At 40.2% G+C, this 72089-nt stretch overlaps 2 protein-coding genes and 1 pseudogene across 2 annotated transcripts; all 3 read left to right on the plus strand.

Annotated features, from left to right (window-relative positions):
* The first annotated feature begins 10907 nt into the window (after positions 1–10907).
* On the plus strand, positions 10908–12912 carry LOC129410093 (tripartite motif-containing protein 16-like). Its single transcript, XM_055157379.1, has one exon. It carries the CDS (start codon positions 10982–10984, stop codon positions 12608–12610), a length of 1629 nt encoding a protein of 542 aa, XP_055013354.1. The 5' UTR covers positions 10908–10981; the 3' UTR covers positions 12611–12912.
* A 2205-nt stretch (positions 12913–15117) lies between these two features.
* Positions 15118–17353, plus strand: LOC129410094 (tripartite motif-containing protein 16-like). Its single transcript, XM_055157384.1, has one exon. The coding sequence runs from the start codon at positions 15155–15157 to the stop codon at positions 16778–16780; it is 1626 nt and encodes a 541-aa protein (XP_055013359.1). The 5' UTR covers positions 15118–15154; the 3' UTR covers positions 16781–17353.
* A 3135-nt stretch (positions 17354–20488) lies between these two features.
* Positions 20489–22547, plus strand: LOC129410085 (tripartite motif-containing protein 16-like; annotated as a pseudogene).
* The last annotated feature ends 49542 nt before the right edge of the window (positions 22548–72089 follow it).

A 72089-nucleotide genomic window follows, 5' to 3' on the forward strand; every position in this document is an offset into this window, starting at 1 on the left:
TCATTTTTCCTCTCTGCCCTTATCTTCCCTCTCTTCCTGTCTCTCCCTCCTTTCTTTCTCTCTCCCTCCCTCTCTGCTCTCTCTGTGCCTCTCTCTATTTCTCTCTCCTCTCTACCCTTCTCTTCTTTCTCTTACTTCCTCTTTCCCTTCCCTCTCTCTCTCTTCTCTCTTCTCTCCTCTCTCCTCTCTCCCTCCATCTGTGAGTGATCAAACTATGAGCCAAACTCCGAGGCTCTGGTCCAAGTAGCGCGACACTGTAACGATGGATGGTCCTTCTCCTCCACTTTACACACTCCACACACTAACACACTAACACTCTACACACACTTTACACACTTTACACACTTTACACACACTCCACACTCTCCGCACTCTCCGCACTTACACACTGTGATGTCTGAATCAGGGACTACGGGGTCAGAACAGCACTTACACTTTGCTTCCAGAAGTGTTTTTCATCAGAATTACGAAGAGAAGCACACTTATATTTTATGATTGTTGCTATTTTCAGTAGCCAGAGCTGCCCTGGGGCAAAGTGACGCAGATGTGGCTGTACTTCTGTGTTGTTTTTACTTTTAGTGTTTTTTTTTTTGTTTGTTTGTTTGTTTTTCCCCGACTCTGATGTCTGTAAGTTGTGTAAAGCGATAATCTCCACATCTCACTCACGCAAAAAAAGATGATTGGCAGACTTTTTCAGCCAGAACACAGAGTCACGGGACCCGAAAGTAGTGAACTGCGTGTCTGAATCTCTCTGTGAATGAGTCCTATATAGTCCACTAAAGAATCCAGCCTCAGTCTTCATCTCTCTCCCTCCCCTTGTTGTCTCTGCTCCCTGTGCTGTAATTTCAGGATAATAAGATCCAAACGAGTGAGATGAGTTAACCCTCTGGTCCTCTCGGCTCTTTACTCTCTCTGGATGGTGGATGGTTGAAGGCAGAGTTGGTGACATGTCCTCACGTCACTTCTGTGTCACTCTGCAGACAGGAAAGAGCTCATGTTCACTTTTTAAACTTTTTTTTTTTCCGGGTTTTATTCCTGGGTCGCGTGGGTCTTTCTGTGTGGAGTTTGTATGTTCTCCCTGTGTCTGGGTGGGTTTCCTTTGGGCATTCTGGTTTCCTCCATCAACCCAAAACATGCAAAACAGGTCAAATTCAGCTAAGATACCATACCATACCGACTTTATAAAGCACTTTAAAAACTTTACAGTGCGCCAAAGTGCTGTACACAAACACAGGACAGACAGACAATCGCAGTAGAAGAAATATATAGTACACATACTATAGGCGAGTTTCAGCTGGCGTCATTGTTATTAAAAGCCTGCGTTGCATGCTGGGAAATATTTTGGTCGGAGGCAAGTGTTGCGGCTCGCGGCCTGTCTCCGGCTCCGCATTGCCTGGTGCTCCCCGTTTGTATTACCGCGTGTATCTTCCGTATTTGCATGTCCTGTGTGGTGCCTGCTAGCTGACTGGTGGCCGTGGTTCCGATGCTGTGGGCTGGCTCTGACACCCCTTGTTCTGTGGTTGGAGGATTGACGTCCCGTTCCTCCAATCCTTTCCTTCCACATCCTTCCACATCAATCACCTCGACCAATAAAAGTGCTGTGCGCCTGTCCCTCCTGGCGGCTGGATGGCAGTTTCAGTTCTCCCCTCACATCTGTAGACGTTAATTAGTTGTGTCTCTTTGATATTGTAAAGTGTGTTTATATTACTACAAATTTTAGTTTTGCCAGTTTGGCTCGGCCCTTGGGCAGTTGTTGTTTTTTTTGTTGCTGTTAGCTACCTTAGTTTAGGAGTGGTTTAGTTAACTTGGGGAATTCTGATTTTTCACATGTAAAACGTTTTATGTTGTCATTGTACTTACCTACATCACTTTATAAAACCCATTTACTTTACATCATATCTGGTTTGTGTTACTTTCCTTTGTCCCTAGTACTGGGTTGTAACACAAGAAACACGATAGCGGTCAAACACAGTGTGTAACCTTACGTATTTATCCCCGATAATGGTAAATTCCTGCTGCATTATCGGATGCACAAATAGAAGCATGGAAGAAGGAAAATGTCTTTTTCATATTCCGAGTGAAAAGAACCACAAAGAACCACTAACGGTGAATTAAATGACTTTCAAACATTCGCAGAGCAAACGTAGAAGATCCTAACAAACCGTGGACTCCAACAAGTTCAACAACACATCGAGACTCTTGGAGGTTTTCATCTTTTCTGCTGTGAATGGCCCAGGAGTTTCCACCAAGTCATTGTGGATATTATGGCCAAGTGAATATTTGTCCAGGTAGTTGGTGATTCTGACCAGAAATTTGGTTTGGTCCAGGCTTTGTCGGGGTTGAAAAGGGTGATTTGGCTCCGTCGATGCTTATGACCAATTTCTGGTCAAATGGTCTTGGGTCCTCTGCTGTTAGAGTGGATAAATAACCAGGATGAATACCCTTTACGTGCTTTCTCGCTCCGTCCATCATGTTGAATTAGTGTTTCTTGCCGCCGACCAAAATCATTCCCAGCATGCAACGCGCACTTCTGTCAACAATGAAACTCACCTATACAGCTACTAAAAACATAGAAAAACAGTAAAATACTCAACAAGAAATATTCATGTCACTTATTAAAAGTCAGTGAAAAAAGGTGCTTTTTTAGGACTGATTTAAAAACAGGTACAGACTCGGCCTCTAATCTCTAATGGCAACTGGTTCCAGAGCCGAGGGGCAGAAACAGAAAACGCACGGTCCCCACGAAGTTTACGTTTAGTTTTTGGGACGGCGAGCTGGAGTTGGTCTGCAGACCTGAGAGTACGAGAGACGATGTAAGGGTGGATCAAGTCAGTGAGGTAGGAGGGCGCTAGGTCGTGTATACACTTAAAAGTATTTAAAATCAACTCTAAAAGACACTGGGAGCCAATGGAAAGAAGCTAAAATAGGTGAGATGCTCTCGTGTTTCCGGAGTTCCAGTTAAAAGTCGAGCCGCTGAGTTTTGGACTCGTTGCAACCAGGAAAATGCATCTTGGCTGACACCAACTTAAAGTGCATTACAATAATCCAATCGAGTTGTCACAAATACATGTATGACAGTTTCAAAATGTTGCACTGACATAATAGGCTTAATTTTGGCCAGTTGTGTTAGTTGGAAAAAACTAGTTTTTACAACAGCATTAATTTGCAGATCAAGTTTTAAATCTGGGTCCATTTTGACACCTAAGTTTGTAACAACTGGTTTCACTAAATGATTTAATGAACCCAGGTCCATAGAAAAAGAAGAATTTAGGAGGGTAGGGCCAAAAACTATAACCTCAGATTTTTCCTGATTTAAGTGCAAAAAATGTTGTGACATCCAAGATTTTATGTCACTAATGCAGTCTAGAAGTGGTCTGGCAGCCCGCGGATCATGTCTCTTTAATGGCATAGATGGATAGACATGGATAGATTTGACTGTTATCTGCATAATAGTGGACAGAGATGCCATGTTTCCTCAGAATGGGGCCCAGAGGGAGCATACAAAGGCCCTAGAATTGATCAATTGATCATCCCTAGAATTGATCCCTTGAAGATAGTCCTGACAAAGACTGTCTCAAGATCTGGAGATGGTCCCACTGCTCCTGACAGGCATAACCCAGAGACACTGAAGGACGGGTCAAGTGCAGAGGACACATTTCCTTTTGGGGACAACAAAATCTTTCAGTTACCAAACCACATAAGTGAGTTGTTTAGGGTTTTTGTAAGAAAAGTGCTCTATAAATAAAGTTTGATTTGATATGTTGAATATGTTAGTACATTTAAAAATGAATTAATATTTTTATTTTTTAAAATGTCTAAATAATTTAAAAAATCTGAATACCGGGCCTGGGCAGCAGTCTGAGCAGGGACTCCCAGACTTCCTTCACCCTAGACACTTCCTCCAGCCAGACCCAGGATGGATGGAAATTATGAATACTGTTGTGTCTTTGAGCAAGACATTTACTTTGTGCCTGAGTTGCTTTATATTAGAAGTAAATGTTGCAATAGTTGAATAAAGTTTCTTCCTTTAAAGCAATGTCACACCCCTAATGGATTTGCACATCAAACACAGAGTGTATCTGACTTGTGTGCGTGTTCCCCCTGCCTCACTGCAGTCTGATATTAAACATACAGGGCTATGTTATAGACAGTGACAGTGGGCTGGGACACTGCAGAGACTGAAGACGTACATGAGCGTGGATATGACTCATATTGGGTGATTGCAGGAGCGGGATCCTGAGGAGCCATCTTTAGGAGCCTGTGGTGTTCCTCTGTGTCCAGCTGTGAGCTGCAGAATGAGAGAGTGTGAACTGTCTGACAGAGTTTCACTGAGCACAAACTTCACCAAACACAAAGAAGAGACACTTTTATCAAACTTCACCAAACACAAAGAAGAGACAGTTTTACTTCGAAAAAGACAGTTTTATAAGAGACAGGAGCAGATGGGCTCAAACAAGGGCTTCACATTTAGTGCAAAAACAGTGCAGTAACATACATTTCATGCGCACATGCTGAGTAAACCTTTAAAATGACTCTGTCTCCAAAGCTCAACATGCATGATGCACCTTGTGATGTCATGAAGTGCTAATTTTAGTTCAGTAGAGATTGACAATACCAGGGCAGAAATGATCCAAATGATTCTAGTGAAGTGAGTGTGGAGTTTAAAAACACAGTGGAGCTTCCTGTATTACCACATGACATCACAAGGTGGAACAGAGTGTTTTCTGTTTTCTGCCTGTAGCTGCAGGATCTGTGTGTTAAACATGTGTGAATGAAACAAAACACAAGTCTGATTATTATAATATGGAAAACTGAGTTTGAAGATGTTTAAACATCACATGTGGCAGACGACTCGGTGCACAGAGAAGTGAAGCACAGCAAATGAGGCTAAAAACAATAGCTGTAGCTTGAGTGGAGAAATCTGTTCTTAGGGCCTATCCACACAATAACATTTTTTGGTAGAAACTGTGAAGTTTTTATTCGTTTTGACCTTTTGTCCACACAGAGCCGGCGTTTGGGGTGGACAAAAACTTTTTTTTTGAGAATGGGATCCAGAGTGGAGAAATCTGAGAATGCCAGTGTTGCGTTGTCCTGTGTACAAGCAAACCACAGCTTTTGTAAAACGATGATGTCGTGACCCTGTCATAGCCCTAGAACTGGCCTCCGTGGGCCACAAGACCGTTGCAGAAATGTGACAGGTGTAGCCTACTGAGCCGCTCCCGTCGCCCAGAAACCAAGACATGCTGCTAGTCCTAATACTAACAACACACAACACGCAGATTACACACAAGAATCAGTAACAAAGATTATGCACAGGTCATCAAATCTTTTGGCTAAAAACTAAACTAATGGTTATATTTCTGGGATACATCTAAAATCGGCTAAATTACCTCAATATTAAAATAAAAAGGTGAAGAGATCTGCATGATTAAATATTATTATCATTGTTAACTGCGCCACATACAGGTGTGGCATGTGTATTACATCGTTTTCACTCAGTGCTCCGCTGTCGTTTGGATGTGAATATTTATTGATCCCATATTGTGTGTGGACGTGAATTTTTATCAACCCGCAAAAAAAAATAATAATCCAGGAGCGTTGTCATGTGGACGTAGCCTTAGTGAAACAAATGTGACTGACTACAATCTACAATGATATTTCTGTATTTTTTGTACAGACGGATCAGTCTGGTCCACTCTGTCACGACTCGAGACAGAACCAAACACAACTGTCCAATCAGATTTGTTTATTTCAGTGATGGATGTGAAGCAAAGGAGCTCATTGGTCACACATCATTTGTTTTTGTTTTTGTTTTTTCTTTCTTTTTTCCTCATAAGTGTCTGTATTTGATTAGATGTGAATGGACCATGCATGTCTCTGATTGGCTAATCCACCTGTCAGTCACACTCATCTGAACTCACTGGAGATTCACGAGTGTCCAGGCTCCCACGTTCATAAAGTGTTAGAGAAGTGTGTGTGTGTGTGTGTGTGTGTGTGTGTGTGTGTGTGTGTGTGTGTGTGTGCGTGCGTGCGTGCGTGCGTGCGTGTGTGTGTGTGCGTGTGTGTGTGTGTGTGCGTGTGTGTGTTGATGTGATGATGAGTGTGTGAGCTTGTTTAAAGTTTGTAACGTCTTTGAAATGTTATGAAATCTGTGCTGATGGATGGATACAGCTGATTCCAAGAATAACTCGTGATTATTATTTCACTATAATCGAATAATAACCCAGTCAGCAGCTTCAAACTATCTCCGAGTGTGAACCAACTCCACACTTTGGAAATAACAGAATCACGGAGGAAAAATCATTTTTAAACACAAAAAATTGTCAAAGTTTTAAATGAATTACTGAGTCTGTCTTCGTCCTCCCTCTGTACAAACATGAGTGAATATAAAAGAGTGTCTGGCTCAATGCTCGTGATGTTCTCTCCTGGTGTTATTTGAAAGTGCTCCTCTGTGTTTTTGAAGTCCCTGCGCCTTCTGCTGGCAATTAGTAACAAACATAAGGCCTATTATAGATCATTTTGAAGTGCTCATTGTGTTAAATCTATCATTATTTGTTTGAGATTGGCTCCACAAACTGTGATATTGATCTCAGGACAGAAAATCTTCAACTGAATAATGGCACCACTTTCTGAAGTTATTGCAAAAAAGAATTTCCCTTTTGTTTATTCACACTGACAGAGAAAACGCTGAACTTTGTGCCAGTTTCTGTGTCCAAACCTAAATGTCAAAGCTCGAATTCTTCAGATCAGATGAAAGAACAGAACAGAACAGCTGTTGTTGTGTCCTTAGGCAAGACACTTCACCAGCATCGCCTCGTATGGCTATGGTGTGTGTGAGTGTTGGTGGTGGTCAGTTTTTCTTCAGTCTGTCCCAGGGCAGCTTCTCTGACAAATTCTAAAATATTGTAATGTCATTTAAACTCTCCTCCTCCTTCTCTCTCTCCTCCTCCTCTCTTCTTCTCTCCTCTTCTCTCTCTCCTCCTCCTCTCTTCTTCTCTCCTCTTCTCTCTCTCCTCCTCTCTCTTCTTCTCTCCTCTTCTCTCTCTCCTCCTCCTCTCTTCTGTCTCTCTGTGTCACAGTCCGATTGATGTGAGTGGATCAGATCTCTCCTCTCTCCTCCTGTCTTCTCTTCCTCCTCTCTCCTCCTCCTCTCCTCCGTCTCTCTGTGTTATGTTCAAATTGATGTGAATAGATCAGATCTCTTCTCCCACTTCTCCTCTTCTCTCTCTCTCCTTCTCCTCTCCTCTGTCTCTCGGTGTGGTGTTCAGATTGATGTGAGTGGATCAGTTCTCAGATCGCGGATACAAGCGGTTGAAATGAGTTTGGCTGGGTGCTCCCTTAGAGATAGAGAGAGGAGCTCAGTCACACAGGAGGAGCTCAGAGTAGAGCCACTGCTCCTCCACGTCGAGAGGAGCAGTTGAGTTGGCTCAAGCATCTGTTCCGGATGCCTGCTGGGCGCCTCCCCTGGGAGGTGTTCCAGGCATGTCCCACTGGGAAGAGGACCTGGGGAAGACCCAGGACATGCTGGAGGGACTATGTCTCTGGGCTGGCCTGGGAGTGCCTAGTGTCCCCCCGGAGGAGCTGGAGGACATGTCTGGGGTGAAGGAAGTCTGGGAGTCCCTACTTAGACTGCTGCCCCCGCGACCTGGCCCCAGATAAGCAGAAGAAAATGGATGGATGGATGGATCAGATCTCTCAGATCTCTCCTCTTTCCTCCTCTTCTCTTCTCTCCCTCAGTGTGGTGTTCAGATTGATGTGAGTGGATCAGATCTCTCCTCCTCTTCTCTCTCTCTCTCTCCTCTCTCTTTTCTCTCTCTCTGTGTCAGTCAGTTTGATGCAAGTCGATCAGATCTGTTCTCTCTCTCCTCTCCTCTTCTTTGTCCTCCTCTTTTTTTCTCTCTTCTCTCGGTGTTGTTGTTCAGATGGATGTGAGTGGATCAGATCTCTCTTTCTCTCTCATTCTCTCTTCCTCTCCTTCTTTCTCTCCTCTGTCTTTCTGTGTTATGTTCAGATTGATGCGAGTGGATCAGATCTCTCTTCTTTTCTCTCCTCCTCCTCTCTTCTCTTCTCTCTCTTGGTGTGGTTTTCAGATTGATGCGAGTGGATCAGATCTCTCCTCTTCTCTGTCTCTCTCTCTCTCTCTCTCTCCCTTGCCTCCTCTCCTCTGTCTCTCAGTGTTGTTCAGATTGATTTGAGTGGATCAGATCTCTCCTCCCTCCTCTTCTCTCTCTCCTTCTCTCCTCCTCCTCTTTTCTCTCTCTCGGTGTGGTGTTCAGATTGATGTGAGTGGACCAGATCTCTCCTCTCTCTCTCCTCTGTTTCTCTCTTCTTCTCTCCTCCTGTCGTCTGTCTCTCTGTCAGTCAGATTGATGTAAGTGGATCAGATCTCTCTTCCCCTCTCTTTCTCTCTTCTCTTTCCCTCTGTGTTTCGTTCAGATTGATGCGAGTAGATCAGATCTCTCTTCTTCTCTCCTCTTCTCTTCTCTCTCTCTCGGTGTTTCGTTCAGACTGATGCGAGTGGATGGGAGTGTTTGATTGATGGCTCTGCGGTGATTGATTGCGTGCGGTGACCTGGAGGCAGCAGCAGGGGGCACTCTTTTGTCCCTGTCGCCGGCGTCTGCTCACGTTGTTTGTCATTCTGTTTACATCCTTTCTTCTCCTGTTTTTACGGAGGGCCCCAGGTGTCCTCCAGCTCGCCCCCTACAGACTGACGGAGGGAGAGGAAAGAGGGAAGGTAAAAGAAACAAAGAGGAGGAAGGGAGAGAAAAGAGAGAAACCGAGAGGGGTTAAAAAGGGAGAGAAGAGAAGAGAAGAGAAGAAGGCGAAATAAGCAAAAACAGGGGAGAGAGAAAAGAGAAAGGAGAGGTAGAAAGGGAGAGAGAGAGAAGCAGGGTAGCTAGAGGGAGAGAGAGAAAGAAGGATTGATAGAGAGGAACGGGGAAAGAGGAGATGCAGAAAGGCAGAGAGAGAGGGTGGGAAGAAGGGGGGAGAGAATAGAAGAATAAGGAGAGGGAGGGAGGGATGGAGGGAGGGAGGAGATGCAGAAAGGGAGGGAGACAGGGAAGGAGAGAGAGGAAAGAGAGGGAAGAGAAAGAGTAAGAAGGATAGAGAGAGGGAGGAAGAGAGGTAGAGAGGTAATGAGGGAGGAGAGAGAGGGAAGAGGTTAAAAAGAGAGATAGTAAGAACAAAGAAATAAAGAGGGAGAGAGGAGAGGCGGAAAGGGAGAGAGAGAGAGAGAGAGAGGGAGGGTGGGAAGGAGACAGGGACAGAAGAGAGAGGGGGATGGGGAGAGAGGGGAAAGAGAGGGCAGAGACAGGTATGAAGAGAAAGAGTAAGAAGGAAAGAGAGAGGGAGGGAGAGTGGCAATGGGCGGGTAAAGAGGAAGACAGTAAGAACAAAGAAATAAGGGAGGAGAGAGAGAGGGAGGGAGAGAGGAGAGGCAGAAAGGGAGAGAGAGAGGGCGGGGGTGTAGAGTAAGAGAGGAGGTGAGCAGAAAGAGGTGCACTTTAAACCTGAACAATTAAGCAGTAATTAAAATTTTGAGGTAAATGGTTGCTTAACTTGTTTTACGTTTATAGTCTTATTGTTTTTAATTATTAAAAATATTAAATATTAAAAATAAATAAATAAATAGTAAGTATCACACAAAATCTTTAACCCTTCCAGCGCGATGCGGTATCATATATGATACCAGAGAACATGTTTTACATAACCACACAAAACTTTCCAACCATCAAAGATAGAAACTTAGTTTAGAAAAGCTGAGCGTTGCGGCTTTCCAAGGATATTTCCGGCATCATCCTAAGTCACACACTGCGTGATGACGCAGGGAAAACAAGTGTCCAATAGGAACTTTGTTTTCCGCCAAACTCATGCGCTCCGTTCATTTTGACAGGGTTAAACTTTGTCAAAGAGTGTAGTGAATCAAAGTGGTTGATGCTCTGAGCGTCTGGGTTCATAACAATTGAAAAAGCCGCTCTAAGTGCAGTTATTTCTCAAATCACTTTGTGATACTAATAGGCCCTTCGCCGGCCTCTGGTGCTCGGGCCTAATAAATAAATACAATAGAAAAATAATTTAGTAATACCTCTTTAAGCAGAGTTATTGTGCTTGTGTCTATACTTAGACATCATTATGTTATAATTTGAACATTCTAAATCACAATAATGATCTAAAACAAAACTCAAAAGAAACAAGTCTGCTGACTTCCATGTAAAAAACTGCAGCTCCCAGTGGGAGCTGACGTCACTGAAAACATCACCACACAACAGCTGTCCACAAGTGTCCTCTGTGGACAGCTGCACATCACACGAGTGAGTAGCAGATTTTTTTTAAATTTGTATTAACATGACCACATGACACTTCTGTTTATCACGAATTAAGAAAATAATAATGGACAAGGAAGTGAGTACAGAGCAGTAGGTGTGTCCCAATGACCTTGAAAACAGGGTTTGATCGACAAAATGACGTTTTCGAAATAAGCAATTAAACATTGTTCAAACATGCACAAATCACTCCAAATACAAGACTGACAGGAAAAGGAAACAACTCTAACATTAAACCATATTAGTTAAAAAAAGTAAAAAAAAAAAAAAAAAAAAAAAAAAAATTTTGTAGAATAGGTCTGCTACAAAAGAACTAACTCAAAATCACCACAAGAGGGAAGAATTCAGTTAAAAATAATACTAACATGTCCACAGAAAAGGTAAGGCATTATTGTATCTTGACCCAAACTGTAAATTAAATGATAGACTGTCATGATCTCAACTAAACCAATGAAGTCACATTTCCTTATAGAAAAAGTCCTGATGAAGTTGTTTGTTGAAAGTTTAAAGTTCTAATAAAACATGTGTGTGCCTTTAAGAGCTGCCTCTTCCTCCTCAGATTTCCACAGAGCTGTGTGTGTGGCTCCTCTCACAGCTCTCACTCCACTCTCAAGTTTTGTTTTTGTCAAAGTGAAAGAGTTTGTGATCCAGGAGAGATGGCGCAGAAAACACTCGACCAAGAAGCCTTTTCCTGCTCCGTGTGTTTGGATCTACTGAAGGATCCTGTGACTATTCCCTGTGGACACAGCTACTGCAGGAACTGTGTCCAACAGCACTGGGACCAAGAGGACCACAAGCAGCTCTACAGCTGTCCTGAATGTCGCCAGAGCTTCAGCCCCAGGCCTGTCCTGGTTAAAAACATCATGTTAGCAGGTTTAGTAGAGCAGATGAAGATGACAGCGCCCCCTGCTGCCTGCTGCTATGCTGAGCCTCAGGATGTGTCCTGTGATGTGTGCACTGGGAGGAAGCTGAGAGCTGTCCAGTCCTGTCTGCAGTGTGTGACCTCTTACTGTGAGCGCCACCTACAGCCTCATTATGATGCTGCAACTTTGAAGAAGCATCAACTGGTGGAACCGTCTCACAGACTCCAGGAAAACATCTGCTCTCAACATGACAAAGTGATGGATCTATTCTGCCGCAGTGACCAGCAGCTGCTCTGCTCCCTGTGTGTGGACCAACATAAGGGTCATGACATAGTGTCCTCTGCCTCAGAGAGGGCTCAGAGGCAGGCAGAGCTGCCGGCCAGGAGGAACCTGCTGCTCCAGAGCCTCCAGCACAAAGAGACAGACCTGAAGAGGCTCCAACAGGAGGCCCAGGACATCAGACGCTCTGCCCAGACAGCAGTGCAGCACAGCGGGGACAGATTCACACAGATGGTCCTTCTCCTGGAGAAAAGACGCTCTGAAGTGAAGCAGCAGATCCGCTCCCAGGAGAAGACCCAACTGAGCCGAGTCCAAGAGCTCCAGGACCAACTGCAGCAGGACGTGAGTGAACTGAAGAGGAGCATCTCTGAACTGGACACACTGGCCCTCACCCAGGATCATAACCAGTTTATACAGGTCTACACTTCACTGTCCACAGACACACAGAGCACAGAGACACACACCATTCACACAGGGGACCAGAGCTACTTTGAAGAAGTGACCAGAGCTGTGTCCAAGCTCAGAGACACACTCCAGCTCACTCTGAGTCCAGTCCAGGTTTTACTGCCACCAGCTGAACCCAGGTCCAGAGACGACTTCTTACAATATTCTACAGAAATCACTCTGGACCCAAACACAGTCCAGACATGGCTGTCTCTGTCTGATGGAAACAGAAGAGCAACAGTTTTGAGTGAACCCAAGAGTTATCCAGGTCATCCAGACAGATTCACTAAAAGGTGTCAGGTCCTGAGCAGAGAGAGTCTGAAGGGTCGCTGTTACTGGGAGGTGGAGTGGAGCGGGGTGTGTGTTCATATAGCAGTTTCATACAGAGACATTCAGAGGAAAGGAAAAGATGAATGTGTATTTGGATACAATGATAAATCCTGGGCCTTAGAGTGTAACAAAACCAGTTATTCCTTTTGGTTTAACAAAGTCCAGTCCCAGGTCTCAGGTCCAGTCGGGTTCAGAATCGGGGTTTACCTGGACCACAGTGCAGGGGTTTTGGCATTTTACAACATCTCTGAAAATACCATGAGCCTCCTCCACAGAGTCCAGACCAGCTTCACTCAGTCTCTCTACGCTGGGCTCTGGTTTAGCGGTTGGAATCCTGGAGCCACTATATATTTCCCTAAACTTAAATAGCAGTTTTGTTCTCCACAGTTTGTGATCAAATGTGTGACTTTTATTTGTAACTAATCAGATAAAAGTCTCTTCAAAAGGGCAGAAAAAAGGACACTTAATATTAAAGAATCAACTGTTATTTAATTTTGTGTTGAAAATAATGTTCTATTCAAAAACAAAACAAAATTATATTTACTGTTCCTACTATTTCTGGAAAACAACATTCATTCATTGTTTTACACCAGTCACTGTTTTAATTTAACTTAATCTGAACTTTCTTCCAGTTCAAATGTTATTAAATAAATGTATGTTATTTTTTGTTGTACCTCAATGAAGTGATTTTGTAAAACTAAAATCTATTGTATGTTTTTCTCTGTGGATTTCCAGATTGTGTTTTTTCTGGTCTGTCAGTTTCTCATTAAACTGGAATGAATGAAAACTTTGACCGTCACCTGTCTGTTACACCTGACACAGCAGAGGCTACTGCAATATTTCCTGATTGTTATTTATTTGAAGACCTGAGACATACTTGTAATTCATCAGACTTAAAGTGTACTTGTGATTACACTTAGATTTAGACTTAGACAAACTTTATTGATCCACAAGGAAAATGATTTGGACACAGCAGCTCAAACATCACAATATAATATAATAACAAAGAGTAAAAGATATAAATGGTAATAATAAATTCTAAATAAGTAGCAAAAAAGAGCAAGAGACACGTGTCAATGAGTCAGAATTATATCAATGTAAATGTACAAATCAAAATAAAATAGAATAAAAAGCTATAAATATATCTCAAGAGGTCATAAGGAAGACAGTGCGAAATGATATAATGATTGACAGGACATCGTGTTATCTGTTACATAAAGGTGAGTTGTTGTACAGTTGTAGGGAGTATTATCTGTCTCTCTATAGTCTGGTGCTGTAGGTGAATTGTACAGTTGTAGGGAGTATTATCTGTTACATGAGAGTAAGTTGTTGTAGAGTTGTAGGGAGTATTATCTGTGTCTCTATAGTCTGGTGCAGTGGGTGAGTTGTTGTACAGTTGTAGGGAGTATTATCTGTATCTCTATAGTCTGGTGCAGTGGGGGAGCAGGAGTGTCCATGATGGAGAGCAGTTTGTCCAGTGTCCTCGTGTCCATCACTGGGACAAATGTCTCCAGTTCACAGTCGATCACGTGAGCAGTTTTAAGGATCAGTTTTTGGATCCGTCCAATGTCCCTTTTCCTGGAGCTGCTCCCCCTCAGACCACAGCCAAGTCCAGGGCACTGGCTCCACAGACTGGGAGAAGATCTACAGGAACTTGCTGCACACATTCAAAGACCTGAGCTTTTTTTTTTTTTTTTTCCATAGGGTCACATGAGAAACAGAAAATATTGTGGAGGGTCAGACCAAAATGCTTAACTCACTTCTGCATAATATGAATTGCATTTCTTTATAAAACACAGTAAATATCATTATTTAGACTGGTGAGAGTTTATGTGATGACTAAGCAATGAAAAAGTGAGGCTGCCTTCCAAAAAATGGCACTAAAAAAACATCTCAATGCAGCTTGAGTCCATGCATGAGGTAAAATTATAAAATATGTTTATTTTGGAATTCGAAATGAGTTTAAACGAATTGGTCAGAGTCAAACAAACTGGCTGTATGTGGCCCAGGAGTTGGACAATGCTCAGATCTGAAGTTGAGTCTCCTCGTGCTCTTCTTGTTCACAGCATTACAGTTGTCCCTCCAGTCCAGTCTGTTGTTCACATGGACTCTAAGTTACTTGTAGCAGTCGACTATTTCCACGTCATGGTTCTGGATGGTGAAGAGCTCCACTGGTGTCCTCTTCCTCCTGAAGTCAATCACCAGTTCCTTGGTCTTGTCAGCGTTCAGGAGCAGATGATTTGCCTGGGACCACTCCACAAAGTTTTTTTTTTTTTTAAACTTCAATTTAGAGTTTTCTGATTTTTGGTATTCTTCAGTCTCTCCTGTGTCTGTCCTTGTTAAGAAAATAAAATTGGACAAGGAAGTAAGTACAGAGCAGTAGGTGTTGTACCGGTGGCCCTGAAAACAGGGTTTGATCAGTAAAATGGCGTCTTCAAATTAAGCAATTTAACACTGCACAAATCACTCCAAATACAACTCTGACGGGGTAAATGAGAAGGAAACAACTATAAAACTCTGTATAAAACTAAAACTCTGAGAAGTCAATTTTGTACAATAGATCTGCTGCAAAAGAACTAACTCACCACAAGAGGGAAGCATTACATTAAAAATAATACGAACATGGCCAAAGAAAAAGTAAAGCATTATTGTATCTTAACCCAAACTGTAAATTAAATGATAGACTGTCATGATCTAAACTAAACCAATGAAGACACATTTCCTTCTAGAAAAAGTCCTGATGAAGTTGTTTGTTGAAAGTTTAAAGTTCTAATAAAACATGTGTGTGCCTTTAAGAGCTGCCTCTTCCTCCTCACATTTCCACAGAGCTGTGTGTGTGGCTCCTCCCACAGTTCTCACTCCACTCTGAAGTTTCGTTTGTGTCAAAGTGAAAGAGTTTGTGATCCAGGAGATATGGCACAAAAAATACTCGACCAAGAAGCCTTTTCCTGCTCCGTGTGTTTGGATCTACTGAAGGATCCTGTGACTATTCCCTGTGGACACAGCTACTGCAGGAACTGTGTCCAACAGCACTGGGACCAAGAGGACGACAAGCAGCTCTACAGCTGTCCTGAATGTCGCCAGAGCTTCAGCCCCAGACCTGCCCTGATCAAACACCTCCTGTTAGCAAGTTTAGTAGAGCAGATGAAGATGACAGCGCCCCCTGCTGCCTGCTGCTATGCTGAGCCTCAGGATGTGTCCTGTGATGTGTGCACTGGGAGGAAGCTGAGAGCTGTCCAGTCCTGTCTGCAGTGTGTGACCTCTTACTGTGAGCGCCACCTACAGCCTCATTATGAAGCTGCAACTTTGAAGAAACATCAACTGGTGGAACCGTCTCACAGACTCCAGGAAAACATCTGCTCTCAACACGACAAAGTGATGGATCTATTCTGCCGCAGTGACCAGCAGCTGCTCTGCTCCCTGTGTGTGGACCAACATAAGGGTCATGACATAGTGTCCTCTGCCTCAGAGAGGGCTCAGAGGCAGGCAGAGCTGCCGGCCAGGAGGACCCTGCTGCTCCAGAGCCTCCAGCACAAAGAGACAGACCTGAAGAGGCTCCAACAGGAGGCCCAGGACATCAGACGCTCTGCCCAGACAGCAGTGCAGCACAGCGGGGACAGCTTCACACAGATGGTCCTTCTCCTGGAGAAAAGACGCTCTGAAGTGGAGCAGCAGATCCGCTCCCAGGAGAAGACCCAACTGAGCCGAGTCCAAGAGCTCCAGGACCAACTGCAGCAGGACGTGAGTGAACTGAAGAGGAGCATCTCTGAACTGGACACACTGGCCCTCACCCAGGATCATAACCAGTTTATACAGGTCTACACTTCACTGTCCCCACACACACACAGCACAGAGACACACACCATTCACACAGGGGACCAGAGCTACTTTGAGGAAGTGACCAGAGCTGTGTCCAAGCTCAGAGACACACTCCAGCTCACTCTGAGTCCAGTCCAGGTTTCACTGCCACCAGCTGCTCCCAGCTCCAGAGACGACTTCTTACAATATTCTACAGAAATCACTCTGGACCCAAACACAGTCCAGACATGGCTGTCTCTGTCTGATGGAAACAGAAGAGCAACACTTTTCAGAGAATCCAAGAATTATCCAGATCATCCAGACAGATTCAGTAACAGGTTTCAGGTTCTGAGCAGAGAGAGTCTGAAGGGTCGCTGTTACTGGGAGGTGGAGTGGAGCGGGGTGTGTGTTCATATAGCAGTTTCATACAGAGACATTCAGAGGAAAGGCTATGATGAATGTGGATTTGGATACAATGATAAATCCTGGGCCTTAGAGTGTAACAAAAACAGTTATTCCTTTTGGTTTAACAAAGTCCAGTCCCAGGTCTCAGGTTCAGTCAGGTCCAGAATCGGGGTTTACCTGGACCACAGTGCAGGGGTTTTAGCATTTTACAACATCTCTGAAAATACCATGAGCCTCCTCCACAGAGTCCAGACCAGGTTCACTCAGTCTCTCCACGCTGGGGTCAGGTTTAGCGGTTATTATGGAGACACTGCACATTTCCCTAAACTCAAATAGCAGTTTTGTTCTCCACAGTTCATGATCAAAATTGTGACTTTTATTTGTAACTAATCAGATAAAAGTTTCTTCATCAGGGCAGAAAAAAGATACTAAATGATTTTAAAACTAGTCTCAAAACTAGACTCATATGAAAAAGAATCTATACTGAAAAAGAGAAAACGTGGGGAAAAAAGTCACATTTCCAACAATTGTGGACATGTTAAAAATTGTATTGGTGTATAATAGTGTTGGTGTAGACCTTAATATTAAAGAATCAACTGTTGTATAATTTTGTGATGAAAATTATGTTCTATTCAAAAACAAAACAAAACAAAAATATATTTACTGTTCCTACTATTTCTGGAAAACAACATTCATTCATTGTTTTACACCAGTCACTGTTTAATTTAACTTAATCTGAACTTTCTTTCAGTTCAAATGTTATTCCTCATGTAAAATAAAAGTATGTCACTTTTTGTTGTACCTTAATGAAGTGATTTTGTAAAACTAAAATCTGTTGTATGTTTTTCTCTGTGGATTTCCAGATTGTGTTTTTTCTGGTCTGTCAGTTTCTCATTAAATTGGAATGAATGAAAACTTTGACGTCACCTGTCTGTTACACCTGACACAGCAGAGGCTACTGCAATATTTTCTGATTGTTATTTATTTGAAGACCTGAGACATATTTTGAATTCATCAGACTTAAAGTGTACTTGTGATTACACTTAGATTTAGACTTAGACAAACTTTATTGATCCACAAGGAAAATGATTTGGACACAGCAGCTCAAACATCACAATATAATATAATAACAAAGAGTAAAACATATAAATGGTAATAATAAATTCTAAATAAGTAGCACAAAAGAGCAAGAGACACGTGTCAATGAGTCAGAATTATATCAATGTAAATGTACAAATCAAAATAAAATAGAATAAAAAGCTATAAATATATCTCAAGAGGTCATAAGGAAGACAGTGCGAAATGATATAATGATTGACAGGACATCGTGTTATCTGTTACATAAAGGTGAGTTGTTGTACAGTTGTAGGGAGTATTATCTGTGTCTCTATAGTCTGGTGCTGTAGGTGAATTGTACAGTTGTAGGGAGTATTATCTGTTACATGAGAGTAAGTTGTTGTAGAGTTGTAGGGAGTATTATCTGTGTCTCTATAGTCTGGTGCAGTGGGTGAGTTGTTGTACAGTTGTAGGGAGTATTATCTGTATCTCTATAGTCTGGTGCAGTGGGGGAGTTGTTGTACAGTTGTAGGGAGTATTATCTGTATCTCTATAGTCTGGTGCAGTGGGGGAGCAGGAGTGTCCATGTTGGAGAGCAGTTTGTCCAGTGTCCTCGTGTCCATCACTGGGACAAATGTCTCCAGTTCACAGTCGATCACGTGAGCAGTTTTAAGGATCAGTTTTTGGATCCGTCCAATGTCCCTTTTCCTGGATCTGCTCCCCCTGCAGACCACAGCCAAGTCCAGGGCACTGGCTCCACAGACTGGGAGAAGATCTACAGGAACTTGCTGCATACATTCAAAGACCTGAGCTTTTGCAGGAAGTAGAGCAGGGGTGGATTTTTATTTTTATTATTATTTTTTTTCCTTGGGGCCACATGAGAAACAGAAAATATTGTGGAGGGTCAGACCAAAATGCTTCACTCAGTTCTGCATAAAATTAATTGTATTTCTTTATAAAAAGCAGTAAATATCATTGTTTTTTGATGAGCTGGTCAGACTGATAAGAGTTTATGTTATGACTAAGCAATGAAAAAGTGATGCTGCTGTACAAAAAATGGCATAAAAAAACATCTCAATGCAGCTTTAGTCCATGCATGAGGTAAAATTATAAAATATGTTTATTTTGTGATTCCAAATGAGCTTAAATGGACCTGTCAGAGTCAAACAAATGACTATATGTGGCCCAGGAGTTGGACAATACCCAGGTCTGAAGTAGAGTCTCCTCATGCTCTTCTTGTTCACAGCATTACTGTTGTCCCTCCAGTCCAGTCTGTTGTTCACATGGACTCTAAGTTACTTGTAGCAGTCGACTATTTCCACGTCATGGCTCTGGATGGTGAAGAGCTCCACTGGTGTCCTCTTCCTCCTGAAGTCAATCACCAGTTCCTTGGTCTTGTCAGCGTTCAGGAGCAGATGATTTGCCTGGGACCACTCCACAAAGTTTACAGTCAGTGTCCTGTAGTCCAGCTCCTGTCCATCTCTGATACACCCAACCACTGCAGAGTCTTCAGAGAACTTCTGCACATGGATTAAATCTGCACTTCTATTTTTATTCACTTCACTGTGTTCATTTCAGACATATTCAGGAGCTTTGACGTTTGAGAGACTGAACTACAACCTTACTATATGAACCAAAGGATCTGACAAAAGTCCTGACACACAGAGTACATGTGATTAAACAGAATGAAGCTGTCGAAATCATGATCAGATGTTATAATGTTGTTTCCTCATCATAAACAGACCTGGAGTTGTGTTTTGTTTCATACACATGTTTCGTTATGTTATTCCCTCAAATTCCACTCTGTTTTTAAACTCCATACACCTTCACTAGAATCATTTGGATGGTTTCAGACCTGGAATTACCAATTTTTTTAACTAAAGGTAAAGGAGCTCTTAACTTGAAAACTACAACTTGAGGACATCACAAGGTGAAGCAGCATTTTGAGTTTTGGAGATATAGACAGACTTATAATAAAGAGTTACTCAAAAATCTTTGAATGAAACACTTGCCTGAGCATTAGTCCCTTGAATCCAGAAGAGTCTAGAATCGGACCAAAAAGCATGAAAAATCTTCATCCAAATCTGAGACGATCCAACCACAGCTGCTCATTTGTATCATGTGTCTCTCAAATGCAGAAGACGTCTCCTCTAGAAACATTCAGAACAAAATATATCACTTCTTTTTCCTGAAATAAGTCATAGTTTGGTGCTTTCTCTCCATTTTTATGTGTAAGCAGTCATGTTTATTTTTGACACAAACAGAGTACGTGTCAGGATACATCTCCAGATCCACAAAATTATAACGTCTTTAAAATATTTTGTGTAATATGGAACCTTTAAGATATCGTTTGCTAGATTTAAATACGTCCTTTCAGTTGTTTTAGATTTTTATTGAAACTTCAATTTAGAGTTTTCTGGTTTTTGGTATTCTCCAGGCTCTTCTGTCTCTGTCGTGGCTAACAAAATAAAATTGGACAAGGAAGTAAGTACAGAGCAGTAAGTGTTGTACCGGTGGCTGTGAAAACAGGTTTTGATCAGTAAAATGGTGTGTTCAAAATAAGCAACAAAATAAGCATTTCTCAAACATGCAGAAATCAATCCAAATACAATTTTGACAGGGTAAATGAAAAGGAAACAACTAATAACACTGTTAAAAACTTTATTTTATATAAAAGATCTGCTGCAAATAATCACCACAAGAGGGAGGCATTACATTAAAAATAATACTAACATGGCCAAAGAAAAGTTAAAGCATTAATGTAACATAACTCAAACTGTAAATTAAATGATAGACTGTCATGATCTCAACTAAACCAATAAATACACATTTCCTTATAGAAAAAGTCCTGATGAAGTTGTTTGTTGAAAGTTTAAAGTTCTAATAAAACATGTGTGTGCCTTTAAGAGCTGCCACTTCCTCCCCAGATCTGCACAGAGCTGTGTATGTGGCTCCTCCCACAGCTCTCACTCCAATCTGAAGTTTGTTTTTGTCAAAGTGAAAGAGTTTGTGATCCAGGAGAGATGGCGCAGAAAACACTCGACCAAGAAGCCTTTTCCTGCTCCGTGTGTTTGGATCTACTGAAGGATCCTGTGACTATTCCCTGTGGACACAGCTACTGCAGGAACTGTGTCCAACAGCACTGGGACCAAGAGGACGACAAGCAGCTCTACAGCTGTCCTGAATGTTGCCAGAGCTTCAGCCCCAGACCTGTCCTGGGTAAAAACATCATGTTAGCAAGTTTAGTAGAGCAGATGAAGATGACAGCGCCCCCTGCTGCCTGCTGCTATGCTGAGCCTCAGGATGTGTCCTGTGATGTGTGCACTGGGAGGAAGCTGAGAGCTGTCCAGTCCTGTCTGCAGTGTGTGGCCTCTTACTGTGAGCGCCACCTACAGCCTCATTATGAAGCTGCAGCATTTAAGAAACATCAACTGGTGGAACCGTCTCACAGACTCCAGGAAACATCTGCTCTGAACATGACAAAGTGATGGATCTATTCTGCCGCAGTGACCAGCAGCTGCTCTGCTCCCTGTGTGTGGACCAACATAAGGGTCATGACATAGTGTCCTCTGCCTCAGAGAGGGCTCAGAGGCAGGCAGAGCTGCCGGCCAGGAGGAACCTGCTGCTCCAGAGCCTCCAGCACAAAGAGACAGACCTGAAGAGGCTCCAACAGGAGGCCCAGGACATCAGACGCTCTGCCCAGACAGCAGTGCAGCACAGCGGGGACAGCTTCACACAGATGGTCCTTCTCCTGGAGAAAAGACGCTCTGAAGTGGAGCAGCAGATCCGCTCCCAGGAGAAGACCCAACTGAGCCGAGTCCAAGAGCTCCAGGACCAACTGCAGCAGGACGTGAGTGAACTGAAGAGGAGCATCTCTGAACTGGACACACTGGCCCTCACCCAGGATCATAACCAGTTTATACAGGTCTACACGTCACTGTCCCCACACACACAGAGCACAGAGACACACACCATTCACACAGGGGACCAGAGCTACTTTGAAGAAGTGACCAGAGCTGTGTCCAAGCTCAGAGACACACTCCAGCTCACTCTGAGTCCAGTCCAGGTTTTACTGCCACCAGCTGAACCCAGGTCCAGAGACGACTTCTTACAATATTCTACAGAAATCACTCTGGACCCAAACACAGTTAACACATGGCTGTCTCTGTCTGATGGAAACAGAAGAGCAACAGTTCTGAGAGAATCTAAGAATTATCCAGATCATCCAGACAGATTCAGTTACAGGAGTCAAGTCTTGAGCAGAGAGAGTCTGAAGGGCCGCTGTTACTGGGAGGTGGAGTGGAGCGGGGGACAGGTTCATATAGCAGTTTCATACAGAGACATTCAGAGGAAAGACTATGATGAATGTGTATTTGGATACAATGATAAATCCTGGGCCTTAGAGTGTAACAAAAAAAGTTATGTCTTTTGGTTTAACAAAGTCCAGTCCCAGGTCTCAGGTCCAGTTCGGTCCAGAATCGGGGTTTACCTGGACCACAGTGCAGGGGTTTTAGCATTTTACAACATCTCTGAAAATACCATGAGCCTCCTCCACAGAGTCCAGACCAGCTTCACTCAGAGTCTCTACGCTGGGGTCTGGTTTGGCAGTTGGAATCCTGGAGAAACTGTAGATTTTCTTAAACTTAACTAGCAGCTTTGTTCTCCACAGTTTGTGATCAAGTTTGTGACTTTTATTTGTAACTAATTAAAGAAAAGTGTCTTCATAAAACTCGTCTCAACACTAGACTCATATGAGCAAGAATCAATACTGAAAAAGAGAAAAACAGGGGGAAAATAACATTTCCAACAATTTTGGACATGTTAAAAAAAATTTTTCCTGCTAACTGTTCCTACTATTACTGGAAAACAACATTCATTCATTGTTTTACACCAGTCACTGTTTTAATTTAACTTAATTTGAACTTTCTTTCATTTCAAATGTTATTCCTCATGTAACATAAATGTATGTCACTTTTTGTTGTACCTTAATGAAGTGATTTTGTAAAACTAAAATCTGTTCTGTTTCTCATTAAACTGGAATGAATGAAAACTTTGACCTCACCTGTCTGTTACACCTGACACAGCAGAGGCGACTGCAATATTTCCCGATTGTTATTTAATTGAACAACTGACACATATTTGTAATTCATCAGACTTAAAGTGTACTTGTGATTACACTTAGATTTAGACTTAGACAAACTTTATTGATCCACAAGGGAAATGATTTGGACACAGCAGCTCAAACATCACAATATAATATAATAACAAAGAGTAAAAAATATACATGGTAATAATAAATTCTAAATAAGTAGCACAAAAGAGCAAGAGACACGTGTCAATGAGTCAGAATTATATAAATGTGAATGTAAAGGTCAAAATAAAATAGAAAAAAAAACAATAAATATATCTCAAGAAGTCATAAGGAAGACAGTGTAAAAAATAATATGATGATTGACAGGACATAGGCTTATCTGTTACATAAGAGTGAGTTGTTGTACAGTTGTAGGGAGTATTATCTGTATCTCTATAGTCTGGTGCAGTGGGTGAGTTGTTGTACAGTTGTAGGGAGTATTATCTGTCCCTCTATAGTCTGGTGCAGTGGGGGAGCAGGAGTGTCCATGATGGAGAGCAGTTTGTCCAGTGTCCTCGTGTCCATCACTGGGACAAATGTCTCCAGTTCACAGTGGATCACGTGAGCAGTTTTAAGGATCAGTTTTTGGATCCGTCCAATGTCCCTTTTCCTGGAGCTGCTCCCCCTGCAGACCACAGCCAAGTCCAGGGCACTGGCTCCACAGACTGGGAGAAGATCTACAGGAACTTGCTGCACACAGTGAAAGACCTGAGCTCTTGCAGGAAGTAGAGCAGGGGTGAACATTTTTTAATTTATTTATTTTTTTCCTTGGGGTCATATGAGAAACAGAAAATATTGTGGAGGGTCAGACCAAAATGCTTAACTCAGTTCTGCATAATATGAATTGTATTTCTTTATAAAAAGCAGTAAATATCATTGTTTTGTCGAGTTGGTCAGACTGGTAAGAGTTTATGTTATGACTAAGCAATGAAAAAGTGATGCTGCTGTACAAAAAATGGCATAAAAAAACATCTCAATGCAGCTTTAGTCCATGTATGAGGTTAAATTATAAAATATGTTTATTTTGTGATTCCAAATGAGTTAAACGGACCTGTCAGAGTCAAACAAATTGCTGTATGTGGCCCAGGAGCTGGACAATACCCAGGTCTGAAGTAAAGTCTCCTCATACTCTTCTTGTTCACAGCATTACAGTTGTCCCTCCAGTCCAGTCTGTTGTTCACATGGACTCTAAGTTACTTGTAGCAGTCGACTATTTCCACGTCATGGTTCTGGATGGTGACGAGCTCCACTGGTGTCCTCTTCCTCCTGAAGTCAATCACCAGTTCCTTGGTCTTGTCAGCGTTCAGGAGCAGATGATTTGCCTGGGACCACTCCACAAAGTTTACAGTCAGTGTCCTGTAGTCCAGCTCCTGTCCATCTCTGATACACCCAACCACTGCAGAGTCTTCAGAGAACTTCTGCACATGGATTAAATCTGCACTTCTATTTTTATTCTCTTCACTGTGTTCATTTCAGACATATTCAGGAGCTTTGACATTTGAGAGACTGAACTACAACCTTACGATATGAACCAAAGGATCTGACAAAAGTCCTGACACACAGAGTACATGTGATTAGAACAGAATGAAGCTGTCGAAATCATGATCAGATGTTATAATGTTGTTTCCTCATCACAAACAGACCTGGAGTTGTGTTTTGTTTCATTCACACATGTTCAACACACAAACCCTGCAAATTCAGCTTATGTTATTCCCTCAAATTCCATTGTGTTTTTAAACTCCATACACCTTGACTAGAATCATTTGGATGGTTTCAGACTTGGAATTAGCTATTTTTTAACTAAAGGTAACGGAGCTCTTAACTTGAAAACTACAACTTGAGGACATCACAAGGTGGGTCTAGAGTCTAGAATTGGACCAAAGAGCGTGAAAAACCTTCATCCAAATCTGAGACGATCCAACCACAGCTGCTCATTTGTATCATGTGTCTCTCAAATGCAGAAGACGTCTCCTCTAAAAACATTCAGAACAAAATATATCACTTCTTTTTCCTGAAATAAGTCATAGTTTGGTGCTTTCTCTCCATTTTTATGTGTAAGCAGTCATGTTTATTTTTGACACAAACAGAGTGTGAGTCAGGATACATCTCCAGATCAACAAGTTTTTTTCAAAGCGTGTCATTGTGACTGACGAAGTAAACAAAACACAACTCCAGATATGTTTTTGATGAGGAAACAACATTATAACATGTCTTAAAACTGTTTAGTGTAATAGGACCTTTAAGACAGGGTTTGTTAGATTTAAATACGTCCTTCTTTCAGATGTTTTAGATTTTTATTGAAACTTCAGTTTAGAGTTGAATGGTTTTTGGTATTCTTCAGTCTCTTCTGTTTCTATCCTGGTTAGGAAAAGAAAATTGGACAAGGAAGTAAGTACAGAGCAGTAGGTGTTGTACCGGTGGCCGTGAAAACAGGATTTGATCGACAAAATGCTGTCTTCAAATTAAAATTACTATTAAAATAAACATTGCTCAAACATGCACAAATCACTCCAGATACAACTTTGACAGGGTAAATGAAAAGGAAACAACTGTAACATGTATAAAAAAAAAAAAAAACTCAAAAAATTTGATTTTGTTCAATAGGTCTGCTACAAAAGGACTAACCCAAAATAACCACAAGAGGGAAGCATTATATTAAAAACATGGCCAAAAAAAAGGTAAAGCATTAATGTAACTTAACCCAAACTGTAAATTAAATTATAGACTGTCAAGATCACAACTAATACTAGATTAGTTCTGGTTTAGTCCTGACCCACCCGTGTGCAATCACTATCTGCCCGCATACCCGCCTGTAAAATTCCAGAACGTTAAAACCCGGCTGTTTCAGCAACTATTTGTGGTTACCCAACCCGGTGTAGGACTCTGCTACAGCTGTGTAACTTCTCCCTTCCTTCAGCGTGTCCAGAAGTCCAACTTTTTGTGCAATGGTTACATCTTCCTCTGCCTTTGGGTGCGAGTGCAGGAGCCTTTGTCGGTGCAGAACATTTTGTTGACATTGTGGCTTTTTTCGAGGAGAAAACTTGCAAACATACAGCACTTCAGAATCACACTGCTAGAGATTCAACATTTATGTAAATTTGTCAAGGTGAACACATTCTGTACTGTATAGGAGACACAGCACGGAGGAGACTACGGAGGAGACTACCACCACCACCGATCACGATCTACCAGTCGATCGCCAAGGTCGTGTGGGTAGATCGCCGTGTCTCATCTCGGACTCGCGTTTGGACTCAGTCTTGTCTCTCACTCAAGGTCTGACACTCAACAAGTGTGATCATATTTCATTACGCCCGCTGCTGTTGGCAATAAACTTGTAGCGGGGTGCAGGAGCGCAGCATGTGCGCTCATTTGAAACCCGCAGAGACTCTACGGCACATCACAAATACACACGCTATCCCTCATGTACCAGCGTGCATCACAGGGCAGGTTAAACTTCCTAAACATCCTACCTGTCCATCTGTCTCACGTCAGCACACCACCCCTCGCCTTTTCACGCTCTCGCTCCTTCCTGCGTACAGCGAACACAAGCCCCTCCCACAGTGCGGCTGATTAGAAGAGCAAGATGAAACATGAAGCAAAAACGAGTCTAAATTTGTGTTCCAGTGTTGGCACAAAGCAGGTCTACAGCATAGAGCGGATCTACAGAACAGACCTACTGCCACATTTGGCTGAAGTTTGTCTAACAAAAGTGCACAAATGCATCTGTGTTTGTCACGATGTGCGTTTGGTTTGGTAAACGTGCAGAAGCTGGTAAATATCACTGCAAAACCAGAAAAGAATGCAACTCCAGTTTGGAACTGGATTTTACACAAATAAAAGACCACATGGGTATATAAAAGAAAGTACTATTACACACATTCTACAGTCTTAAGAAATCATTGTAGTCTCTGAATCAGTATCGAGTCTATTCCTTAGTATCGAAATGGACTTTGGAATGACAGTATGAGCAGAGCTAAGACGCGGTCCCTCTGGTGTGAGTGTAAACCGTATGAGCCGGGCCTGTGGTGTTTTTAATGGGCTCAAACTAAGACACACAGAGACAGCAGATGACGCAGTGAGATGTGAGATTATTGTATTAAATGTACTGGACAAACACATGAGGGGCCTGAGTGCTGCGATGGTTCAGTCCATTGGCTCAGACTATGGGATGTCCAGACTGGAGATGGACACAGAGGGACAGCCGGATTTATTGTGGAGGCAGAAGTGATGTTTATTTTTCTGATCAACAAAGAGCAAGGAAAAATGGATTATTATGAGCTTTCAACCATGTTACAACTAGGGATGAAACAATATCCAAATCTCTATACGATATTTTCACGATAGGAACGTCACAATATGATATTGATATTTATTGTGATGTGTATTATTATATTTTGTGAAGACTAACAAAATAGTGAATACTAGTAAAATATAATTAAAATATATCAGTTATTTTACCACAACTTGGGCATTTTTTGTCCTAACAACATGAAAATTGGCACTGCACACACCCGTCCCATTAGGATGACACCCTCCAAATTTGAGGTTGGCCAGATGAGCAGTTCAAGAGTTACACGTGGAACAGACAAATTCACAAACAAATACACAGAGAGACGTTCCTTGAATTAATAGATAGATGCTACTTTTTATCTTAAAATGCCTTTGACTTTGGCACTGTATTACTGTCATAACCCAAAGAATTAAAATTTAAACAGTTCTTCGTAACAGTTATTTCTTCAGGTAGTGTGCACTGAAAGAGAGCAAAGAGTAGTTCCCTCTGGTTTTGCTGCACCAAAATAATGAATTTAAGCAAAGAGGCCTTGTGATGGTCCATGATATTATTGTGAAACCTTTGACAATGTGATATGACGATACTGCTGTTACTGTTACATTATGGTGTCTCTAGTTATAACCATAGACTGTATATATAAAAGTACATAGTGAACCCACTAGACACTGCACTCTAAATAGGAAGTGAGCATAGGAATGTTCCACTGACTCCAACTGATTCCATTCATTCATGTTTGCGCTGGTTACATGTGTCTGAGTTTGCAAAGCTAAATCTTTTTCAGCTGGGGTTTATGAATGTATCTCAGTAAATATTCACCCTGTCCGCCGCTGGTGCCATAGGACAACCCAGACACTTCCTCCAGCTCCTCCGGGGAAACCCCAAGGTGTTCCCAGCCCAGCCCAGAGACATAGACCCTCCAGAGTATTCTGGGTCTTCCCCAGGGCCTCCTTATATTGGAACATTCCCAGAACACCTCCAGAGGGAGACGCCCAGGAGGCATCAGAACAGATGCCCGAGCCACCTCATCTACTCCTCTTGATGTGGAGGAGCAGCGGCTCTACTCCGAGCTCCTCCTGTGTGACTGAGCTCCTCACCCTATCTCTAAGGGAGTGCCCAGCGACCCTGTGGAGGAAACTCACTTCGGCCACTTGTAGCCATGATCTTGTCCTTACGGTCTGCATACACTGTTGTGTGAATGTGTGTGAATGGGTGAGTGGGTCCATGTTGTAAAAGACTTTGAGGTGGAAAAGCGCAACATAAAAATGTGACCATTTAACAAGTGTCCAAATCTGTTTCCTCCTTCATAGTGTCTTTAAACAGGCTTCTTGGAAACCTAACATGCGACCTTCCCCTAACCATGGATCTATAATTACTGGATAAGACACTCCCCCTCTGTCCCTGTTCAAGATCAACTAGTGGTCGCTCCAGGTTCTGCAGCTCCTGGGAGCTCTGATCCAGAAAAAAATCCTTCCATAGCACACAATGCATTTTTGGGGAAGTCAAACTGCCCATCTTCAGCTGACAGGACCTCCGCTTTCACAAGAGTTTAGTTGACTTGATGCTTTTGTATTTTTACAATATGAACTTTTAAAAAAGCTTAAATCCTCAAAATCTTTAAAAGTTAAGTAATTGTATCATACATATAATACATATTTAGCACTCTACTATACAAGACTTCTTATGGTCTTATTTTTGTGGGGCTCGGAGTGGGCTTGCTTGAATACTATGCTTATTACATTCTTACACTTCCCTCTTTTAAACCCCTCCTACATATTTCCTCAATATGAAACAGCTTTTCCCAAGTAATTCCTTTATTCTTCCTTCAGCGACTTGGGTCCGTTTCAGTCGTGCTCATTTGGAGACACTGGTCCAGAGGCATAAATATTGGATGAGCAGGGACTGTGTAATGTGCATGTGCCCCCTGGAGGCTGACTCTCCCACTGCACTCTCTAAGCACCAATATTAATTACTGTCAAATCGTTACCAGTGTTTTTATGGGAGCATTATGCAGTCGCCGGGAGCAGTGCACAAGAAACAGACATTTAAGATTAAGAGAGGAGTAGTAAATAAGTGGAACATGTTTATGGAAATGGATACAACATTTTAGGTCTGTTATAAAAAGCTTAGACTGATGTGTGTGGTTTGGAGCTCAACAGTGACAGCCCCTGGTTCTGGAAGTAAATTTCTCATTCATTTTTCCCGTGGACTTTCTGAAAAAATTGTAATAGCAAAAGTTTGAAAGCTCAGGGCTAATCAGCTACACCGACAGACTGTACAAAGAAGTGGATTAAGTGAGTGTGACCTAAAACACAGCGTTCAGCTCCAGTCAAATGAAACTCATCGAGGTTTGCAGTTATAGGAGTGAATTTGGAGTCGAGTTCTATATTTGGAATTCCAACCTCGAGTATCTTAGCAACCAAAGAGCCAATCAGGAGCAAGGTTGTTGAAGGTAACAACTGAGGCTCATGTAGAGTGGGTTAATACAAACATTTTAAGACTAAGCAGCAGTTACATAGTTACACCTAGTGCCTCCGCTCAATTTTATTTCTCTCCAGTGACTAGGTCAAGAATCAGAATACACTGGACGGTTTGAAGAAGTCCAGAAGTTGTAGACCATGTATCAGCCAATCAGCAAAGAGCTGTGAAGCCAGAATGTCAAACTCAAGCACCAGTGTGAATCCGTGTAGCATTCGTTCATTTGTTTTTCAAAATAAAACCAAAAATAATAAAACCAAAAATCTGTATTCTTCATTATTTGTCTCTAAAACCAAAATGAAAAAAACAGATAATGATTCTTTTTTTTTTTTTTTTTTTCAGTTTTTATTTCCCTTTTCTGTGACTTAAACTGCAAACCAGGACTAAACCAGGTCCAGGACCAGACCGGGACTGAGACAAGGACTTAGACCGGGACCAGACCAGGACTGAGACCAGGACTGAGACCAGGAACAGGACCAGCACTGAGACTGCGACCAGACCGGAACTGAGACCAGGACTCAGACCGGGACCCAGACCGGGACCAGACTGGGACTGAGACTGGGACCAGACCAGGACTGAAAACGGTTTAGTCCTGGTGGTTCAGTCCTGGTTCAGTCCAGCATCGCAGTTTAAGTCATGTAAACGGGAAACACAAAACATAGTCGTTATCCGTTTTTTTTTTTTTTTTTTTTTCATAATTTATTTAAACACAAAATCGAAAACTGAAAAAATTTATCATTATCATTTTTTCATTTTGGTTTTGGAGACAAATAATAAAGAAAGTAGTTGTTTTTTCGTTTTCGTATTTTTGGTTTTATGTTAAAAACCAAATGAACGAATGATACACGGTTTGAGATGTGTTGGCAACGATTCCCAAGATCAAGAATTTAAAGCTGGAACCAAGAAAATGTTTGGTGAATTTTATCAAGGGGGAAAGACGTTATCGCCCTTCTTCCTACGGGATTTGGCACATTATATACGTCATGACCAAATAGCAGCGATTGGTTAAATTAAAAAAGTACTCACCTACCGTCGAGTGCTTAAGCGTATCCAAAGCTGACACGATCACGCTCACAACTTTATATCCTGTGGTCCGTAGTCATGTCCCGCTGCAGTCTTTGCGATCGGATATTTTAAGTCTCATAAGATTCTCCTCGTGCATTTAAAAATCGTTTAAGTCCGAATAATCCTGTAGTGTGCGGCGGCCTTTCGCTGTGTCCTTTTGCAGTGCATCCCTCACATCAATGTTTCAGTCCAGTGTGTTTTTAAAGAGTTTTCCCTCACTCCCACACCGGCCTCCAAACAACCTCTCTCTCCTCTCTCTTCTTTTACACTCCTAATCGTCTCTCTCTCTCTTTTTCTCTCTTTCTCTGTGTGTGTGTGTTCTGTGTCCTCCTCCTTTGCACCCTTCCTGTCTCTCTCTTTCCTTCCCTCAATAAATCTCTCTCTCTCTTTCTCTCTCTCTGCTTCAAGCTCTTTCTCTCTTCCTGTGTGTTCTGTGCCCCATCTTCATTTTAGCTTCTTCTACCCTTTCTCTCTGTCCCTCCTTCTCTCCTTTCCCTTTCCCTCTGCTTCTCTCCCTCTCTCTCTTCCTCTATCCTCATCCTGTCCTTTTCTCTTTCCCTCTGCTTGTGTCCCTCTCTCCCCTTGTCTCCTCTCTCTTCCTCTCCCCCTCTCTCTCACTCTCTCTCTCTACCTCTCTCTCCCCCCAGTCTCTTTCTCTCTCTCCCTCCCTCCTCCTCTCCTTTTTCCTTTCCCTCGGCTTCTCTCTCTCCCTCCTCCCCTTCTCTCCTCTCTCTCTTCCACCCTCCTCTCCTTCTCCCTTTCTCCCTTGCTCCTCTCTCTCTTTCCACCTTTCTCCTTCCTCCCACTCTCTCCCTCCCCTTCTCTCCTCTCTCTCTTCCTCCCCACTCTTTCTCTCTCTCTTTCTCTCTCTCCTTAACCTGTCTTTCTCTCTCTCACGCACTCCTTCCCTCCTCCTCTCCTTTTCCCTTTCTCCCTGCTCCTCTCCCTCTTTCCACCTTTCTCCTTCCTCCCTCTCTCCCTCCCCTTCTCTCCTCTCTCTCTTCCTCCCCCTTTCTCTCTCTGTCTCTCTCTCCCTCTCTCCTCCCCCTGTCTCTTTCTCTCTCTCTCTCTCTCTCTCTCTCTCTATCTCCCTCCCTCCTTCTCTTTTTTCCCTTTCCCTCTGCTTCTCTCCCTCTTTCCACCTTTCTCCTTCCTCCCTCTCCCCACCTTTTCTCTTCCTCTTTCCTCCCCCATCTCTCTAGCTCGCTCTCCCTCCCTCCTCCTCTTTTTTCCTTTCCCATCTGCTTCTCTCCCTCTTTCTCTCTCCCCCCTCCCTCTCTCTCTCTCTCTCTCTTCTTTTCTCCTCCCCCTCTCTCTTTCGCTTTCTTTTTCTCCTCCCCATTCTCTCTTCTTCTCTCTCTTTCTCCTACCCCCTCTCTCTCTTTCCCCCTTCTCTCTTTCTCTTCCTCTCTCCTCCCCCTCTCTCTTTCTTTATTTCTTTCTTTCTCCCCCTCTCTCTCTGTCTCTCTTTTCCTCTCCTCCATGACCTCCCTGTGACCTCCTGAAGGTCATGTTAAGGTATAAGTCCAGGTAATTGGTTCGTATCAATTAAACCCACACCCCCACGGCATCCAGGGCACCCGGAGCACCCGGAGCACCCGGAGCACCCGCACGGGGCACCCACGGGAGACTGGAGGGCGCAGGGCTCGTTAGCGGCGCAGCCCGTTACAACAGCCGGGCTCAAGGTTCAACGGAAAGACGCGTTATCTGAAAACAAGTGTCCCCACAGAACCACACAGGGACGGTGTAGGAGTCTAAGCTTTACGCCCCACAACGAGCAGGTTTCAGGTTCAATTCAAAGAAAAAGTGGTGAGTTTTTTAGTGTTGAGGTTCCACGTGCTCTACCATTACTTCAAAATAACTCAAGTTACTCAAAAAGAAGTACAAAGTCTAAGAAATGACTAAAGTAAGAGTAAAGTTTGAAGGTCTTATATTCCACAAAACTGATTCTTGTGAGCTTGAAGTCATGTTAGAATATTGTTCCCTCCTCAAAAACAGACCTGGACTTGTGTTTTGTTTCATTCACATGTTTGAGTCAGAGTCCTGCACGGGTCCATTTTTGGAGACTCGCACCAGCCCGCACCTGCGCAGTTTAAATACCTGGGACTGACGTTGGATCTGACATTGACATTTAAGAAACACATTAAGCACCTCACAAAAACACTTCATTTTAACTTAGCGAATTTTAGACAAGTAAGATCTTTTATGACTCTCTATGCAGCATGAATGTTTTTACACTCCATGATTCTGTCTCATATAGAGTACTGCATAACCACACGGTCACTCGCTGCTGGCACAACACTCAAACCCATCGAATCACTTTTTTTAAAAAGCCATAAAAATACTGGACAAGAAACCAGTCTCATTTCACCACCGCACTATTTTAGATAGGTACAATCTGCTTAATTTTAATAATTTTATTGGTTTGAAATATGGCTGTTTTATCTATAAAGTTTTGCATGGATGTGCCCCTCCTCCATTACAGAATTTTATTAAAGTAAAGAACTAGGGCCACAGCCCGGGGGAACTGTGAGCTCCACACAGACGCACCACACTCGGACAATGTGTGTCTCAGTCAGAGGCACACAATTTTGGAACAGTCTGTCACTATCAATAAGTGAAACTCCAACTCTTGCCACCTTCAAGTCCTACTTAAAAGAGTGGCTAAAGAAAAAACAGACTTGTGGACACTTTGAGTGTATATTTGTCACTTGTTTGTGGTGTTACCTGCCTGGGGACTACAGATGGAAATGAGCATTCTTGCTATAATCTGGCATATTTACACTGCAATGTTGTAGATGTTCATTAATATGCACTGTCCCTATTAAATAAATAAATAAAAAAGTTCAGCACCACACCCGCCCTTTAACCCGTGATTTTATCAAAGTTAACCCGCACCCGCCCGGACCTGTTAACATTCCACCTGTTACCCACCCGTGCCCGGGATAAATCACACACAAATAAAAAGCATTCTAACTGAAGAATCCAACAGGATACGAATTGACAAGTTACGACTTCAAGAATTACAAACATGAAATGAAACGGTTACACTTTCTTCAGTACGAACACGAATTCACAGACACAACTGTCAAAAATACATCATCACTTCACAGGCTTTATTTATTGAGCAGAAGAAAGACTGATCGAGATGCTGGACTTCTGCGTCGCACACGCCACAGACTGAACCAGGACTAACCCAGGACTGATGCCCGGATTGTACCAGGACTGAACTAGGACTAAAACAGGACTAAACCAGAACTGTACCAGGACTCACTGTCGGTGTCGGGTCAGTCGAGTGACCGCAGGCGGAAGGACCGGCGCAGAGCTACAAGCCGTACAGAGGTAAGCGATGCACTGCTCCATGGGCTCAGGATTCCCTCTCTCACTTAAGTCCAAGATTAGTCCTGCTTTAGTCCTTTAGTCCTGCTTTAGTCCTGCTTTAGTCCTGCTTTAGTCCTGCTTTAGTCCTGACCCGCCCGTGTGTAATCACTACCCGCCCGTAAAAGCACGAAGTGACAGTGGTACAGGAGGAACAGAAGCAGCAGATACTGACACACAAGACTAGAGCCTCTCATGGCTTCATTGTGAACATTTCAATTAGGAATGGGCATGATAAGTTGATTAATCGATAATTGATCATTAAGAATTTCATCAATTATGTTCATTTTAATCGACAAACCGAATGTAGGTTGTTGTGCGTAGCGTGAATAAACAGGGGTCTGTACATGTGTCTCTGCATCAGAAGGAGCGAGACACAAACAGTGGGTCAGTCTGCAACGTGCCGAAGCGCAAATGTGTATTTAACGATGACTTGTACAAGAAATTCTACACTTTTCCTTCCGGACAGGACAAGTGTGAGTCCATGTGCACAGTGTGTAAAGCAGCACATATGTTTCGGTGTCCAGTGGGAAAAAGTTTTGCCAGGTGAGAGTCGCTCAATGTCAATGACGAGTCCCCACCTCCCTCCCCCCGTACGGTGTCCTGGTTTTGACAAATGCAAATATGGTCACACTAACCTGTATTCCACTGAGTCGTGCAGCATCAGCGCACAAGAGCTGTTTTTTTTTTTCCCTTTGCTTAGTTTATGCAAATGAGCCATGCGGTTTTAAGTTTTGTTTCACATTATAATAAACGGGCTGATGTGGCTCTAGAGTGGTTACGGTTTATATGTGTTGAATTTATTTATGCAGATTAGTAGTGCAGAGAGTAATAATAATGATGATCATTTTAATATAAAAACGTTAATGATTAATCAAAAACCGATCATTAATTCTCTCGACAATTGATTAAGAAAATTTAATCGAATGCCCATTCCTAATTTCATATATAAGACACACCAGAGAATAAGTCGCAGGAAACACCCAAACCATGAAAAAGCGTGACTTATAGTCCAAAAAATACAGTACATTTTTCAAACCAGTACTAATACTTTTACTTATACTTTTCATGTGCTACTTTAACTTTTACTTGAGCGTTTTTTGCTTCAGAACCTGTAGTTTTATTCAAGTAACAAAACTGAGTATTTCTTCTGGAACAGAGTACTACACATCTCTGCTCATATCCCTCTCCTCCTCCTTCTGACGTGTCCGTTTATGTCTGCTCTTTTCCTCTTCACTAAAGTCTTCACCTCCTCTCGTCTTCTGGAGAGGATTTTCTGTAAAACACATCTCTGAATGAAAAATACCGAGCAGCTCTTGACTCTGTGACCTGCGCGAGTGGAATAAAAGAAGTGAATGTGAGAGAGGATGGACGGGTGGACACAGACAGAGGAGAGGGCGAAGCACTCTTTCACTGCTCCATCACTGAGTTAAACTAAAGGCATTTCACCGGACTCAAGTCATAATACAGGTCTGTGTGATTATGTCAGTCTGGTCCACAGCGCTGTGAATGGATCAGAGAGAGATCTTCTACTAAACTAGGGCTACTGCGGGTACCAGGACTAAACTAGGTACAAACCAGGACTAACCCAGGACTTAACCAGGACCAAATCAGTTCTAAACTATGACTTAATCAGTTCTAATCCAGGGCTAAACTAGGGCTAAACCAGGACTAAATCAGTTCTAAACCAGGACTAACCTAGGATTTAACCATGACCAAATCAGTTCTAAACCAGGATTTAACCAGGACTAAATCAGTTCTAAACTCAGATTAAACCAGGACTAAATTAGGACTAATCTGAGGCTAAATTCAGACTGCAGGGTTTAATGCTCAATTCTGATTTTTTTTTTTTTGTGATTTTAAAGTTCCTCTCGTACCGGAGCCAGAACATGAACAACTTACTTGTTTTAAGGAGGAGATTGAGAAGGAGAAGGACGAGGTTTTTGGCCGTGGTGTTTTGTGGGGCAGCGGCAGCGACGTCCATTGAAAGGAACATGTGGATGTAGAGACGTAGCCAAGAGTGGTGAGTGGTGATGTGAGTTCATTAACAATTTTCGTATGAAGAGAAGAACGTTTGTGTACATTTGTGAGCGCCTACTTGTGTCAGTCTCACAGGAGGAAACACATCTTCTGGGGCTGTTTTGGCTTGCAACAGGTGCTTGTTACCGCACAGTAGCCAACCTCTTTGTCATAGCCAAGTCCACCGTGTGATAATTTGTGGGTGGGATGAATGTGACCTGGCCGTTCAGACTGGAGTAACCTATGTCAAAAGATTGGATACAGGTCACATGGGGCCAAAAAAATTGGATTTGGGTCACTTCAGGCTGCAGTCTGAATGTATCCTAAATCTGGCCTAATCCAGGGCTAAACCAGGTCTTACAAAGGTCAAACCCAGGTGTATACCAGGTCTGAAGTCTTTCTAATAGAGTCTGACACCCCACATGATTCTCAACCAGATTTACCTTAAACTAAACCAGAGCTTCTCAGTTATTTTCTGTCACGCCCCCCCCCATTCCACAGAACCACAACCAAACATGAACAAATCGCACCATCGCCTTCAGTCATCTACATACGAGAGCAAAATGTTTTAGTCGAGTTTCCAAAGTGACTCTCTGGACACTCGCAGCATGTGTCCGTCCGAAGGTGATGTCCGTGTTAAAGTTCAGCAGTATCAGTTCCCCTGCTGTTTGGTATTCCACTTGATGTGATACTAACAGAGCTCGCGGTTTACTGAAGTAGTATTCACAAAGCAGGATGATTGTTGGCAATATTCTGCATGTTTTCGTTTAAAAAAAACTCAAGCGGGTTATCGGTGTGATTGGGGTGTAATGTCTTTAAGCGACACTGGATTTTATTTGTCTTCATGCTGTCCGCTGCCAACATTTTCAGACACAGTAAACACAGTGGTCTTTCCTCGCTTTCCGCCGTAGTCACAGTGAAGTCGAGTTCTACATACTCTTTACATAAAGTTTGTTCTCTGCACTTCATATCTCCTGCTCTGTGCTACGTGTGCTTTTGCGTGGTGCAAAAAAAAAAAAACAACAACACTACAATACTCCACTAATACTTCCTGCGCACACTCTGACAATGAGAGCGTCACTGCCACCTACTGTAGTGGATGTGCAATTATAATTTACAATTACACATCAAGTACAGCAAAAAAATAAAATAAAAAGCATGTTCCTCAAGGTCACACGTGCCCCTCCTGGCATCGCACTGTGCCCCACTATTTGAGAAGGACTGGACTAAACCTATTCTAATCCAGAACTAAACCAAGACTAAACCAGGTCTAACCTAGAAACTAGATCTTAACCAGGACTAAAACTGGACTAAATCAGGCCAGAAAATCACAAGAGCTGGAGTTTTGAAGATGCTAAAGGCCTATTTTCACAGAATTGTCTCTTGTGAGGTTTTAAATATGTTCTAATGTTGTTCTCTCTTCAAAAACATAATGAGTAATGTGACTAATGAGTAAGCCTTTAATAGTTTGTTTACATCACCAAAACTCAAAATGCTCTGCTCCACCTTGTGATGTCATGAAGCAGTAGTTTTTAAGTTAAATTACCTTTTACCTTTAGTTCAGTAGAGATTGGCAATTCCAGGGCTGAAATCATCCAAATGTTTCTAGTGAAAGTGTGCGGAGTTCAAAACACAGTGGAGCACTTCCTGTATTACCGCATGACATCACAAGTTGGAACAGAGCGTTTCCGTTAGAGAGAAGAACTCAGTCTAAATGTGCAGGGTTTGTGTGCTAAACATGTATGAAAAAAAATAAAAAATAAAAAAAAAAATAATGCGACTCCAGGTCTGTTTGCGATGAGGAAATGTTCTAACACAGATCAGACAACAGGGTAATAAGATCTTTTTAAAAACAGTTTGCATCTCTTTGTAAATGCCCATGTTCGTTGCAGAGCCTCTTAATGATTTCATAGTTGCATTTCTCCATCTCCACAGAAGTAAATGAGATGAGTTCATTCACAAAGCCCCCCGCAGGAGCACAGCAGATGTTGTTTACAGAGACTCAGACTCTCTCTAATTAAGTTCAAATGCAGAAACTGTAAAAATAACTACAGCAAAGAGCACTGTTTCTCTGCCAAACGTTAAAACAATACAAGCACTTGTGTTCAGAGAGCACAGTTGAACAGCAAATGGGTGCTCTCTCAAATGGAAATACTTGTAACTAACGTTCTGGGGTCTTAGGAAATATAATTAATGTACAATTGGTAATAAGGTAGTTTATGTAGGATTTTTCTTTAAGTTCCTGTACTAGACAAAATTGAGCTTTTATTCATGTTGGGATTTGCTCACCTCCTCAAACACAGACCTGGAGTTGTGTTTTGTTTTATTCACACATGTTTGAGAAACACTTTATTATTAGTCTGTTTACATCTCCAAGGCTCAAAATGCTGTTCCACCTTGTGATGTCATGAAGCAGTAGTTTTCAAGTTAACAGCTACATTTTACCTTTAGTTCAATAGAGATTGGCAATTCCAGGTCTGAAATCATCCAAATGATTCTAGTGAAGGTGTATGGAGTTTAAAAACACAATGGAGCACTTCCTGTGTTACCACATGACATCACAAGGTGGTGCGGAGTGTTTTCAGTTTGAGAGAAGAGCCTAAATATTCAGGGTTTGTGTGTTAAAGCAGTGTTTCCCAAACTTTTTTTCTGGAGATTTTTTTTTTTTTCATATATATATTTTTTTGTAATATATTCATATTTTAAAAGTCACAAACCTTTGCAACCCAAGTCAATAGACATCATTTGTAAATAGCAAAATAAAGGTGGATTTGAGCATTATTGAACATTGATGAGGATATTTTATTGTTGACTGAGTGATCATGTTTCTGAACAATTAGTATTACTCAAGTTTTAAACAATGAAAAACAGTCACTGAAGCAGAAATAAAGGATCCAGAAGTCGCCTGTTTGGACATTAAATGTAGAACATTTATTTTTCTTTTTAACATTCAATTGAACCAGCAATACTGGAACAAAATAGTCATTAAAATCATTACAAAAAGATTACAAATGATACAAAACATGTCTTAACATTTGAACATTTCTAATGAGATATTAGTCCAGTCTGGGTTGCAGGAGGAGAGCACAGCACACATATCATTTGTCTGTTTCTGTGCTTTGTCTTCATTTTTGTGAGCACAGAAAATCCCACTTCACACATATGTGTAGTAGTGAAAGGAACAAGCACAGACACACTGGCCCTATTCAGGACAGGAGATTCTGACAAAATGCTGATCCAGAATGACGATAAGATCACAGATCCATACAACTGTATATCACAGACCTACATGCAGATCGTGACAAGGCGACCCAAAAAAATCTCTTGCGACCCACCTGAGGGTCGCGACCCAGTCTTTGGGACACAATGGGTTAAAGGGCACATAGTACACTATTTCCTGATCTGTGTTGTAATGTTGTTTCCTCATCACAAACAGACCTGGAGTTGTTTAACACACAAACCCTGTTCTTCTCTCCAGCAGTAAACAATCTGTTGATTCAAAATCCAATCGCTACTGAACTAAAGGTAAAACGTAGCTTTTAACTTCAAAACTGCCACTTCATGACATCACAAAGTGGAACAGAGCATTTTGAGCTCTGGGGATGTAGACAGACTAATAATAAAGAATTACTCAAACATGTGAATGAAACAAAACACAACTCCAGGTCTGTTTGTGACGACAACATTATGACATAAATCAGAAAACAGAGTAATATGTGCCCTTTAAATATTCAGGAGAGGACATATACACTTCACTCAGAGAGATCAGGAGTCAAACCCACAACCTCTTTACTGAGAGGAGGAGACAGTAACACAAGGAGGACGTACACAACACAAAAGTAGATTTAAACCTCCATAAAAGGTTACAGGAGTGGAGAGGTTGTGGGTACGAGTCCTGATTCTCTCACGTATGATTAAGGTGATAAAGTGTTTAGTTTTGCAGTGAAGAGCAGAGAACAGGGTCAGAGCGGTCATTTATTACAATAACAAAGTGCTCCAGTCTCCAGCGCGGGGGGGCAGTGTATTAAGGTCAATGATATGGGTAATGCATTTATAAACAGCACAGAGACAGCAGGACGTGAAAGCAAAGTTGCAAGAGAATTTTGAGTGTTTTTAAATAAATAACGCTCCAACTTGACCAAAATGATTCTTTTTAAATGCATCCTTAATCAAAATATATACACAGGTGTTCCCATAGACTGTCTGTGTTATTTAAATGGACGCATTTCTTCTTTTGAATTTCAATTAAGAGCGAAAATCAAATGGGAAAACAGTTTGTTATTTCATTTTTCTGTTTTAGAGTCAAAAAAACAAAACAAAAAAATGCAGCAGCTAGTAGGTCCGTGTACCATTTTTCTGTGTCCAAAAAAAAAAAAAAAAAAAAAAAAAAACAGATTTCGACAGGTCTCGGTGCCTATTTTAATTTTGATATTTTATTCTCTCTGGTTTATTTGTCCCAGAAGTTCTGCTGCTAGAAGGACTTACCTGAAAAATCGTTGCAATTTTGTGGACAAACATGTTGCACCTTAAAAGTTATTGTTGAACTCCATGACGAGAAACAAGTAGCTGCGATAAACTTTGTTCAGTTGACACCATAGAACTATAATTAAAATTGTTTTTATCCATGATCCATGGATCCATGGCTGAGCAGCAGAACTTCTGGGGAAAATAAACAAGAGAGAATTAAAATATCAAAATTAAAATAGTCACAGAGACTTTAAACTTTAAATTATATTATTATTGGAAATAGAGGTCGAAATCTGTTTTTTTGTTTGACACTAAAATGGAATCATGAAATAACAAACTGTATTCACAGTTTTTTGCCACTGGCACCCCCCCTGTGGCACCTGGAATTCCCTGTGGTCTCCCATCCAAGTACTACCCAGGTCCAGCCTGCTGAGCTTCTGAGATCTGACGGGATCAGGCTTTGACAAGCTGAGTCTGGTTAGTACTTGGATGAGAGACCACTGAGAAAATCAGGAGCCAAAGTGGGGTACCAGTCACAAAAATCTGTCGTTGTGTCCTTAGGCAAGACACTTCACCCACATTGCCTAGTATGAAAGTGGAGTGTGTGAGTGATGGTGGTGGTCGGAGGGGCCGATGGTGCAGATTGGCAGCCTCGCTTCCGTCAGTCTGCACCAGGGCAGCTGTGGTTACAGTAGTAGTTTACCACCACTGAGTGTGGAGTGAATGAACAATGAACTGTAAAGAGCTTTGGGTGTCTTAAAAGGTGCTATATAAATGCATTGATGAATTAATTAAATAATTATCATACAATTAAAAAGAGTCACCAAAAATATAAAAAGCCCAAATCAGATCACTTAATCAAGATGAATCAGATCACATAATTCCAGCAAGATCATCTTTTTCTGGTCAGATTCAAGTCTAGTTTGTGTAACAGAGCCTCAGACGGAGCAGTGCTGACAGTTAGCATCAAACCCCCAGGGAATGGTGATGGTCTCAGTCGTTTGGCACCCAGAAAATGAATGATTCGTTACTTTGAGCTGGTTTCCGCTCTGTGTGGGCGGTCTGGTTGAGTAATGGCCACAGCGTAAAAGTGGGTCACAGTTCAAAGGTCAAGAGCATCGCGACCCCGGCCGTGACCCCTTGACGACCCCTGCAGTCGCTCAGTGGGGTCGCGGGTCGCCCCTGTCTCAGCGCTCTTATACCTGCTGATCTGCGGAGGTACGACATGATGGATGGGACAGAGCAGAGGGGGAGGAGAGAGAGGGGGATTGTGGGTAACATGATGGAGAGAGGGGATTATGGGTAAATGAGTGACTGAGAGCAGAGGACTAAGGTCAGACCAGGACTGATGGACTTGAACTTCAGGTAGAGCAAAGAAGCAGAAGGCTGCAATCGATAATCGGCTGTTTTGGTTCTAAAGACAATTATCCAATCAGAAAGAAGAAGGAGCCTCACATGACTCTCACCCTCACCCCGGACACCTCCTCCAGCTCCTCCGGGAAGACTCTGAGGTTCTCCCAGGCCAGCTGAGAGAGCCGCGTCTCATTTCTCTTTCCTCGCCTCCTTCTCCTTGATTCCTCACCTCGATTGTGCAGGAAATGGATGAAGATGTTCAGGCCACAGAAAAGACAAAGAGATGAGAGAGGAACAGAGGAGAGAAGAGGAGAAAGAGGCAGAGGAGAGAGGAGTCGAGGAGAAAGAAGCAGAGAGAGATAGCAGAGGAGAAGAGAGAGAGCAGAGGAGAGAGGAGTAGACAAGAGAGAAGCAGAGAAGAAAGGAGAGAGGAGTAGAGTAGAGTAGAGGAGAAAGAAGCAGAAGAGTGGAGGAGTAGAGGAGACAGGAGCAGGGGAGAGAGTAGCAGAGGAGAGAGGAGTAGAGAAGAAATGAGCAGAGGAGAGAGAGGAGTAGAAGGGGAAGAATCAGAGAAGAAAGGGACAGAGGAGAGAGGAGAAAGAAGCAGAGGAGAGAGGAACATAGGAGAGATTAGCAGATGAGAGAGGAGTAGAGGGGAAAGAAGCAGAGAAGAAAGGAGCAGAGGAGAGAGAAGCAGAAGAGAAGAGTAGAGGAGAGAAGAGCAGAGGGGAGAGGAGAGGAGAGAGGAACAGAGGAGAAATTAGCAGAGGAGAGAGGAGTAGAAGAGAGAGGAGTAGAGGAGAAAGGAGGAGAGGAGAGAGGAGTAGAGAGGAGCAGATGAGTAGGAGACTTCAGCTGAGGGTCAATGGGACAGATTTTCCTCCAGCGCTGAGTACCGAGACTTAACTTGTATTATTGTTGAAGGACTTTCAAATCAAAGTCAGACCAAGGCCTCCTCCTGCTGAAAACATAAACATCTCCCCAGCGAGGCGTCCAGGAGGCGTCAGAACACAAGCCCAAACCTCAGCTGCTCCTCTCCACGTGGAGCTGCTTCACTCTCAATCGCAAACCTCCCCGGTGCACGTCGCTGCTCCTGCATCAGGTCATGTGCAAACAGCAGAGATGAGATCCTGTGGTCCCCGAACCGAACGAACTCCAGTCCCTCATCTGAAGCAACTTAAACCCCAGCTCCTGCAGCCAAACATGAGTCAGTGCTAGTGCAGCCTCTACAGCTCAGGGAGGGAATTCTGAACTTTCTGAGCATTTACATGAGGTCTGTCCATACACTGAGAATGAGACAAACATGTTAAGGTACTGGTATACGCAGCTAAACCTTTGGTAATCCAGGGTCAGTTGTGGTTGTACCTTTTTGATGAAAACTGAGCGCAGGATACTTACAGCTCCTTCAAAGAAATGAACGTAAAACATACATCATTTGGTTTCTTTCTTGCAGTTTGCACATTACAATTTGAATTATATTAGAATATTTAAAGTTTGTGGAAGGCTGTACAAATAATCAGCCTTCTCTTTCCTCTGTTTATATTTTTTGCTGTTTATTTTTGGTGTTTACCAGGACATTGTAACGCTCCTCTCGTCCGTGTGTCCACTCTCTTGATTGCTCTGACCTCTCTGTCCCTATGGTCCACTGTCCAGATGTGTCCAGATGTGCTTCATTAGATTCAGAAGACGTGACTATTTAAATGTTTCCCGATATTATCTAAACCCTTTGCACGAAACTGAAACAGAGACTGACCCCACGTGACCTGAGGTACGCGAACAGAGCGGAACAGGGCTGCGGTTTATGGTCTGACACTGACACCTGCTGGGGAGAACGGGAACTGCATATAAACTCTTACAAACTACAACAAAAATCTAATCAGATTTATTGCAGCTTCCGTTTAAATAGCTAAATTTTAGAAAACTATATTATTTTTAGATTCATGTTTTAAATTATTTAAAATGTTTGAATCAAACAATGACCACATTACAAATAAATTGCACTGATCTCAGAGTGGAAAAATAAAATAAAACAAAAAACCTGAATTTGTCTTGCAGTGGGGAAAATAGTGTACAAAAATAGAATAGGAATATACTATTTAAAGACAAGGAATATATACTATTTAAAGGGCCAATGTTACTCTATTTTCTGTTCTATGTTATAATGTTTCCTCATCAAAAACATACCTGAAGTTGTGTTTTGTTTCTCACACACAAATCCTGCATATTTAGTTCTTGAGTTCTTTCAATTCTCTGAAATGAAACCACTTTCATTTGACAGAATAACTCATCTCCAACTTGTGATGTCTTATGGTAATACATGAAGTGCTACATTTTCTTTTTAAATTCCATATACCTTCACTACATAAATTTTTGATCATCCGCCCTAGAACGACTGATCTCTACTAAACAAAAGATAAAAGAGCTATTCACTTGAAAACTAGCCTACCGCTTCATGACATCACAAGGTGGAAGAGAGCATTTTGAGCTTTGGAGAGGTAGACAGACCAGATATGTTTTTGAGGAGGTAACAACATTTCATGATTAAAAACTCAAGAATAAAATTTGTGTAATATAGGACCTAAAAATTTACATAGAGTTTAACTAGAAAGTGTTAAAGTATACTTAAAATATATTAATGTAGTTTGTATGGAAAATTTGGAAAGCTATGACCTCTTGTAGAAAGCTGTTTTATATTTTATTACTTATCTTCCTATTTTATTATCACTTGTACATATACATTTACATAATTATGTATTTTTTGACATGTCTCTTGCTATCTTTTTTTTGCAACTTACTTAGAATTGTTTATTACCATTTATATTTTTTCTCTTTGTTATTATATTATATTGTGATGCGTGAGCTAATGTGTCCAAATAATTTCCCTTGTGGATCAATAAAGTTTGTCTAAGTCTATGTCTAAATTTTAAGTAAAAAGATCATAGGCTATAATTTACATCTTATTTGGGTTAATACATGTATTTATTTATTTATTTATTCATTCATTCATTCATTTATTTAATTTTTTACTATAATTCGTTGGAAGAAAATTATTATTATTATTATTATTATTATTATTATTATTATTATTATTATTATTATTATTTATTTATTTAAACCAAATTATTTTTTATTTTATTATTTTTATTATTATTTTTTATTTTTTTTTTGTCTATATTTTATTGCGTTTTATTGGTATACAAACTTTAAATTCCAGTAGATGGCGGTAGAGAAACACAAAACAGGACAATAACAAACGTGAAGAAGCCGTTAGCATTAGCTCGCTGTTAGCATTAGCCGCATTAGGTTCCGCCGCCGCCGCTGCTCCGCGCGTGTTTCTCTGTGTTTCTTCGGTGTTATGTGAGTTAAACCTCGCTCCATCAGCATGTCTCGCATGGAAAGGCTCCGGGCCCTGGTGCATCAGCGCATCAACGCCGCTGCGGACGACATCGGCCGAATCCTGGAGGGGAAAGTGTCCGAGTACGAAGAGGAGGTGCGCTTCTTCCGAGAGGAGAACAACAGCCTGCAGCACAAGATCCTGCAGCTAGCGTCCAAGTCAGGTCTGTTTATGGGGCTGTACACGGCTCCAAATCAGGTCTGTGGAGGGGAGAGCAAACGTGCATCTGATTTTATAATAAGAGGAGTAAACAACCTCAGCATGATGTCACTGTAAATGATCGATAAGAGGAGAACAGTCTGTGCAGGAGGTCTGGAGATCAAATGTGCAGTGTCCAAGTTTTATACAAAAAATATCTCAGTTGTCCCTATTTTTTTGACCAATCTAATCCCTGCCAACAGTAAATAGAGGTATAAATTGTCATCTGTTTAGGTAAAATACAGAAAACCCGCATAAAAACGACTAAAACACAAAGAAATCTGACTAGTCTTTGCAGGAGGTCTGGAGTTCTAAAGTGCATCTGAAATCACAATAAAACAGAAGACTTTAAAATGTGTTTAGACTATCTAGGGTGACCAGACGGCCCTATTTACCCAGGATAGTCCCAGTTTTTAACCATGTGTCCCCTGTCCCAGCAGATTTAGCCAAAAAACACAGATTTGTCCCATTTTTATAGAAGAAATGTCTCAGTCGTCCCTATTTTTGACCAATCTGATCCCTGCCAACAGTAAAGAGAGGCATAAATTGTCATCTGTTTAGGTAAAAATACAGAAAATCTGCATAAAAACGACTAATACACAAAGAAATGTGACTATACTGACTCACATTAGTGCCAAGTGCGTAACAGTTTTCCACTCGTTTCTCAATTTTATTACCAACCAACCTAAACCAGGGGATGTCCCAGTTTTTTATTTTGAAAATCTGGTCACCCTAGTACATGGGGCTGTACACAACTCCAAGTCAGGTCATAATAAAACAAAAGACTTTAAAATGCGTTTTAATATCAGATACAGTGAAGCATAGGCTATTTAGAGTGACCAGACATCTCTGTTTACCCGGGACAGTCTCAATTTTGGGCCCTGTGTCCCCTGTCCCAGCAGATTTAGTCCCAGTTTTATACAAGAAATAGGTGTCCCTATTTTTGACCAATCTGTTCCCTGGCAACTGTAAAGAGAGGCATAAATTGTCATCTGTTTAGGTAAAATACAGTAAAGCTGCTTAAAAATAAGCAAAACACAAAGAAAATATGACTATACTGACATGTTAGTCATGAATGGTCTCTCCATAAAAATGTTCATTAATTACACACTCGTTTCACAATTGTATTATTACCAACCACCAAAAAACAGTGATTTCCCAGGTTTTATTTTGAAATTCTGGTCACCCTAAGCATGATGTCACTGCAAATGACTGATAAGAGGAGAACAGTCTGTGCAGGAGGTCTGGAGATCAAATGTTTATCTGAAATGATAAGAAAACAAAAGACTTTAAAATGTGTTTTCATATCAGATACAGTGAAGCATAGGCTATTTAGGGTGACTAGACATCTCTATTTACCCGGGACAGTCTCAATGTTGGGCCCTGTGTCCCCTGTCCCAGCAGATTTATCCAAAACCAGTGATTTGTCCCAGTTTTATACAAGAAATGTCCCAAGTGTCCCTATTTTTGACCAATCTGATCCCTGCCAACTGTAAAGAGAGGCATATATCGTCATATGTTTACGTAAAATTCTGTAAAGCTGCTTAAAAATGACCAAAACACAAAGAAAATATGACTATACTGACATGTTAGTCATGAATGGTCTCTCCATAAAAATGTTCATTAATTACACACTCGTTTCACAAGTGTATTATTACCAACCACCAAAAAAACAGTGATGTCCCAGGTTTGATTTTGAAATTCTGGTTACCCTAAGCATGATGTCACTGCAAATGACTGATAAGAGGAGAACAGTCTGTGCAGGAGTGCAGGGGGTCTGGAGATCAAAGGTTCATCTGAAATCATAAGAAAACCGAAGACTTTAAAATGCATTTTAATATCCGATACAGTGATCCATCTTGTGTAGCTTGTTTGTCTTCACTGTAGGACACTATTATAGCCTTTTTTTAATTACGTATTTTTCAATGTTATTTTGATTTGTACATATACATTTATATAATTCTGTCTTATTTGACACCAGTTTCTTGCTTTTTTGCTACTTATTTAGAATGTATTATTTCCATTTATATTTTTTACTCTTTGTTATTATATTATATTTTAATATGCGATCTACTGTGTCCAAATCATTTCCCTTGTGGATCAATAAAGTTTGTAGTAGCTAGTTGTAATAAGTAAGACATTAAATTATACAGCATCTTTTACAGAGTAAAACACAAACACACACACACACTCAAAGTGCTTTACAGAGTGTAAAAAGTCAACATTGACAGTTTGCAATTGAGAAATAAATTTTAAAAAACAGTCCACTAAAAGCTTGTGTAATAAATGCTGTTTTATTTTAGTTGTAGAGTTTAATTTTGATTTTCACAGCCTTCAAACACAAGCTTTCAGAAAGAGAAAGAGGATCATTTTGCATTATTTGTATAATTATTCACAATTCTATTATGCTGCATTTACACTTCTATAGACTTGGATTAAACCTGGACTGGACTCAGACTAGAACAGGACCAAACCTTGGACTTTCTTCCATGTTTTATAAACAGTGACCAGTAACCATTTGTTTTCTTCTTCTAGTTACCACCAGAACAGAAATCTGGGAAACACTGATGTGCTCCTAGTTCTAGGTCCAAATTCTATTTAAAATTATTTGTGTAATTGTTCTGTAATTCTACATGTTACTGGTTCAGAGTAGTTCAGTAGACACTTATCGACAATAGAACAGAACATTAATATAAATTTAAATAAATAATAGAGATCAAAATATGTCTTGGATTTGACAAATTGGCATTATCTTCTAAAACCAAATAAAAACAAACTGCTCTTAATTAATTAAAGCCTGTTTTTGTCATGTAGATGTCCAGATCGTGGTGATGGATGAAGACGAGGCGACAACCAGTGAGAACCAAGAAGAACCGACCGAGGAAGGCTCCGATGAAGGCTCCTCCTCTGCTCCCGTCTGTGAAGAGGAGCAGGACAAAACGGCGCCCAAACGAACCAGGAGGGGGCGCAAGAGTCACGCCAAAGACTGTGAAACTCCAGGCACCAGTTCAGACACAGAAGCTGAGGGAGCGAAGAGGAAGAACTCAAAAAGACGAGTGCCGCAGCAGAATGTGTCAAAAGCAAAGAGGAGTAAGAAGTAGGCAATGTAAGACTGTATTCATACTTACTGGGACTAAACTAGGGCTGTAGTCGACTAAAGAAATCCTTCGTCGACTAAAAAAGCAGCGTGGCAAAAGCTCTCAAAACTATTCTGTAATTCTGCGCATCTGACCCAAAGTGCACTCACAATACTACACCTGCGGGGGGGTTCAAGCAAAAACTACAGTTGATCCAGATAATCTATGAGGAAACAGTGTATTTAAAGGAGGATTAACCTATCTGCCTTTTGACCTTTTAAATACCAGAAAATTCCAAATCTTTAGCTAACTCACTCACTCACTTCTCCTTTTTGATGTTGTCTCATATAATCTAATCTTAAAACAATGATTACAGCCCAACTGAACTGGGACTAAACCTGGACTGAACCTGGACTAGAACTAGGGATGCAAAGATATGGTTTTCTCTCGATTCGATGCGCAAATCGATAGACGGGTCACGATATCAATTCGATTCCCATACGTTTTGAGACACAAAAACTATTTCTCATGTAATTTTTTTCTGCTAATGAATATAATATGCAACATCACATTACACAGAATACAATACAGTGTTTTAGTTCATTTGGTTCAGTGATTTACAGCTCAGCATTTTTATTCAGTGAAAATAAGAACAGAACTTTCTCAGGCTGTTTTATGTTTTATAATACAGTATAGCCAGTCTACTCTTAATCAGACTTTGTCCTTCTTAGATGACGATTTGATGATTTCTTTTCCTCTTGAGTGTCACTGGGTGCACACACCTGCATCAGTGCTGCTCTGCCTCATCTCCAGCAGAGACAGTACGCAGCTCCACCCACTCTGCCCCCTACCGTCTGTGACACACTGCGCTCTCCAGTCCGCTTTCTACTATCTTATAGTCTAAGAAAAAGATCGTGTAAATCACAAGTTGTGTTGCGGGTGTGGATACAGGCACATTTTATTAAAGCCAAAAGTGATTCTAAAGTATTTAAAAAGTTCATATTTTTGTCATTCCTGGGTCTATTAACGTAAAATAAAAAGTGACTGAAAGATAAAACCCTCCTGTTAGAATATTTCCGCTGCAAGTCCCTATGAAGCTGTTTTCTGCTGCATCTGAGAAGGACACTGCGATAACTGTTTTCCTCTCGGACCAAAATAAATGACAAAACAGAATGAAGGAACACGTTTATATTGATATGTGCACGTGCATAAGTATTGAACAAACACATGTATCCAATCATGAGACCAGTATCAAACAGTTCGATATTATATCAAATATCGTTGCATCCCTAACTAGAACAGGACCAAACCAAGTCTACACCAGGACCTGACGAGATGGACATAGCCTTTCACTTAAAGGTTCACTATGTAACGTTCCTGGTTCTGCTTGTACCAATGGAGACGTTACTCCTTTGCCTACCGTATTTTCCGCACTATAGAGCACACTCAAGAGCCTCCAACCCCATCAAAAAAGGACTGCGCGCCCCACAATCCAGAGCACCCTATATACACGAATCCACTGTGTCCCAGCACGACTTCAGTAAACTACAAAGCCGCACCACCCGCAGAACACACAAACGCACACGGATCAGACAGCGACCGCACAGCGAAACACACCCACAGACACACTCATCACTCCACGCCGACGAGGAACAGAACGGAGGAACGAACCGAAAAAGCGAGTGCAGTGTGCCACTTCTAGACACAACTGAACAACTGAGTCACTGCGAACACGCCGACAATCCGTTGGTCCCAGACAGCACCCTCCCTACACGCCACAACTGAACAAAGCCCAGAGTCACCGTGAACGAACAAACAAACAAAACCACTGACCCATCACACTGTTGTGTTTCCTTTAAAGTCCAGTGCGGTTTATTTGTGGAAAAAAGTTTGAAAATAGACCATTCAATGACAGTGCACCTTATAATCCAGAGCGACTAATAGTGCGGAAAATACGGTAATTGAATAAGGAGGAGCAGGCGAGTAATATCTCCATGGAAACGAGCTCCACCAGATAAGCTCCATATTGCACCTTTTAAAAAATGTATATGTTGACTTTTTTGTATGCCTTTTAAGAGAATAAATAAACTTAAAATGCAAATATTTTCTTTAACAACATAACTATTATTAATAATAGTAAAATAATAACTTAGATTAAAATAATGTAGTCAATCTGATGTACAAGTATTATTTTGTAGAGAAGGGATAAGACAAAGAAATCAATAAATGCAGAAGTAGAAAAACTAACGGGTCATACAACGATTTGAACTGGCAACCTTCCCGTTATATTGTCACTGCTGTACACCTGGGCCACTGTTGCATCAGTGTATCAGTAGAGGACTTGGTTCACAGTGTTTGTAAGTAGAGATGGACAATATTGATGAAAAAAATATATAACTAGAACTATTTCTTTGGAGTGTTACAGAAATAAAAGTTAAAGCGCCCATATTATGCTGTTTTTTAATCTGTTATAATTCAGTTTCCTCATCACAAACAGACCTGGAGTTGTGTTTTGTTTCATTCACACATTTAACACACAAACTTGAACACAGGAAGTGCTCCAATGTGTTTTTAAACTCCACACACTGCCGCTATATTCATTTGGATGATTTCAGAACTGGAATTGCCAATCTCTACTGAGAGAACTTGAAAACTACCGCTTCATGACATCACAAGCTGGAACAGAGCATTTTGAGGTTTGGAGATGTAGACAGACTCATAATGCAGACGTGTGAATGAAACAAAACACAACTTCAAGTGTGTTTTTGAGTAGATCATGACTTAAAGTTCACAAGTGTCAATTTTGCGTAATGAAGGGCCTTTAAATACGTGTTCAAATCTGAAAGGACTGTAAAAAATGACCAACGAAATATCTCTAAAGATTATGTTCATTTCTGTTTTTGTTTTAAAGGTGCATTGTGTAACATTTTTGGGTTTCTGGGAGGGTTCGTCAAATGCTTTTTTCCGTGGAGATTTTTTTGTTTTGTCTGGAATGTCTCACAGTATGGTGTTAAACCTTTCTTTCTTCATAGAGACCAAACCAGACCAGGTTACAGGTCGGATCTGTGGAGAGGCGACCCCACTCACAGACACAACGCCTGTTTTTCAAGGTCATTTTGAGCTGTAAAACAACTTGTAGTTTGAATATATGTAAAGTAGAGCTGTTTAATGTCACACTGGGACATTCCAGGCAGAGCAATGACCCTTCACCAGAAATGTTACACTTTTTTTTTGCAGCAGCATTTTGTGATCATTATTATTGTACAATACAGTCGTTCCTCGCTGTATCGCGGTTCACCTTTCGTGGTCTCGCTGTTTTGCGGATTTTTTTTGTGTGCAATTTTGTATGCCTTTTTTTTTTGTGTGTGTATGAACGCGCATTGTATTGCTCCCCCTGCGTCCTGATTACGGCGGGTATGCAGGTGGGTAGTGCTTACACACGGGCAAGTCAGGACTAAGCCAGGACTACATCAGAACTAAACCAGGACTAATCTTGGATTTAGGAGAGAGAACCCTGAGCAAGGTGTCTGCAAAGCGCGATCGGGCGACGGCCACGATTAGCTCCGTGGGGTGCGGAGACCTGAGCCGGTCCTTTCTCCTGCAGTCACCTCCGAGCCCGTCCCAACAGTGAGTTCTGGTTTAATCCTGGTTTAGTCCTGGTTTAAACCTCCTCTTCAGTCCTGGAATCAGTCCTAGATTAGTCCTGGGTTAGTCCTGGGTTAGTCCTGGTTTAGTCTTGGTTCAGTCCTTGGTGTAAGCAGCACAAAAGTTTGATATAATCTCCGGTTGGACGGGCGGGTGCGGTGTTGTACCGTTGTACTGTTGCACAAGTCTCCAAAAATTGACCCATACAGGAGTCTGCGCTGTAGGGCTCCATTACGGAATAAATTAGTCTTCGGTTCATTACATAAAGAAGGAGGAATATAACAAAAGGACGACAGCAGTAATAAGTTTTAAGAAGGATGCAAAAAGGGTTGTAACTGTCCTGTCTGAGAAAAGTGTATAAAGTTTGTGGTGTCGAGATTTACAGCCTTAAAACAGATATAATTGTAAAATATAAAGTTGACTACTTCGTGGATTTCACCTATCACGGGTTATTTTTAGAACGTTACCCCCGCGATAAACGAGGGACCACTGTATTCAAATGTTTGCTTTTCTTCAAAACAACATTCAAACATTATATTACTCATAATCTGATGTATTGTCCGACCTTTATTTATGTCTGTTTAGTGTAAATAGTTTTGTTTTCAGTTCATTACCATCACTTATAGCTACATTTCACTGTTTCTGTTTTCCTTTCTGTATTTTTGTTTAGATTCTATTCTGGAAAAAAAAGATGAAAATACTTGAGTTTTAAAAATCGCTTTGGTTTTAATCAAAATAGTTGCGCCATATTTGAACCATTTTGTTTTTAGTTGAACGTAATATTTGTTGCATTTGAATAAAGTTTGTTTAGCCTGACTTGAACCGCCGTGTGTCTGTTTTAGAAGGGAGTTTTCAAGCACATTTACATAAATTTTGGGACGAGTTTCATTCAGATTTGCATTTTAGAAAGCACGCAAAAATATATGTTTTTGTAATAGTCTAATTACTTCCTCCCAAATCCACTTCAAACCACATGAGGATTGGCTGTAAACCTTTCTACTAAAACTGACTTCTTGATTTTAATATAAAAAAAAGAAAAAAAATCAATTAAAATCATTTTGAAATAACAGCGCTTTTTCTGGCATCTCTCTTTACCTTGACATATGAACGTACATGTCAGGTTCAGCATCGTGATGTGAGGTTTATTATTATTATTTATGCAATTATTTTGGGCAAGTAAAGATTTACGTTCATATACAATGGAACATATAAGAGAAATCATAACAGAAATGAAAATAACAACAAAAAATTATTGTCGTTGTCATTGACGTTGTTGTGCCCAAAAAGGAGTGGGAAGAAGAAAATTTATTTAATCCCAATCCCACTCTTCTAATCTAACACAAAGAGCTTTCTTTTGTGTTTTTCAGACATTTTGAATTAAACTATATGAACTATTTACCAGTGCGGAAAAAGAGTCACTGGGCCCGGTTAAGCAGAAGTAAACAGCAAGGCCAAAAGTTCAAGTTAATGCATCTGATATAAAAATGTATTCAACAGATACATATGTACTCTAGTTTATGAAACTGTTTACCTTTTATGCATTAACTTGAATTTTTAGCCTTGCTGTATACTTTTGCTTGACCAGGACCTATAGCAAGACTTTTGGAAATTTTAGTTTTGATATGTCTAATGTGGGCTTTCCATGATAATTTACTGTCTATTATAACTCCCAGGAATTTATTTTTGTTTACATTTTCTATTTGGACACCTTCAATCAAAACTGGTAACTCTGTGTTAATCTTGGGATTGCCAAACATCATAGCCTTGGTCTTACTCAAGTTTAATGACAATTGTGTTTTGTTTGTGAACAAGTCAGTTTCTTTGAACGAGTCTACAAAGTGCCCACTATTTTCTGATTTATGTGATAATATGTGGATTTGCACGTCATGACTTGGACTCGAGTCAAACTTGAGTCACTATTTTTAGGACTTGAGACTTGACTTGATAAAATGGACTAAGACTTGGGGCTCGACTCGGATCTGTAGGTCAATGACTTGGGACTTGACTCGGACTTGAGGCCTGTGATTTGAGAACACACTTGAGAAGCACTTTTAAATCTGAATTCTTTCTATTCTGACTGGAATGATTCGCACTAAGATTTTGTTAAGACATTTAAAAAGGAAAACATATTATACTCTATAAATACTCATATATAAATATACTATGACTTTATAAGTACAATTTATACATTTAAAAGTCATATAAATTGCAAAACTCTAATGACTCAAAGCAGACTACTTCGACTTGACTTGGAATTATGGGCCAGAGACTCGAGACTCGACTTGGACTTGTCTGTTTTTGACTTGGGACTTGACTCGGACTTGAGGTGAAAGACTTGAGACTTACTTGAGACTTGCAAAACGACGACTTGGTCCCACCTCTGATGTTTCCTCATCACAAACAGACCTGGACCAGACCAGATTTAGGCTGAGTTCTCGAAAACTGAAAACACTTTGTGATGTAATGTGGTAATACAGGAAGTGCTCCACTGTGTTTTTAAACTCCATACACCTTCACTAGAATCGCTGGATTATTTCAACCCTAGAATTGCCGATCTCTACTGAATCTTCTGAATTAAAGGTAAAAGGTGTTAACTTGAAAACTACCACTACATGACATCACAGGGTGGAACAGAGCCTTTTGAACTTTAGAAATGTAGACAGACTAACAATAAAAGGTTAGTCAAACGTGTGAATAAAACAAAACATAACCCCAGGTCTGTTTTTGATTAGACAACATTATAACTATTATTGACTAAAATCCCACTTTCATGTAATATAGGACCTTAGTGTAAACAGTTGGAACCGGAATCTTTTACTTTCAAATTTTTATGCATTTTTACACCGACTAAGGCTGAAACAATTCAAGAATCAGAACAAGAGCAGAGACATTTTATAATCATTAATTATTATTGTTTTATTGAGATTTTACATCATTTCAGAGGGCAAATACACTCCCACTTTCAGCTTGAACCACTTTAATGAGGTGAGACACTACAGGAGAATAGAAAAAGAAATCTTAAATTTAAAGATATCAATTTAAAACTTTTTCTGTAGTTTACTCACATAAATGTAAGAAAATGGAGACTGTAGCTCAGTTGGTTGAGCATTTGTCCACAGATCTGAAGGTTGGTGGTTCGACATTAGCCCTGGGTATCATTAAGAAGTTGCCGATACGATACATACCTCGATACATAGGCCACAATACGATACATATCCTTGTACAGTGCACTTTCAGTTTTATTTATTTATTTGATATATTACAAATCAGTTCGATATGTTTCAATAAAAAATAAAGGCTAAATCATGGCTGTGATACTAAAAGTCTTCGTTAAACCACTTCTTGTGCAAAGTTCTTATGAAACACAAACATTTTAATCATCAAAACAGTGAATATGTCAAATGTGTCGCATACATGAGTTTCCATCCTCTAAACAAACAACAAAACTGTAGCACTGTAACAAAATAATTTAGTAAAATATACCAAAAAATACTCTTGGTGATATACTGATATACAGTCCCTGACAAAAGTCTTGTTGCTTATCCATTTTGTAGAAACAAAAGCTTATAACGTGACTTTAAATTAATCGATTGGTTTTAGAAATGTCTCATATGAAGCTAAAACCCTCCCAAATTATGTTGAATATACTAAAATAAATTTGCTTCACTGAAAAAAGATTGATCATTTAATGAACACAGAAAGGTCAGATTTTGGCAAGACAAAAGTCTTACAGAAAATTGAACAAATAATTTACTTCAAATACAAAAATATGTTGCATAACGTCAGTGAATTGAGTAATGGTGCTGTGAGATCCATATTTAATATCTTGTATGACTCCATGAGTTTGAAGGACGCATCCATGCGGTTCCACAATGATTCATACAATTTGTTGATGAAGTCATCAGGAATAGCAAAGAAAGCGTCTTACATGCCTCCCAGAGTTCATCAAGATTCTTTGGTTTTGTCTTCCATGTTTCCTCTTTCATTCTACCCCAGACATGCTCAATGATGTTCATGTCTGGTGACTGGGCTGGCCAGTCCTGGAGCACCTTGATCTTCTTCACCTTGACAAACTTTGATGTAGAGATAGAAGTATGTGATGGAGCACCATCCTGCTGCAAAATTTGACCCCTTTTATGGTTGGGAATGTAAGAGGAGCTAATACTTCTTGATATTTTAGACTATTGATATTTGCCTTCCACCCTGCAAATGTCTCGCACACCCCCATACTGGATGGAACCCCAGACCATGAGTTTTCTGCCACCAAACTTAACTGTTTTCTGGGTGAATCTTGGATCCATGCGGGCTCCAGTAGGTCTCCTGCAATATTTGCGGCGGCTGTGATGTAATTCAACCGAGGATTCATCTGAGAAATCCACCTTCTGCCACTTTTCCAGTGTCCATCCTTTTAGCAGGCTGTGGGCCTTGGCAAATGCCACACAGTTTTTTAATTGCCTTTTGTTTAGTGCTGGTTTCTGTGCACTGATTCGACCATGGAGGCCATTTCGAGACAGAATTCTACAAACTGTTGTGGTTGACACAGGGACTTGAGGTGACCAGGTCTGGTGGAGTCTGCTGCAGTGGAAAAAGGGGCTGGCCTTGGATTTTCAAATCAACAAACGGTCCTCCCGAGCAGTTGTCTTGCGGGGTCTGCTGGACCTGGGCTTGTCAAAAACATCTCCAGTCATTTCAGATCTTTTTCTTATTCTTTGTACTTGACGTTGAGACACATTGAAGGTGTCACCACCTCAGCAGTGGATCTGGTCTTCAGCCTCTTGATAATTAAGGCTTTGGTCTCAGGGTGGATCTTAGGCATGTTGTCAGAGGTCAAGTTGCAGTTGATGTGAAGGTCTGGTGTGCTGGGTTCTTTTTATACACACCCACTAATTGATTGATCAGTAACTGATCACAGGTGAGGCTGTAATCTAGGATTGGGTGCATCATATGACAAGGCGACAAGACTTTTGTCTTGCCAAAATCTGACCTTTCTGTGTTCATTAAATGATCAATCTTTCTTCAGTGAAGCTAATTTATTTTAGTATATTGAGCATAATTTGGGAGGGTTTTAGCTTTCATATGCGAGACATTTCTAAAACCAATCGATTAATTTAAAGTCAGGTTATAAGCTTTTGTTTCTACAAGAATGGATAAGTGACAAGACTTTTGTCAGGGACTGTAGCAGTCCACGATATCGATACTGTATCATCACACGAAACAATATGATATATTGATATTTTTGCACACCCCTACTCAACATAAACATTGGTTGAGCTGTCTGATCCACTGACCCACAGGTTGGCAGTGCAATTCCAGCTCCCACAGATGAATGCTGTTTGTTTCTGTGAATTGTTGTGTCCTTGGGCAAGACTTTTAACCCACCTCACCCCCAGTGTGTGTGTATGCTGGTGTGTGAGTGTGTGTGTGTGAATGTGTGAGAGGTGTCTCGCTGTAAAACACTTGGAGCTTTGAAGGTGAAAAAGCGCTGTGTAAAAATGTAACCATTTACCAAAACTACCACAAACATTTTTTGATCGTATAATGTTTTCTTTAAAAATATATTTTTTTTAAGAAAGATATGTGTAATTTTACCCCCAAACTGACCATTTTGAGACATTCAAAACAGAAACATGAAAAGAGCCAGGTTTAATTTGCTTGCGTCTTTTTGTTGAGTTGCCTATTCACATAAGACAAGCTGACTTTTGATTCACTTCTTAAAACACACTTGTTTCTTTGGCTTTTAACTAGTTTTAGCGTTTTAGTTTTTAGATTTAGTTTAGTTTTTAGTTTAGTTGTTAGTTTTAGTTTAGTTTTTAGTTTAGTTTAGTTTTTAGTTTAGTTTTTAATTTAGTTTTTAGTTTTAGTTTAGGTTTTAGTTTTAGTTTTTAGTTTTTAGTTTTAGTTTTTAGTTTTTAATTTAGTTTTTAGTTTTAGTTTAGTTTAGTTTTTAGTTTAGTTTTTACATTTAGTTTAGTTTTTAGTTTGGGTTTTAGTTTAGTTTTTAGTTTTAGTTTAGTTTTTAATTTAGTTTTTAGTTTTAGTTTAGTTTTTAATTAAATTGTTAGTTTTAATTGTTAGTTTTAGTTTAGTTTTTAGTTTTATTTTTAATGTTTAGTTTTAGTTTAGATTTTTGTTTAGTTTTTAATTTAGTTTTTTGTTTAGTTTTTAATTTTGTTTATCATTGTATGTATATATTTTTCCCTCCCTCTGTGTACAGCACTTTTAGTCATATTTTTACTGTTTGTGTAACGTAAATCTGACTGAAAATTTGCCTAAAAATGTAAATTTCATCTAATTTTTTAGTTTAAAGGTCCTATATTAAGTCAAATGAAGTAGAGCTGTTTAATGTCACACTGTGGAACATTTCAGGCAGAGCAGTGACATATCCATAGTTCCATACTGCACCTTTAAACAAACCTGAGTCATTTCTCTTTATGATTATTTTGTAGATAAAATCAGTTGTGTCACATTGGCTTCTCTCATTTAAATACATTTTTTGAAAGTCTTTTGAACGTCTTTTTGAAATGAACAGATCCAGGAGATTCTGATCGGAGAAAAGAGCCGAACGTCCCATCACTATCTCAGCATCTTCCCGTTATCATTAACATTTATTCCTCACCAAGCCTTTCCCCGGCCGTCTCGGAAACATCTATAATAAAAGTTAACGACATTCTTAAGTTTTATAGTTTCACTTCTGATTAGTCATAACAATAAAATCCGGCTCATAATGTGTCTATCTGAGCTCCAAGTCAAACACAACCAGCCCCAATGGACAACAGGGAAACGCAGATAAGACGGGCACTTTTCGGTCTTTCATAAGCGGTTGGGTCCAAATAACATCTTAACATTGCGGAATCCATATAGTTTCAACAGAGCTGGAGACGGGTTACAATTCAATGGCGAAATTTGCTGTTTAAGTGTCAGATTGCAGAGTTTTTGACCTGGTTTATGGTTCATATCAGCAAAAATAAACAGAAGTTAAAGCGTCGCTACTTTCTGGTGCATGTTTTAATGTAGTTTCCTCATCATAAACAGACCTGGAGTTGTGTTTTGTTTCATTCTCACATGTTTAACGCACAAACCCTGCACATTTAGGCTGAGTTCTTCTCTCAAATCGAAAATACTTCGTTCTAACTTGTGTTTTTAAACTCCACACACATCATTAGAATCAACTGGATGATTTCAGCCCAGGAAATGCTCATCTCCTGAACTAAAGGTAAAAGGTAACTGTTGAAAACTACTATTATACGACATCACAAGGTGGAACAGAGCATTTTGAACTTTGGAGATGTAGACAGACTAATAATTAGTGTTGTAATACTCGAGACCTAACCGGGCTGGTGCCACTTAGTGCCTCCGCTCAATTTAATTTCTCTCCAGCGACGGTTCACAAAAAGAAGAAAAGAAAGTACTACCATTTAATCACATTCTGTTTTGTGGTATTGGTATTGAGTATGATGTCCTTAGTATCAAAATCAACACTAGTTATGTAAATTTTTTTATTTTTTTATTTTTTTTTTGTCTAGGAAGTACAAACCTAGTAAAACATTAGTTCCTACAGATTATTGAAGTATGGAAAGTTATATCATGAGGAAATAAAAAGTGATAAGAGTCTGATAAAGTTATGACGGTCGTCTTTTTAGTCAATGCCATTTCCTTATGTGACTAAAATAGACAAACTGGAAACTAATGAAGGTATATACCAGGACTAAACCTGGTTTAAAACAAGGACTAAACCAGGATTAAAACAGCTCTAAGTCAGGTCTAAACCAAGAGTAAAACAGAACTAAACTTGGATTGTACATAGGACTAAACATAGTAAATACAGAACTAAACCAGGACTAAAGCAAGATGAAAGCAGAACTAAACCAAGATTAAACCAGGACTAAACCAAGTCTAAACCTGGACAAACAAGGACTAAACCAGAACTATATGGACTAACTCATGTCCATTGTAGAGCCTAAACTCTGAAGGTCTAGGCAGGACTAATCCTTACCAACTGATAACTCTGGTTTAATAAAGGTGCACACAAGGACAACGGCTATCAGGACTAAACCAGGACTAAACCAAGACTAAAGGTACAAACTGGTCTAACTGTGCTAATCCATATCAACTACTGAACTAAAGACGGACATATCAAAATCTAAAGCAGGTCTAAGGACTAAAGACTAAAGCAGGACAAAAGCTCAAGTCTCTCTGAACATGCCTGAAAAGAGCACTCTGTGAACAACCAGCTTCTTTACCAAGAACCTTTTGTGTCTTTGGACATTTGTCCAGGCCGCAGCCTTCCCCTCTGACCCAGACTGAGAGACCATTTAAAGGCTCAGGAAACCTTTACAGTTGTTTGGAGGTTAGGTGTGACACCTGAGGAGAGCATAGTTGTGCTTCCACCGTGAATGTGCATACCTGTGTCACTGACACTGTTGGGCAAGTGACTTTAAAACTGTAATGTGTTATTTATGACTTATTACTGTCATTTCAAAGTCATTAGTTACGTTACAATATTATTGTATTTAAAATGTAAGGCGTTACATGACTATTGCAGCACTTTTAATTTACTCTCACCAAAATAACTGTGAAGATGCTGAACTTTTGCGCCGTATATGGACTGAACCAGGACTAAACCAGGACTGAACCAGGACTAAACCAGGACTGAACCAGGACTAAACCAGGACTAAACCAGAGCTGAACCAGGACTAAACCAGGACCAAACCAGGACTAATCTTGAACTAGAACTTGGAAGCTGATCTGGCGTCAGTTGCGTTTTGTCCTGTGGTACATGGAGTTCTGCGTCGGCCCTTTCGCCCGCAGTAGCCTGACGGTCTACACAGGTGTGTCTCCGGCGTTTCACTTCTGCTGATATTGCTGTGATTTTAGCAAATTTGCATGAAGGAAAACGAAAAACCCACCCCTTCAATCCAGGTGAAAAAAGCATTGTAACACACGTTACTGACATTTGTACTGAGTAAAATATTATAATTGTCTTACAGCAAAAAGCAATGCATTACAGTAATTTGTTACTTTTATAACTTATTATTATCTAGATTATTACTCCCAACACTGGTCACTGACGCTCCTTTGTGGATAGTTGATGCTTTATTGTGAATTCTCTACCACTGATTTTGGATCTTGGATATGGTACTAAAAAGTCACAGTCTCAGCACGAGTTCTAGCTCGATTGTTGGTTCACAGGTTATGAGCAAACTGAAAACTTTGCAGTGAAACTCATGAAGCAAATGAGTTACTCAGTCCTGGCTGCATCTGATCCAGTGGCAGTGCAGACAGTTGTTTGGCCAACAGCTGTTAACTCTGGAAATTTAGAATGAGACTGAAAAAAGCTATATCAGTTGAAGAGAAATCTGAGAAATTCTTGGTGATAATGAGGTTTATGAACAGAAAAGACAACATTGTTTGGCTTAAGCAAAGATACAAACTGAAAGGACCCAATGTGTACCTGAACAAACACTTCACCAAACATTACGTGGATATTGTGAAAAAGGCCCCTTACATGAGGAAACACAAGAAAATTCAGAGCACCTGGACTGAAAACCATAAAGTTTTCATCGAGTTAAATGCTCGAAGGGGCTAAAATAATGGTGATTAAAATCATGGAAGATCTGGAAGCATTTGATTAACATCAGCGGGCATAAACCAGAGGTAAACATACACTCATGACCACAAACCACACATCTCTGTCTGCAAATAATACGCTCAGACTAAGAATATGGCAACAGCGCATGTCTGAATATACAGAATATAACTCCAGGATCTGAAACAGGACATAGATCCAGATAACAACTAATTCTCTACTCTGAACATTAACTGTTTATATTACACCCAGGAATAATACAATAGTCACATAAAAGGTGATGAGAAACTTTTAGTGATGCTTCTCAAGAGGCAGAAGTCTATAAACGAGCTTCATTCACATCTGAGAGTATTTAAATAAATTCACACACCCATTCAACATCACTGCCATATCGGAAATGTCGGACTTTGAGCTTGAAGGATACAAATGGCATTACATCAACAGAGTGATGTAAAGGAGGGAGAGGAGGGGCATTGTTCATGGACAAAGCCTTGAATTATGAAATCATACAAACAATGTCAATAGCAGTGGACATCTATTGAATTACTATTGAAATTTGCCTTGATAAAAGAAAAAATTAATTGAAGTGAACGTGTCTTTTGAATATACACTAAATGCAGTTTATTTACTTTGTGTTTGGAGTAGTGTACTTATTGTTCTAAGAGTGTGGCAGAAGCAGATTATTGCCCTCATGACTTTGTAGAAGGAGACGAGACAAATAAGTGTTTGTTTCTCCCAGCTCCTTTTCAGATTTTGTGATTAGTAAAGTAAAATAGTTGCTTTTATATATCTGTTGATTATTGTTGGTACATAATCTAATTTATCATTTATCAAATATCTGAATAAACATATTATAAAAACAAAAAACAATATAATAATGAGACACTGAATTTTGGGGTTTCATCATCTGCAAACTGTAGTCATCAAAATGTCAAGAAATAAAGGCTTGAAAGCTTCACCCTATGTGTCATGAGTCTATATCTGGGTTTGACTTTCTGAATAACTTTTTTCATCATATATATATATATATATATATATATATATATATATATATATATATATATATATATATATATATATATATATATATGTACCTGTAGTAGAGCAGGCCTAGAATAAAACAAAACTTTCTAAACCAGGATTAAACTGAAACTAAACCAAACTAAACCAAGGTTAAACCAGGATCAAACAAGGTTTAAATGAAGACTAAACGAGGATTAAACTAGGACTAAATTAGTACTAAACCAAGACTAAACCAGGGTTAAACCAGTATCAAATCAAGATTAAATGAGGATTAAACCAGGACTAAACCAAGACTAAACCAGTATTAAACCAAAAACTAAACCAAGACTAAACTAGGGTTAATCCAGGACTAAACCAAGACTAAACCAAGATTAAACAAAGACTAAACAAGTATTAAACCAAGACTAAACCAGGACTAAACCAAGACTAAACTAGGGTTAATCCAGGATTAAACCAGGACTAAACCAGGATTAAACAAAGACTAAACCAGTATTAAACCAAGACTAAACCAACACTAGAACAGAATTAAACCAGGATTAAACCAAGACTAAACCAACACTAGAACAGAATTAAACCAGGATTAAACCAAGATTAAATGAGGATTAAACCAGGACTAAACCAGTACTAAACCAAGACTAAACCAAGATTATACCAGAATTGATCCAGGACTAAACCAAGACTAGACCAGAATTAAACCAGGATTAAACCAAGATTAAATGAGAATGAGAATTAAACCAGGACTAAACCAAAACTAAACCAGGACTAAACCAAAATTAAACCAAGACTAAACCAGGGTTAATCCAGGACTAAACCAGGACTAAACCAGGACTAAACCAAGACTAAACCAGGACTAAACCAGGATTAAACCAAGATTAAACCAAGACTAAACCAGGATTAAACCAGGACTAAACCAGGACTACAAGAAGAACTACTGTTTGCCATCTAAGACGTGTAATAAAAGGCTACAGGCCTGAAGGTCAGTGAATGGCGCAACATCATGGGTGATTAGTGAAGGCAGTAAACATAAAACATAAACATAAAAACGATTGAAGTCACGGAGTCACATCAGGAAGTGGTTCAGTGGAAGTTCCCCATGGCTCCGTCACTAACTGGAACACACCACTATTCTCTTCAGCTATACACTCATATCTTATGTCACTATTACTGAACGTCTTTTCTAAGACCTTGTTTTGTTTGGCTTCCCCACACTACGAGGAAAGACCACAGTCATTCTAGCTTTCTAAGAAGTAGATCAGATTTAACCATAAACCTGATATGAAGGACTAAATCACAGAATGAACCACTTTAAAAGATGTAAATATAGGACTAAACCAGAATTTAACCAGGACAAACCAGGATTATACCAGGATTAAATCAACACGAATCACTATCAACCAGAAAGAATATGGGACTAAACCAAGTAAAATATAAAACTATGAAGTCAGTTGGTCTAAAGCAGGACTAAACCAGGTCAGGTATAGGACTAAACTGAGACCAAGGTGTAAACCAGGACTAAACCAGGACTAAACTAGAGCTAAAATAACCAGATGAGGATTAAACTGCTGTTTTCTCCTATAATTATACAAGGATTATACTAAGAATAAATGACATCAACAACTAGACTAAAGCATGAACTCAGACTTCTGAAGGTCTAAACCAGGACTAAACCAGGACTAAACCAGGACTAAACCAGGACTAAACCATGACTAACCTTGGACTAACCTTCGTCTAAACTAAGTCAAGTACAGGACTAAACCTAGACTCAGTAATGTCTAAAGGACTATAAATAGACTAAAACGTCCAGTGTCTAAACAAGGACTAAACCAGGCCTAACCCAATTATAATCAAGCCCTAAACCAGGCACTAAACCAGGACTTAACCAGGACTAAACAAGGATTAATCTTGGACTAACCTTAGACTAAACTAAGTCAAGTACGGAACTAAACCTAGACTCAATATTGTCTATATTTTAGTCCTATAAAAGGACTAAAACTTCCAATGTCTAAACTAGGACTAAACCAGGACTAACCCATTTATAATCAAGACCTAAACCAGGACTAAACCAGGACTAACCTTGGCCTAAACTAAGTCAAGTACAGGACTAAACCTAGACTCAGTAATGTTTAAAGGACTATAAATAGACTAAAACATCCAATGTCTAAACAAAGACTCAACCAGGCCTAACCCAGTTATAATCAAGACCTAAATCAGGACTAAACCAGGATTAATCTTGGACTAACTTTAAATTAAACTAAGTCAAGTACGGAACTAAACCTAGACTCAATATTGTCTATATTTTAGTCCTATAAAAGGACTAAAACTTCCAATGTCTAAACTAGGACTAAACCAGGACTAACCCAGTTATAATCAAGACCTAAACCAGGACTAATCTTGGACTAACCTTGGTCTAAACTAAGTCAAGTACAGGACTAAACCTAGACACAATATTGTCTAAAGCACTATAAAAGAACTAAAACTTCCAATGTCTAAACTAGGACTAAACTTGGACTAACCCAGTTATAATCAAGACCTACATCAGGACTAAACCAGGACTAAACCAGGATTAACCTTGGATTAACCTTGGACTAAACTAAGTCAAGTACAGGACTAAACTTAGACTCAGTAATGTCTAAAGGACTCTTAAAGGACTAAAACTTCCAATGTCTAAACCAGGACTAAATGTCAGATCTTTAAGTAAGGAATATTTTTTAAATTCATGATTTTATTTCTTCTTTTAATCTTGACTTTATGTTTTTAATTGAAACATGGCTTGACAAAAACACAGATAATGCAGCGCTGGTGGAATCAACCTCTCCCAACTTCAAATTTAAATCTGAAACACGAGCAAAGAAAAAGGGTGGAGGTGTGCGTGCATTTTTCACAGATCATTTGGTTATGCACAGGTTGTCATTTAGGGGATTTTCACTATTTGAGTATTTCCTTTAAAATGGAGCTGAAACAATCCATACTCTGCCCATATACAAACCTCCTCAGCACAGTCAGGTTTTATTGATGATTTTACTGAAATGCTTTACAGACTTTAATAGTTTAGTAATTCCAGGTGATTTTAATGTGCATGTGGATAATGTGTGCGACAGGAATGCTGAAGAGCTCAGTGTTGTCCTTGAAACTTTTGGTCTGCCTCAGTATGTCAGTGAGCCCACACACAACAGAAGGCACACTCTGGACCTGCTCATTACAAAGGCTGTAAATATTGCAAATGTCAATGTGGTTGATGATGCTCTATCTGATCATTTCTGTGTCTTCTTTTCATATAAGGTGCACTGTTCAAGGAAATGATACACTTTGAAATTGCCCTGATGAAGGTTCAAATGGTTAAAGATAAGCAAAAAGCTCTGTGGAGGAAGGATGAGTCGGTCAGGGCACAGAAAAGTCAAACCTCCAGGTTCATTATGAGATTTACAGAGAAAAGATGCACATGTACAAGTTTGGGTAGAACAAGAGGGAGGGACTTTTCAGATATTATTGGAAACTGCAATAACAACTCCTGTGTCCTTTTTGCAACAGTGAACACATGAACAAACCCTCCTGTCCAGAGTTGGGACCAAGTCGTTGTTTTCAAGTCTCAAGCAAGTCTCAAGTCTTTGACCTCAAGTCTGAGTCAAGTCTCAAGTCAAATACAGGCAAGTCCAAGTTGAGTCCCGAGTCACTAGCCCTTAAGTCCAAGTCAAGTCCAAGTCATCTGCTTTGAGCTTCAAGTCATTTCAAGTCTTTAAACCAAAGTACCAAATATAGCTTCGATTTTTGCAATTTATATGAATTTTAAACTAAATTCTACTTAAACGTCCTGGTATATTTATATATTAGTATTTATATAAGAGTTGTAGAAATGCTATTTTTTTCCTTTTAAATGTCAAGATGACAAATGACATGTGCACCATTATGGTCAGAATAGAAAAAAATTGAGATTTAAAAGTGAAATGGAAGGATCATGTTATACGTAGTTCCCTCTGTTTTACTGTATATTACTGTATTGTACTGTATATTACTGTATTGTACTGCATATTACTGTATTGTACTGTATATTACTGTATTGTACTGCATATTACTGTATTGTACTGTATATTACTGTATTGTACTGCATATTACTGTATTGTACTGTATATTACTGTATATTACTGTATTGTACTGTATATTACTGTATATACTGTACTATGTACTGTATTACTGTATTGTACTGTATATTACTATATTGTACTGTATATTACTGTATTGTACTGTATATTACTGTATATTGTACTGTATATTACTGCATATTACTGTATTGTACTGTATATTACTGTATATTGCTGTATTGTACTGTATATTACTATATTGTACTGTATATTAGTGTATTGTACTGTATATTACTGCATATTACTGTATTGTACTGTATATTACTGTAGTACATTTGAGGATAACATCTCACAGTACTTCAGTTACATCCATGTTTTAGGAGAAGCATCAAGTCTTCTCAAGTCACAGGTCTCAAGTCCAAGCCGAGTCCCAAGTCATTGACCTTCAAGTCCAAGTCGAGTCCAAGTCTTACTCAGTTTTATCAAGTCAAGTCTCAAATCCTGAAAATAGTGAGTTCAGGTCATGACTTGCAAGTTCCCACCTCTGCTCCTGTCTAAATCAGACTTGGAGAGACTTATCCATGAGTTTGTCTCCAGTAGGTAAGACACTGTAATGACCTCTCACTGTGAGACCTGCAGTACATCCAGAACACTGCAGCTCACGTCCTGACCCGAACAGGAAGTACAAGCACATGCATCCTGTGGCTCAGAGTACATCTGTGACATGTTAGTGCCATATGAAGGGACCGGTCTTTTGCTGAGGCCCAGAGTCAGAACTAAACACGGGGAGTCAGAGTTTCAGTTTTATACGGCTAAAACCTGGAACAGTCTTTCTGAATATGTGGGACAGGCCTCTACTTTGACTCTGTTTAAATCCAGCCTCAAAACTTTCCATCAAGCCACATGTGACTGAAAGCAATCTTCATGCTTCTCTTTTAATGCTAATTTCATGATGATTATTTATGTTCTGATCTGTTTGTATTGTGATTTTAATGTATTTCTTATTTTGTAAAGCACTTTGAATTACTTTAATAAATTAATTAATGAAATAAATAAACTTGTCTTGCCTTAAACTAAACCTGGACTTCATCTGGCCTAAACCAGGACTAACCCCAGACTAAATCACGTCTATAACTAAAACTTGAACTTGAACTGCGGTAATCTAAACTAGAACTATCCCAGGTCCAATCAAGATCTAAACCAGGACTAAACCAGAACTAACATGGAACTAAAAGGCCTAAACTAGAACTAAACCAGGTCTAAGATGTGCTCTCGACACAGTCATCTTTGCAAACCACCATCTTTTACAGGGACACCATGTTGAGAACCTCTAGTGCTTTTGAATCTTCTAAAACAAATAGAATAAAGTTAGATGAGTATAAGGTCCATCTGCTCCACCCTGTTCCAGTCCAGTTTATAACCCGTCTGCAAACACATAAAACCAGCGATGACGACTCCTATGTACTTTCAAGTGACATGTACAAGTACTGTAAATGTGTGAAAAAGTGAACATTTACTACTCAAGACAGGACTAAACTAGGACTAAACCCAGGATTAAATCAGGCTAAACCATGATTAAACCAGAGACTAACCCAGAAGTGAAGGTCAAGGTCAAGGTTTATTTATAGAGCACATTTCAAAATAGACAGTCCTGCCCCAAAGTGCTTAACAAAACAGATAAAAATGCAGTATAAGAATATAACACAAGTACACACAGTAAAGATAAAACAATATAAAATCAGCTAAGTTAAGAGCAGTGTTGGGAAGGTTACTTTTAAAATGTATTCAACTACAAATTACAGATTACACACCCCAACATGTAGTTTGTAACGGAATCCATTAAATTACTTAAAGTGAGTAACGTAATCTGAATACTTTAGATTACGTGACATTGTTATGCTTTTTAAAACGACATGAATGTAGCAACCACATCCTGAAAATTCTTGTTTGTTCTCTTCAAATTGTCTGTTGAGCCCAAGTCTTCGTGAACAGGTAATTGTTTGCTGTAGAGAAGCAAAGAGGAGATAATCGTTTTGTTGTTTTATCTGCTAAAAGAAAATAAAAAGTCCAGTCTTTCCTTAACCATATTAAAAAGATTATTGACAGAGAAATGCTTTGTATATGAGATTACTGCTCCCTTCAGCTATGTCCACCAATGTTAGGTGTCATATTGTTTATTTAAATTAATAAATAAATCACTTTCAGTACAAACAGAAAGGCGCCAGTCCAGTAAAAATCAGTAATATTGGATGTTTTTTACTCAAAATGATGCAGAATCAGATTCTTAACTATGACAATTATTAACGACCTCGTCCACTGTGTGACTGACGCCACCAACGTTAACAAGACGTTTACGTGGCTCTTATTGCTGCGTTCTGTTTCTGACAATGAGTGGAATTATCAAAATAAATTTGTAAAAATGGGGTATAGCCTAAAATATGAAAACAGGAAAATACTGCCATGTAATCCATTTTATGTATCCAATTTTATTTTAACAAAGTAACTGTAATCCAATTACCACTTACTGAAACAGTAACTGTAACTGAATACAATTACTCATAATTTGTACTCTGATTACGTAACGCTGGTACATGTAATCTGTTACTAACCAACACTGGTCAAGAGCCAGTGTAAAAAAAAAGTAAATTTTCAACAACAGTTTAAGTCTCTCCAGATAAGGAGCAGCTCTGATGTGTAACTGAAGGTCGTTCCACAGTTTAGGGTCCGCTACAGCAAAGGCTCGATCTCCTCCTGTTTTGAGTCTGGCTCTTGTCTAGAAGCAGCTGATCCAATGACCTGTTCTGCCTGGAGTGGGCAAAGTAAGCAATCTGCATAAATAAGAAGGTACCAGATCATGAAGAGATGTAAAAACAAATAATACAATCTTAAACTGAACCCTAAAAACCTCAGGGAGCCAGTGGATTGAGGACAGCACAGGGGTGATGTGCTCTTGTGCATCTTGTTCCTGTGAGGAGTCGTGCAGATGTAGATGCTGAATATCGTGCTGGTCAAGGCTGTAATACAGCAGGCTGCAGAAGTCCAGGTGTGATAGGGCTTAACCTTCCCTAAAAATCTGAGATGGGAGAACTTGGTTTTGACCACAGAGCTGATCTGTTTGTCCATTTTAAGAACACCATCAATAAAAACACTAAAGCTTTTTACGAACAGGCAGCAGTAGGAAGAAAACTGATTAAAAGCACTGTTAAAAGAAACCAAATTTGATTCTCCAAATACCACATTTAAATTTTTTTTCAGAAAGTTCAGCGGCATCCAAATCTTTTACTTCAGCAAGACATTTCTGTAGTGCTTCAACAGAGTCTGCTTTTGCCTTAAGCGGCAAATAAATCTGGACCTCATATATTTCAGCAAATGGCCCAAGATTATCTGAGAAAAACCTGTCAGTGTGATATGTCTGAAAGCTCTTGAGCACAGTGCCTTTACCCCCTGCACATGTGTCAGGACTTAAAACCAGACTGGAATTTTTCAAAAATGTGATTTGTGGCTAGGTGCATTTGAAACTGACAGTACAGCACTTTTTCAAACATTTTAGACAAAAATGGTAGTTTGGAAACTGGCCTATAATTTGACAAATTTGAAGCATCCAAATTGCACCTCTTCAGGAGGATTATTATGGCCTGTTTAAGAGAGGGTGGCACACACACCCCAATGAGGGACACAGTAACCAAGTTTAAAATACTGTACAAGGCCCAATAGAATGAAAAACATCTTTAAATATCTTAGCCAGCAGCACATCAGTTTGGGACTCTTAGACTTGAATTTGAATTTATTTTGTTTGGAGGATAAGCCCCTTGAGATGTCTCGCCATCTCGTTTTCGAGGGGGTCCTCATAAATACAACGACTTTGTCCCCCAGGGACACATGCAGTCTGTCCTTCCACTTTCTCTCAGCATGACGACATTCACTCCTGAGAGCACAGGTGGAATCTTTGAGCCAAGGCTCCACTGAACACAAGAGTGAAACCAGGACTAAACCAGGACTAACTCATTAATGTTAAAGACTTGTATCTAAACGCCAGTCAGTCCTCACCTATAGTTATTCAAATGTAGTTGAGAAGTACAGTGTGTTCTTGTGCTCACTGCCTGTGAGCTCTCGATAAATCAAGGCCTGACAAAGGCAATGTTTAATTTGTGATAAAAAAGGTTCTTATCAACCTGGCAACCAACGCAAATATGTATATTCTTAAAGTCACCCCACAGTAAGGTGAAATCTAAATGTCATAGTCCTGGTTTAATTCTGGTTTAGACCTGGTTTAATCCTGTGTTTAGACCTGGTTTAATCCTGTGTTTAGACCTGGTTTAGTCCTGTGTTTAGACCTGGTTTAGTCCTGGTTTAGAATTGGTTTAATCCTGTGTTTAGTCCTGGTTTAGTCCTGGTTTAGTCCTGGTTTAGTCCTGGTTTAGTCCTGGTTTGGTCCTGGTTTAACCCTGTTTTGGTTCTATCTATCATCTAGATTGGATTTAGACTTCATTTAGGGCTTTTAGCTTGTGACTTTGTTCAAATGTACTCCTGGTATAATCCTGGTATACTTTATTTATAGCTCCACTGCATTTTTTTTTCTTTTGCCTAAACATTTAGTGAAGTAAAAGCATGTTTGTTTTGTTTGTATTTTGAATGCTGTTATTTACTCAAAAACAATCCTCCTCCTGCTTGTTTCCATGGACATGGTCCTTTGGCTATAATATTTCTACCTAATATTTATTGTCCTTTCTTGCAAAAGTTCAAAAGAGAAAAAAAAAAAAAAACTATCAAAATAAAACAAAAAAAATCGATTTATTTTTTAAGAGAATGACTAACCCCTTTGTTTATATCTTTAACTCATCATTGACAAAAGGAGGATTTACACACAAAATAATTCCACTCTTCAAAAAAGGCAGTAAACATGAGTTCTCCTGTACTATATATATTATAACTAGAACCTAACTACAGACCCATAGCTCTTCTTCCACAGTTCTCTAAAGTCCTGAAAAAACATTTTGCTTTTAGGCTCAATAAACAATAATTCACAAATGTAACATCTTCCAAATACCCAATCTGAATTTTACTCAGATCACTCTGCTGCCACAGAAAGAATGGATCTAACTCAGACCATTTCAAACACTACTGATCAAAAACATGATGGAGCTAGCACCTCTGTAGACCTTCAAACCGTGTTTGATACTCTGGACTGTGCTAGCCAGGCTGGCGCCACCTAGTGGCTACACTCAATTTCATTACTCTCTAGCTACAAGGTCAGGAATCAGAATACACTAGACCAGGGGTGTCAAACTCATTTTGGTCCGGGGGCCGTATCCAACCTACTTTGATCCCAAAGGGGCCGGATCAGAAAACTCATGGCATATAAACCCCAAAAATAACAATAAGTTCAAATATTTGTGCAGAGAAACGCAAAT

The sequence above is a fragment of the Boleophthalmus pectinirostris genome, unplaced genomic scaffold (assembly GCF_026225935.1).
Source record: "Boleophthalmus pectinirostris isolate CB_2022bp ecotype Guang Dong unplaced genomic scaffold, ASM2622593v1 HiC_scaffold_21, whole genome shotgun sequence".
NCBI lineage: Eukaryota > Metazoa > Chordata > Actinopteri > Gobiiformes > Gobiidae > Boleophthalmus > Boleophthalmus pectinirostris.

Excerpts from the sequence above, each read along its gene's own strand:
- LOC129410093 (XM_055157379.1), top strand. The coding sequence starts at position 10,982 with ATGGCGCAGAAAACACTCGACCAAGAAGCCTTTTCCTGCTCCGTGTGT.
- LOC129410094 (XM_055157384.1), top strand. The coding sequence starts at position 15,155 with ATGGCACAAAAAATACTCGACCAAGAAGCCTTTTCCTGCTCCGTGTGT.